Source organism: Nicotiana sylvestris, chromosome 11 (assembly GCF_000393655.2).
Source record: "Nicotiana sylvestris chromosome 11, ASM39365v2, whole genome shotgun sequence".
NCBI lineage: Eukaryota > Viridiplantae > Streptophyta > Magnoliopsida > Solanales > Solanaceae > Nicotiana > Nicotiana sylvestris.
Genome location: NC_091067.1, coordinates 65,502,263 through 65,574,351, shown reverse-complemented (window position 1 = coordinate 65,574,351; position 72,089 = coordinate 65,502,263). Strand labels below are relative to the sequence as shown.

Genomic DNA, 72,089 nt, shown 5'->3' with positions numbered 1-72,089 from the left:
CAAGGCATCAGCAGACATAGCTGTTCCATCACTGGTCTGAGCTACAACACCCAACTAGACTACCCCAACTGGCTAAGCTGTTGGAGTCTGAAACTGGGGAGTCATCTGCTCTGGAGTGTGAGTAGCAGGAGTCTGGGCTCCTCCTCCATCCTGAGAGACAGCTGGTGCTAAGGAATATGCCTGCCTGAGTGACACTCTCCATAAGGCCCACTAGACGGACCAGAGCATCCTGGAGTACCGAGGAGGCAATGAACCGCTTTGGAACCTAAGCTGGCCCTGCTGGAACTGTCTAGGACGGAACCTCCTCCTCGAACTCTACCTAAGGCTTTGTCGCTGGTGCTGCTGCTCGAGCTCTGGGCTGAGTCCTGCCTCTGTCTCGGCCTCTAGCACGTTCTCGGCCTCTGCCCCTCGTAGGAGCTGCCACTGGGGGCTCGGGCTTCTGGTCAGTTGATGAAGCGGTACATGTTCTCACCATCTATGAAAGAATAGAGTGAAAGTTCAACTAACATTGAGAAATCAATTCGCACGACAAGAAAGAATAGATGTGAAGTTTTTCCTAAACTCTGTAGCCTCTGGGGAATAAGCACAGACGTCTCTGTACCGATCCCTCAGACTTTACCTAGCTTGCTCGTGAATTGTGAGACCTAGGAAACTTAGAGCTCTAATACCAACTTGTCACGACCCAAATTTTTTACCCTCGGGAGTCGTGATGGCACCTACTTGTGAAAGCTAGGCAAACCAATAATTATAGTTGTTACCACTATTTTTATTAATCACACAGATTCAGATATTAGCTGAGCAAGATAAATAAGAAACGTGGAAGAGACATAGCAACCCAACAATCTAATACATAGCTACCCCTAATAGATCGGGTATCACAATCCACGAACGTCTAATACTTTTACTACAAATACAAGTCTGAAAAAAGTACAACTATTCTCAAAATAGAAGAGATAGAAGAAAATAAAACGGCGAAAGGTGGCGACTTCAGGCTCTGCGAATGTCAGCAAATCTACCTTGGTCTCCCTGGACTGAAAACAGCTACCTCTAGCTATTCACCAGGTCTGGCACCAAAATCTGCACAAAAGAGTGCAGAGTGCAGTATATATACAACCGATCTCATGTACTGGTAAGTGTCGAGACTAACCTCGGCGATGTAGTGATGAGTCTAGGACATGACAACCATATAAACTTATGCAGTCAAATCATATACGAATAGAACAATACTGACAGGAAATAGCAGATAAAGATGGGAAGGGGACATGTTGCGGGGAATATCAATTTCTAACAATAAACCGATAGAGAAGCATAATGAGCATCATATTCAATCAACAAGAATAATGAAATAGTAACACGTGCACGACATCACCATTCGTGCATTAACTCTCAAAATATCAGCACAGCATCACCTTCGTGCATTAACTCTCAAATCATGGCACGGCATCACCCTTCGTGCATTAACAGTCACTCACGATATCATGCACGGCATCACCCTTCGTGTTTTACACTCTTCCTCACCCAAATAATGGAAACATTATGTCCCGGCAAGGGAATCAACAAATATAAACAATAACATACCGCCAAGGTAATCAGCTATAACCAATCTCGTTTCAATAGTTATTTCACAAAATAAGTCTCAACTTGAGCCAATACTCAAAAATGGTCAATTACCAAGAAACTTTCATAAATCTTGTTCAACATTGATAATCATCAATTTAAGCGTAGACGGTACATAATAGAGTCACAACAATCATGGTATAAGACTCACGAGCATGCTTGACACCAATGTATAGATACTCGTCACCACACATATACGTCGTACTCAACACTAACACGTAGCAAATAAGACCCTGACTCCTATTCCCTCAAACTAAAATTAGCCCAAACACTTACCTCAATTCTACAGACAAAATAAAGCCTCAATTGCAGCTTTACCTCTCGGTTCCACCTCCAATCTGCTTGTATCTAGTCATAATTTACTTAATAACATCAATAAATACTAAATAAACCAATTCTAATGCATAAATATAGATTTCCCAATATTTTTCCCAAAAAGTCAAAAATCGACCTCGGGCTCACTTGGTCAAAACTCGAAGTTCGAACCAAAACTCGATCATCCATTCACCCACGAACTCAAATATGAAATTGATTTTGAAATCCGACCTTAAATTGAGGTCCAAATCCCCTAAATTTGAAAATCCTAATTTCTACCCAAAAACACCCAATTTCTCATGAAAACCCTAGATTTTAAAGTGAAATTATGTAAAAAGATGAATTAGATTGAAGAAGATGAGTTAGAAATTACTTACTTATGATTTGGAGAAGTTTGAGCCTTCGAAAAATCACCTAAGGATGTTTAGGGTTTGAAAAAAGTGAAAAGTGATGAAAAATCCCGTCTGAAATCTCACTTAACATGTTCAATTATCGCAATTGTTGCGAACCCTAGAAATCTCTTCTCCCTTCGCATTTGCGACTACTAAGACCTTCGCATTTGCGAAGCAAAAGCTCGCAAATGCGAACAAGGCTGGCCACGGCATTTATCACAATTGCGATCAGCCCCTCGTAATTACCAAGCCTGACAGGCTCGCAATTGCGAAGCCAAACCTCACAATTGCGAGATCAGAGCCTACAACAAATACTAGATGCAAAGCAGAAATTTTCTAAGTCCAAACTCACTCTGTGGCATATTCAAAACTCACCCGAGCCCTCGGGGCTCTTAACCAAACATGCACGCAAGTCTAAAAACATCATACGGACTTGCTCGTGCAATCAAATTATCAAAATAACATCAACAACTATGAATTTAACCTCAAATTCATGAAATTCATAAGATAGTTTAAATTCTCCATTTCCTCAACCTAGGGTCCGATTTATATCAAATCAACTCCTATTCTTACCAAATTTTACATGTTCAACTTAAATATTATTTTAAACCTATGCCGGGCTCCGAAATCAAAATACGGGCCCGATACCATCAAGAAGACACATCATTCATTTCCAAAAGTCTTTATATTTTCCGACAAACAATTTTCTTTAAAAATTCTTTTATCGGGCTAGCGACCTCGGAATTTGATTTCGGGCATACGTCCAAGTCCCATATTTTATTACAATCCCTACGGGACCATCAGATTATGGGTTCGGGTCCGTTTACCAAAAATGTTGACCAAAGTAAACTTTAATCAATTTTAAAGGTCAAAATCAATCTTTTTCTTACATTTCACATAAAAGCTTTCCGGAAACGCGCCCGAACTGCGCACGCAAATAGCGGTGAGACAAAAGGAAGTTTTTAAGGCCTCGGAATACATATTGGACTTCTAAAACTAGAGATGATCTTTTGGGTCATCATATTTAAACAAAACTGGTTAAGATATAAGAAGGGTGTTTTTCGGTCACATTCTAGTTGGCATAGTGCCAAGGATTGACTAATACTATGACAATTTTTTATTCTTTAAATTTATTACCACAAGTCCTAAAAATGCACATAATTTGCACGGTGGATAATTGCAAAGATCATTTCTTTCTTTTTCGAGTAAAAAATCTTATGATGTTGCAAATATCTCGCAGGTGCACTAACGCTTATGATTTAAAAGGAAAAGATACACTTAATTTGCACGAAGCTGAAAGGCAAAATGCACTTAATGTAAATATATCTTGCAAAAATGCAGTTAATACAAGTCTTGGAAATACCTATAGTAGGAACATCCTCTCTTCCTCAAAACTTATCTATTTTTACACTAATGCCATACATGGTTTCAATGCAAGTCTTTCTCCTTCCGAGCACGAATCCTCCAAGAATTCTCCAGGTTATCTTTTTTCGATAAAGGATATAACAGTTAAAATTTAGACTAGCCACACATCCCAATTCCATGGACTCAACTCAATGTCTAGTGCATCATCAAAGTCACGCTATGGAAAATATGTTATCATCGGTTTAGTTTATACAGGAGTGTGGCCAGAGAGTAAAAACTATGATGATGATGACAACATGAACGAAGTCCCATCTAGGTGGAAAGGATGATGCGAAAGTATCACTCAGTTTAATTCTTCTTTGCGGAACAAGAAACTCATCGGAGATCATTAATCAATAAAGGCCTACTTGCTAATGTCAAAAATCTTACCATCACAATGAATTCTAACCTAATACAAAGGGACACAAAACTCACACTTCCTCTACCGTTGCAAGACTTCTTGTAAAACGTGCTTCTTACTTTTGTTATGCCCTTAGCACTGCTAGGCATGGCGCCAAAGGCTCATGTGGCCGTTTACAAGGCTCTTTGAGATTGAGATGGTACCTACTCTGATATTTTGGCCGCAATGGATCGAGCAATTGCAGATTGGTGTGGATGTTTTGTCCTTGACATTAGGCTCATTTATTTCCACTTCTACTATATGAATATCCTATTGCTATTGCTACATTTGCTGCAATGGAGAAAGGTATATTTGTTTTCATTGCCGCTTTTGGATCTTAATATCAATATGTAGGAAACGAGCTACCTTAGGTTCTCACTATTGTTGCGGGTACATATAGATGTGATTTTATCAAGATATTAAGTTTGGGTAATGGAGCTTCAATAATCGGTTTATCATTCTCCTCTTAGAATCCAAGTTGATGTGACAGGACAATTATTTCTATCAATACATGGCAAGATGGGTTGAAACTGAAAGTTGTTTCAGGCAAAATTGTGGTCTCCCGTGAAAAAAATACATCAATAACGGACCAACTCTACAATGTGATATTTTCAAAAGCTGTTGGTGGTATCTTCATATCGAATTCTGCACCTTCATCCTCAAACTTGACCTAATGTCTCCTAGTGACTTGTTACTAGCTTCATGGTCTCCAATAGTATCAGTGACTTTATTTGGTATACTTTACAATATCTTCAACTTTGATTCTAGTACATCAATGGCATGCCCACATGGTGCTGGTGTAGCTGCATTTCTGAAAGGGGCACACCCTGAATGAAGTCGTGCTGCCATCCGATTGGCCATGATGACCACAACAGAAGTGTTGGATATCACCCAAAACTCAATAAAGACATTGGTCAAGAGAATGTTGCTGCCATTCGACAAGCACAAACCTAGTATATAAAAACTAAAGCTCGTACTTGTCAAAGATAGTATAAAAATTATACAACACACGACGATTAGGATATTCAATGCATTTTATCATTGCTTGATCTCTATTTAAGAAAACTTCAAATTGTGACATAAACGAGGAAGGTTATTTCCATGATTGAAGATAATAAAAGAGAAGATAAAATAAAGTCAAGAATAAACTCTCGAAAAATCTTCACTCTCCCTTGAAACTTGGAGCCATATGCTTCTTTTCTCTCTTTCTAGCTGCCTATGTTAGAGTGCGGCCAAAAGTCCTTTTTTTAAATCCATAAGATAAGTATTTATACCCTTCTTTTAGCCTAAGCACAGATCCCACGTTTAAAATAAATTAGTTTTTTGTGCACATGCATTGCAAGTGTATGTTTCACAATTAAAAATAAGAATTAATATTGGACAATATTGTAGCTAAACCGAAAAATTCGTTATTAATCCTACTTAGCGACAGATTAATAGTAGATTATTTAAAAAAACTATTTATTACGAGCAATTTAGCAACAAAATTCATAGCTAATTCTAATTTTTTTTAGTAGTATTTGGTCATGTAGTACATAGTTTTGTAAAATAATTTCAATGTTATTGAAATAAAGCTCTGAATAAATACTAAGAATAAAGTACAACTTTTTGCGAATGATCAATGTGGATCATGTCGTAATGACTTATTTGTTAAGGTTAAAATGAACAATCAAATTTTAATTAGATATATATAATTTTGTTACTTGGTTTGCATTTAAAGACCACCAACGCCCAAGAAACATAAGCTAATAATTTGTTAACAATATACCAACATAAATTAAATACAAATACTCGATTCTTTCTTACCTGTCTATGGCAGCATATGCTTGCACAAGGTTCTAACTAGTTTATACATGTTTATATTTAATCTACGCGAGAAGCAACAAAAATGACATCATATCCATGGATATGTGCGGCATATTGTAATTATAACTAGGCTGAATACATATGTTGCCCCTTAAACTTGTCCATTTTTTCAGTTGGGCACTTAAACTAAACCTTGTTCCTATTGAACACCTAAACTCAAATAAAAATGTATTAATTGGACACAAATTGTTGACATGTCAAAGTGAGTGCAACTCACCTCCTTTGTGAGCTTGGGATGTGTCGGATTTTTAATTTAATATTTTCTATTTCTCTTTCTCCTTCTACCATCTCCAATCTTCTTCCATCCCTTCGCTACCATAACACTAGCTCCAACATCATCTTGCCCACCTCCACTATTGTACTCACTATTCCCATTATTTTTGAACCACCAAAAAGGTCACGGTCAACTAATAAGAATGGAAACTACAGTCCAACTCCACCATTATCATTTTTATTCATCATATACTACAAGCAAAAATTGATCAAAAGGACAAAAGCAGGAAAATTTATTATGCAAATGTGTAGTTTGAGTTGGGGAAGCCACATGGATTCAATTTGAACATATTTCACACTCAAACCATATTGGAACGTAATAAGAACCAAGTTAAATACACCAAAAATTCATTTTTATATGAAGATCAACAACCCAATTGGAGAATTGAAAGAAAACTATTTTGATACTACGATCTCATCAATGTTCGATTCTTCTTCACATTTTATGTATCTAGTGGCAATGTGATAATTAGTTCTTCTAAAATTGCCCCAAATTCTGTAAATATAAAAGATGAGTATGAAGGTTATAGGATGTGATCAGTGCTAGAGGGAGAATTGCTGAACAAAGATTCTGGAGATCATCAAGCTAACATGGCAGGTATTGTCACTTGTCTAATGTCTAATTTCAAACAATAAAGGGAATGGATTGTAGATTCAGGAGCTACTCACCATATCACCTCTAGCTTAGATCTGTTGAATGAAAGTAATCACACTATCAAAACAAGTACAGACAGAGTTCACTTGCCAACAGGAGGACAAGCAGATATCACACATGTTGGTAGTGCAAAATTGTTCAATGGGGAGACCATTAGCAATGTGCTTTATGTGCCTGACTTTAAATTCAACTTACTGTCAGTGTCAAAAGTAACCAAATATTTGTCCTGTTCCATGTAGTTTTTTCCTGATTTTGTTGTATTTCATGACCTTTACAGTGGTAGGGTACAGGGAATTGGTAGAGAGAATGAAGGATTATATGTTCTAAGAAGTGATTCAGATGATGATGAACTAATTAAAAGAATAAAGGCAGTACATGCAGCAGAGAGTGCAAGAAGGGACAGTCTGTGGTATATGAGGCTGGGACATCCTTCATTAGCAACTATGAAGAATATAGTAGAGCTTTATGACAGTATTAATAACAGAGTACAGAATAAATTCCATATATGTCCTTTGGCAAAACAAACTAGACTGCAGTTTCCACTCAGTTCTTCTAGAGCTGAAGCTCCATTTCATCTTGTACACATGGATCTTTGGGGACCTTATAAAGTTCCTACGTTTGATAAAAAGTATTACTTTCTCATTATTGTGGATGATCATACTAGATATACATAGATCTATTTGTTGCAGCTGAAATCTGAAGTAATTGTGGTGTTAAAACAGTATGTGGCAATGATAAAAACCCAGTTTAACACTATGATCAGGATAGTGAGGTCAGATAATGGAACTCAGTTTTTCAACTCACAGTGCACTGAATTGTTCATTTAACTAGGGATCATTCATCAAAGTAGTTGTCCCTACACTCCACAACAGAATGGTGTTGTAGAGAGGAAACATAGACACATCCTTGATACCGCTAGAGCCTTAAGATTTCAAGCATCTATTCCTCTCAGATACTGGGGCATGTGTGTAAAGGCAGCAGTGTACTTGATAAACAGGTTGCCCTCTACTATTTTATTAGGTAGCACACCATATGAACAATTGTATCACAAAAATGGCCAAGCTAAGTCACCTTAGAATACTAGGTTGTCTCTGCTATGCAACTAACTTGGTCAAGGGAGATAAGTTTGCACAAAGGTCTAAACCAGCAGTATTACTTGCTTTTTTAGAAACACAGAAAGGTTAAATCTTGGTGGACTTAGCTTCTAGGCAATTCTTTGTCAGTAGGAATGTGACTTTTAGAGAAACAAATTTTCCATTCAGAACACAGGTTTCTTCAGGATGCACAACTCCTCCTGATACTATTTTCCTGGATGCCATCTTGCTTCATCCTTTGCAAGACACAACTGCTGCATCAGACATTGATGGTCCATCAGAAGTGAGAGAAGAAGAGGCTACTTGTGTCCAGGACAGCATAGTTCCTGATTCAGAAGTGAGAGAAGAGGAGGCTACTTATGTCCAGGACAGCATAGTTCCTGATTCACAATGTCAGGACAATGAGACCCCTGAAGTTGAAACCTCCATTCCTGAAGATGATACTGAGAACAATGAAGATATCTTTGCTGCTGATAATACTCCATCAGCTCCTACTAATGTGCCTACTGAGACAGAAGTAAGAAAATCAATCAGACAAGGCAAACAACTTATATGGATAAAGGACTACGTCACTAAGGCCAAACCTAAGTCACATTGCAACTTGTATCCTTTGTCAGATTACTAGTCCTATGCAGGCACCTCTGTTAAATATCAAAGTTATCTTGCATGTTTTTCTTCCTTGGTTGAACCACAGAACTTCAGAGAAGCTGTCAAAGACCCCAAGTGGATTGAGGCAATGAAACAAGAGATCACAGCATTCGAAGAAAACAAAACTTGGGAAATAGTTGATTTACCCAAAGGGAAAAACACTGTGGGATCAAAGTGGGTATAAAAGATCAAGTTTAAAGCAGATAGGGCAGTAAAGAGTTTTAAGGCAAGTTAGTTGCCAAAGGTTACAATCAAAAGGAAGGGTTGGATTATCATGATACCTTTTCTTCTGTGGCAAAAATTGTTACAGTAAGATCCATCATAGCACTAGCAGCATCAAAGAACTGGGAACTGTTCCAAATGGTTGTCTATAATACTTTTTTGCAAGGAGACCTATGTGAGGAGGTATACATGGAGATGTCAGAAGGTTTTAGAAGTTAGGGGAGAAAAAGGTATGCATGTTGCGCAAATCCTTGTATGGACTCAAGCAGGCATCTAGGTAGTGGAACATTAAGTTGACTGAAGCCTTGACAGGTGCAGGTTTCACTCAGAGAAATCATGACTACTCTCTGTTTACCATGAAAAAGGGTGAGGATGTGGTGATCATTTTAGTCTATGTGGATGATCTGCTTATCACAGGAAGTAGTAAAGAGCTCGTGAATACTGCTAAGAGTATACTGCATGACAAGTTCAAGGTCAAGGACCTAGGGGAGCTTAAGTACTTCTTAGACATATAATTCTTAAGGTCTCAATAGGGCATTTTGTTGAATCAAATAAAGTATGTGCTTGAATTGATTTCAGAAATGGAACTCAGTGGAACAAAGCCTTATGCAACACCACTAGAAGCAAACCAAAAATTGACTACAATGGAATATGATAAGGCAGTAAGTGCAATAGATGATCTGCCATTGCAGGATGTTTGTGGTTATCAAAGATTGCTAGGGAAATTGCTATATGTGACCATCACCAGACCTGATATCAGCTATACAGTGTAGAGACTCAGTCAATTTATGCAAGAGCCTAAACGATCACATTGGGAAGCTACCATCAGAGTGGTGAAGTATCTCAAGAATGCACTTGGTTTAGGTGTATTTATGAAGGCAGAATCAACACAACATCTTACTTGTTGGTGTGACTCTGACTGGGCTACTTGTCCTAACACTAAGAGATCTATGACTGGTTACGTTGTCAAGTTTGGTGAATCCTTAGTGTCTTGGAAGTCCAAGAAGCAGCAAACTATCTCAAGGAGCTCTGCAGAGGCAGAATATCGAAGCATGGCATCTGCTGTGGCTGAAGTAACATGGTTACTTGGCTTATTTCAAGAATTGGGAGTTGTCATTACACAGCCTGTCGTGGTTCGCAAGGCTACTATACAGATTGCTGCAAATCCAATTTTCCATGAGCGCACTAAGCACATCAAATTGAGTGCCACTTTATTTGAGATAAGATCAAGCAAGGAGTCATACTCACTACCTTCATTGGCACTAAAGATCAACTAGCGGACTTATTGACGAAGGGGCTCAGCAACGTACAACACTTTCATTTAATGGGCAAGCTGGGAGTGCTCAATATTTTACACCCTCCCTCTTGAGAGAGAGTATTGATATGTATGTATATGTGCAATCTCACGTGGCAGTCCAGCTTGGTTAGTTAGTAGTTGTTAGTTACTAATATTATATCCATCTGTAGCTTAGCGATCACTAGTTAGTTGTGGAGCAGATTAGATGAGTCAATTGTATATATAGAGACTTCAATATTCAACTAATACAGAGATTTCATTTTTACCAATTTTGTTCCTCTCTCTATCTCATTCTGCACCAGTTGCTTCCATTGGAGAAGCTTCAAGCTTCATTTATTGAGCTCATATTTTAGCAGAGGTGGTGTCGAATGGAGGACAGTGCATGGGTGGTGGATGCCGGGGGCAGAGTTGCTATTAGTGATAGGGTGGCTAGAGGTCATCGATTGTGATCCTATTATGCCGCCCTGTCAAGCGCCTTTGCCGGCGGCATCAACGCCTCTCAAAACTTATCACCACATAAGTTTGTGTAGTTATTATGTGGGTTGTATCCCCTCAAGAAGAAGAAGAAAAAGAAAAAGAGCCGCACTTTTCCTTATTTCAATTTTTTGCTAATGTGTTTTTTTTTATTGGTTTCATTCCATTACATCTTTGTATATATTTTACGCGTTTAGATTTTTGGGTCAGATATTTGTGAGGGGTTTAATAGGTATAATTTCTAACAAGATAAAGTATCCAACGGAAGGTTTGGTTCAAGTGACTAAATGAAAAAAAGGGACAAGTTTAAGGGGTTGTATAGCCTTTTAACTCTTTTAATATTTTGTAACCATATTATTATAATGTACTTCCTCCATTTTAATTTATGTGAACTTGTTTGATTGGGCACATAATTTAAGAAAAAATGAAGGCTTTTGGAATTTGTGGTCTTAAACAAGTCAAAAGGGGGCCTAGAGTATTGTTGTGGTTATAAAAACTTCTCATTAAGAATAGAATTGTAAGTTTAAGCTAAATTATTTTCAAATTTAGAAATGGGTCATTCTTTTTGAAACGGACCAAAAAGGAAATAGGTTCACATTAATTGGAATAGAGGAAGTAACAACATAGTAGATTTAAATCCAAACCTGCTTACACTTGTCGCGACATATATAGGACTGCAAATATCATTATAATTATAATCTCCTTGCATACTTCGTCAAAAATGAGATAGGAGATAAGTTTTTCCAGATTTTTGCCCGTCAAACTTTGTTTGATTTATTATTTCCATTCTTCCATGTGAACTAATTCTTCCAATAATGAGCAATTCATAATGCAAAAATCATCTTTTGTCCCGCCACAAATATTACAAAGAGAAATTTAAAATCCTCCCTTTTCTTCTCGATGAACACATAAAAAACTAAGTTTTCTTGATTCCGAATTGCCATGGCAAGCACTTAAACTAGAAGTAAAAGAAGGTACAAGAGAATTACCTAGAAACCTAGAGATTAACAAATATGAAGGTCTATAGTACGAATACATAAATATATGCAACAATGATTGTGATATATGCCTATGGTAATGAAAACCATTCATATTGTTACAACCTGGCTTGGTCTGTATGGTTTCCGACCGATTTAATTAGTGCCAGCCCGACCGGGTCAGCTCCCTCCTTAATCCTTACTGATCACTTTCCTCGTCTTTTTTTTTGGGTTTCTCACTCGAGATCTAGATTGGAATATCCTTCTACTCGTTGTTTTGGTTCCGTTTTCAAATTAGTAACAGTAAACTTAGACGTTGCTGCATAGAATATGCCAAATTTCCAAGCATTTTTCCTCTTTCGTAAAGAGGAGCGCCTGCGGTGACTTCACGGCGACTAAACGAAAAGTTATGTTAGAAGAGATTAATCTTCTTCTTCTTCATAGTCTGCCTTTTTAAAGTTTCGATCCATTGATTTGGCTAAAGTCGTTGTCCTTTTTCGTTCTGTCTTTATTTTCAATTTTTCCCTTGCTTTGCTCCGTCACTTACAGGTTTGTTTACTGTTAGATTCTTGAAATTTCTTGTTAAAGTTTCGATTTTATTCATTATTGACGGATTTTCAATCAATTCAACTTTATTCCATCTTATTCAACTTGGTTTTTGGTTGATTTGAACTGGGTTTTGGTTATTTTTACTATTAGATTCAAGAAATTTTCGTTAAGTTTCAGTTTTTATTCATATTTGACTGTTTTAAATCAACTTGAGGTTCTATTTCATCTAGTATAATTTCGATTTGTTTAATTTATAGAAGAATACTCATTATTTCTTAATTTATAGTAGTTATCAAGTGTTCTCGCAATATATTTCATTAGATATTTGTGTAGTTCTCTGCTTTTTCCTTACATTTCCCCTACTACTATCAGGGCTACACCAGTGATAGTGGTGACAGCCCTTTTTTGGTTTTCGGGTCGTGGTATTTTCTGTGTTTTCAGGGAAATTCTCGAAGTTGTGGAGAGAAGTTGGGCGCTCGAGCACTAGCAAAGGAGAGCAACCAGGACGAGCATCCGCAACGGGCGGTGGGAAGCGGTGCGCGAGTGTACAACTATATCAAGTACAACAAATCAACACAGGTTTGGTTCTCAGGAGTTGGTACCTCCCGTTCTACTGTTTCCCTTTTGGTGTTAGATAAATTGAGGTTACTTTGGTTCACAATAGTTCAATCATTCAACTAGTGTACTTGTAGTCACTTGTTTCCTTCTAGTTGGATTCGTTGTTTGTTGTGCACTAGTGAGTCTTCTTGAGATTTGTCGTAGTCTTAGTGGCTGCAATCTGGGATGATAGATTAAGGGCATGTCCTCGGGTGGGACAGAGAGTGGGGCCGGGGTCAGGGTGTGGGATGGGAGGTAGGGGAGGTAGAGGGGGCAAGGGAGCCTATCGGTTGAGAATCGGGTCATGGAACATAGGTTCGCTAACGAGTAAGTCTATAGAGTTGGTCAAGATACTACAGAAGAGGAAGATTAATATAGCGTGTGTCCAGGAGACTAGGTGGGTTGGATCGAGGGCGAAAAATGTGGATGGGTATAAGTTATGGTACTCTGGAGTCCTGAGGGGTAAGAATGGAGTGGGTATCCTAGTAGATAACCATCTTAGAGAGTCGGTGGTAGAGGTCAAGCGGGTGAATGATAGACTAATGACTATTAAATTGGTGGTGAGTGAGTGTACTTTAAATGTCGTTAGCGCGTACGCGCCGCAAGTAGGCTTGGATGAGGAGATTAAAAGGCGTTTTTGGGAGGGGTTGGATGATATCGTTCGTAGTATTCCGCCTTCGGAGAGGTTATTCATAGGAGGAGATTTCAATGGTCATATTAGGTCGTCTGTAGTTGGTTATACTGAGGTGCATGGCGGCTTTGGTGTTGGGGAGAGAAACGGAGGGGGCACTTCGTTGTTGGACTTTGCCAAGGCATTCGATCTAGTGATTGCAAACTCAAGTTTTCCGAAGCGGGATGAACATTTGGTTACTTACAAAAGTTCGATGGCGAAGACTCACATTGACTATCTCCTCCTCAGGAGATGCGACAGAAAGTTGTGCGAGGATTGCAAAGTTATCCCAGGTGAGACCCTAGCAACGCAACATAGGCTTTTGGTGATGGACATTGGTATTAGGATAAGGAGGAAGAAGAGGTCAGTACGAGGCTGTCCGAGGATTAGGTGGGGTGCTTTGACTAAGGATAAAGCTCAAGAGTTGGAAGGTAGTTTATCGGCAATGGGAGCTTGGAGAAGTAGTGGGGACACAAACACTATGTGGTTGACGACGGCTGATTGTATAAGGAAGGCGGCGAGAGAGGTGTTAGGGCTATCTTCAGGACGCACCGATCGCCACAAAGGAGACTGGTGGTAGAATGCAGTTGTCCAAGATAAAGTGGAAGCGAAGAAGGCAGCGTACATGCGGTTCGTAGGGAGCTCTGGAGAGGAGGAGAAGAGAGCGAACAGTGAGAGATATAAGGTAGCTATGAAGGAGGCGAAGATGGCAGTAATGGAGGCTAAGACAGCAGCTTTTGCTTGTCTATATGAGGAACAAGGGAACAAAGGAGGGGAGAAGAAGTTATTCCAACTCGCTAAGGTGAGAGAGAGGACGGCTCGAGATCTGGACCAAGTGAGGTGCATAAAAGATGATGACGACAAAGTTTTGATGGGGGATGACCAGATTAAGAGGAGATGGCGGACCTACTTTCATAAACTTCTAAATGAAGAAGGGGATCAATATATTGTGCTAGGTGAATTGAGGAATGCCAACAGCCCCCATGAATTAAGCTATTGTAGGGATATTGAGGTCGACGACGTCATGCAGGCAATGCGTAAGATGAGGAGGGGCAGAGCTACCGGGCCAGACGAAATTCCGTTTGAACTTTAAAAGTGTGTGGGTAGAGCAGGCTTGGAATGACTTACTAGGTTGTTTAATGTTATATTCAAGAATAATAAGATGCCTGAAGAGTGGAGGTGGAGTACAATGGTTCCGCTGTATAAGAACAAAGGCGATGTGCAGAGTTGTAACAACTATAGGGGTATCAAATTACTGAGTCATACCATGAAAGTCTGGGAGAGAGTGGTAGAAATGAGAGTGCGAAGGACGGTATCTATTTCAGATAACCAGTTCGGGTTCATGCCGGGCGATCTACCACAGAAGCTATCCACCTTATTAGGAGGATGATGGAACAATACAGGGATAAGAAGAAGGACCTCCATATGGTGTTTATCGATCTAGAAAAAGCGTACGACAGGGTTCCTAGGGAGGTCCTATGGAGATGCCTAGAGGTTAAAGGGTCCCGGTTGACTACATTAGGGCGATTAAAGACATGTATGATGGATCTAAGACTCGGGTTAGGATAGTAGGAGGAGACTCCGACCATTTTCTGGTTGTTACAGGGTTGCACCAAGGGTCTGCGTTCAGCCCTTTCCTATTTTCCCTGGTGATGGATGCCATAACGCATTATATTCAAGGGGAGGTGCCATGGTGCATGCTATTTGCGGATGATATAGTCCTAATTGACGAGACACGACGCGGAGTCAACGAGAGGCTAGAGATTTGGATACATGCCCTTGAGTCTAAAGGTTTCAGGCTGAGCAGGATGAAGACTGGATACCTCGAGTGCAAATTTGGGGTCGAGCCGACGGAAGCAGGAGTGGAAGTGAGGCTCGACTCGCAAGTCATCCCTAAGAGGGGTAGTTTCAAGTACCTTGGGTCAGTTATTCAGGGGACCGGGGAGATTGATGAGGATGTCACACATCGTATAGGGGTGGGGTGGATGAAGTGGAGGTTAGCAACGGAAGTCTTGTGTGACAAGAAAGTGCCACCATTACTAAAGGTAAGTTTTATAGAGCAGTGGTTAGGCCTGCTATATTGTATGGGACCGAGTGTTGGCCGGTTAAAAATTCACACATCCAGAAGATGAAAGTAGCAGAGATGAGGATGCTGAGGTGGATGTGCGGGCATACAAGGATGGACAAGATTAGGAATGAAGATATTCGAGAGAAGGTGGGCGTGGCTCCCATGGAGGACAAGATGCGGGAAGCAAGACTCAAATGGTTCAGGCACATTCAGAGGATGAGCACTGATGCACCAGTGAGGAGGTGTGAGCGACTGGAGGTGGTGGGCACGAGGGGAGGTAGAGGGAGGCCTAAGAAGTATTGGGGGGAGGTGATCAAGCAGGACATGGTACGACTTAGGATTTCCGAGGACATGACCCTTGACAGGGAATTGTGGAGGTCGAGCATTAAGGTTGTAGGTTAGAGGGTAGTTTGTGAATATTAATACAGTGCACTAGAGTGAGACTAACCATTTAGGAGTTAGTCTTAGGATGCTACTGATCAGCTACTGATGTAGCGCTATATCTGTTAGATATTAGTATACCTTACATCCTTTTCTCCATCATTTTCGTATTTCCTATATTTCTGATATTGTTGTTATTTTTATTTTATGTTATGTATTATATGTTTTATTATGAGTCTATTGATAGTACTAATATATTGTATCTTGTTGCTCTCTTGAGCCGAGGGTCTCCTGGAAACAGCCTCTCTGCCCCTCGGGGTAGGGGTAAGGTCTGCGTACATATTACCCTCCCCAGACCCCACTTGTGGGATTATACTGGGATGTTGTTATTGTTGTTGTAATGATTGTGATATTATGTCACGACCCAAAATCTGACTAGTCGTGATGGCACCTAACCCGACCCGATAAGTAAGCCAATAAATAATTATCCAATTCCAATAAAATCTAATAAGACAAATAAGTAAAAAAATCTGAATTTTATACATTTTCCAAGGACTGGTAGTACAAATCATGAGCATCCAAGATTTAGAATTTACAAAACTGGTATAAAATAAGGTACATCATTTGTTTGAAATATACATGAACAGATCTTTCATAAGTCTAGAGCTACCATGAACAAGAGGCAGCTATAAGCGGAATACAGGTATATCTTCAAATCTAGCTCCTATCGAATACAGCAACATCAGTATCCAACATATGCACGCAAGGTGCAGAAGTGTAGCATGAGTACAACCGACCCCATGTACTCAATAAGTAACAAACCTAACCTTAGGTTGAAAGTAATGATGAGCTGGAACAAAGATCGGAGTCCAACACCAATAGCCAACAACAGTTCATAACAACATAATAAATTAAAAGCAATAAAAGAAGTACTCGCAGAGAAAATGCTCGGCTCATTCATAGTTCAAGAAAATAGGTCTACTTTTAAAGTAAATCAATGAAAATCCTAATCTTTTATTGAAATTGCCAATATGAGTAGGTTTGAAATTTGTAATTTTTTCCAAAAAGCGTTCAATAGGTAAGTGTTTCATTTTCAATTGGCATGAGAAAAATACATCTCTATGCCTATATGTCAACATGTGTGAGAGGTCAGGAATGACATGATACCGTACAACATGAGAAAAATGCATCTCTATTCCTGTATGTTATTTATGCATGTCAATGTAATGTATCTCAGAGATGAACTCATGTACTTACACTCTGAGAGTACTCAATCTCATTGTCTCACACATTTCATTTATCATGCTCAATCACCCAGTATTGTATATGGCCAATTCAGCCCAGGGAAGATCAATCCCGAATATATACATAGAAACTACATGTCAGTCACTCAGTAGTGTATAAGGCCAATACAGCGCAGGGAAGATCCATCCCCAAATATAAATCAATTGTGTTCATTGGGGGTGTGTACATACTCCGTAGGGACTTCTTCAGCCCAAGCGCTATAATAAATCAGTAAAACCCACTGCGGTGTGCAGCCCGATCCCATAAATGTCACTCATAATCAGGCCATCGGCCTTACTCAGTCATCAATCTCTCCATTCTCTCGAGCTCACAATGCCATGAAACTAGACCAAAATAATAATATGATGTGTCAATAAATAGCAACAGAGACTGAGATATGATATGAAATGAATGAACATGACTGAGTATTAAATTATAATTTAATCAAATAGTTCAACAGCAGAAATGAACTCAGCGGGTCCCAACAGAATAAGCATGAAGCCTAGATATGGTTTCTAACACGGATCACAACTCAATAGCTCCAGCATGTAGAGATTTCATGGTTACAGATAAGATCAGGTAACTAAACAGAACCATAGAAATAATGGAGTCACAATTCACATGGTGCACGCCCACACTCTCATCACCTAGCATGTCTGTCACCTCAACACCCAACACATAACACATAGTTCATGGTTTCATACTCTCAGCACCAAGTTTAAAAGTGTTACTTACCTTGAACAAGCCAAATCTGATACCGAGCAAGCCAAACGTGCTTCGAAAATGCCATCCCACGCGTACCGACCTTCGAACGGCTCGAAACTATCCAAAAGCAACTCAAATACATCAAATAATGCCAAAGGAAATAAACTTAATCGATAAAGGTCGAATCTTTAATCAAAATTCTAAAATTGACCATAAAGTCAAACCCTGGCCCATGCCTTAAAACGTGACAAAACTCACAAAATCCGACAACTCATTCAATTACGAAGCTAACCATGCTAGTTTCGCTCGAATCCAACTCCGAATCGATGCTCAAAACTCAAAAATTCACTTTATGAAACTTTGGACATACCTCCCCCCCCCCAATTTTCTCTTTTAAATTCACAATCAAATTACCAAATGAAGATAGATTCACGAAATATAACCAAAACCGAGTAGAGAATACTTACCCCAAATCATATGGTGAATATCGCCTCAAAAATTTTCCAATTTCGAGCCCCCCAACTCAAAATATGTTAAATGAATAAAACCCTCGTTTTAACATTGTTCTGTCTCGTTTCTTATGCCAAATGAGCTTCAAACGCGCTTTTGATGTCTCGAATCTATTTCTTGTAAAATTCTAGTCAAGTAAGGCTCTTGAATCATTCCATTTGACCTTATATTGAAGGAGATATGTTGGTTTCAATATTTAGAAACAGTGCATATTTTTAAATACTAAGTCAGTGGCGATTTCGTAATTAATCTGAAAAAACTAGCAACCCAATTCTTAGTAAAATGAACATAAACTCCTTATACAATGTCCAAATTCAACGATTCTTTTTTGCTATGTCTCCATAATTACGATACGGATATAATAATTTAATAAAAATAGAAGTTGGAGCTCATTTGCATAATTTGGTACCATTTATTCTTGAAGAAACGACGTCGAAACATCAAAAACGAGCGCAACACAACCCAAACCTATCTGAAACTCAGTCGAGCCCCTCGGGACCCTGTTCGAACATACCAACAAGTGTCATAAAATAACACAGACCTATTCGAGGCCTCAAATCAAGCATAACAACATCGAAACGATGAATCACACCCCAAATCAAACTTAATGAACTTTTCCAAACCTTGAAGTTTTAATTTTCGCCAATTAGTGCTGAATCCTTCTAGAAGTATTCAATTACAAATCCGGGTATACGTTTGAGTCCAAAACTACTATCCGGACATAACGGAACCATCAAAACTCTAATCCGAGGTCAAATGCTAAAAAGTCCAACTTGGTCAACTCTTCCAACTTAAAGTTCCAATCATGAAGTTCATTCTTCCATATCGATTCTGAACAACTTGAAAACCAAAACCGACGATTCAAACAATTCATAAAACATCATACGGAGATACTCATGCCCTCAAACAACCAAGCAAAGTGCAAATGCTCAAACGATCAGGCGGGTCGTTACAAAATAAAATTATTATAGTAATATTGTTGCATTTATTAAGATGAAATATAGATGAATATTCCTACTATTAATAAGAGGTAGTTGAGGAGTTTGATTTGCGGTGCGATTCGTCGTTTTGATGTTGTTATGTATGATTTGAAGTCTCGAGTAGGTCCTTGTTATGTTATTGGACTTGTTGGTATATTCGGACCGGGTTCCGAGGGGCTCGGGTGAGTTTTAGACAAGGTTCAGAACATTTTGAAAATTTTTGCTAAGGCTGGTTTGGTAGAAGTTCTGGTGTGACCGCACCTGCGGAGCCATGGGCGCAGGTGCGGTGCCACAAAAGCGGCAGTGTTATCACAGAAGCGTGAAGAGGGAGTCGGGCATGAGGATCGCAGGTGCGGGTGTTTGGGTGCACCTGCGCGACCGCAGATGCGGATCAATGTGCGTAGGAGCGCGACCTAAAAGTGCAGTGGTGATTGCAGGAGAGGTAGTTATTGGTTCAGGGATTTCTTCGCATAAGCAAAATTTGTTATGCAGAAGCGGAGGTCGCAGATACGACATTGTGACAGCATATGGAGAAACTGCTGGGTGCCCGGCAGAAGCTATAAAATTGAGGTTTGATTCTCTTATCATATTGTGATATGTGGGACTCGGATTGTGGCGACTTTTGGAGTAATTTTCATCACAAGAATTGGGGTAAGTGTTCTACACTTGGTTTTGATTTTATTTTATGAATATATCTTTGTTTTTGGCAATTAGTTGATGAATTTTAAAGAGGAAATTGGGGATTTTAGCCCAAAGTTTCATAGAGTGAGTTTTTGAGTTTTGAACATCGATTTGGAGTCGGATTTGAGTGAAACTAGTATGATTGGACTCGTAATTGAATGGATTGTCAAATTTTATAAGTTTTGTCGAGTTCCAAGGCATGAGCCCGAGTTGAGCTTTTTGGTCGATTTTGGGCTTTTGATTAAGGATTTGACCTGTATCATTTGGAATTATTTCCTTAGGCTTTATTTGAATTGCTTTTGGCTAGTTTTGAGCCGTTCAGAGGTCAGTACGCGTGGGATGGCATTTTGGAGCATTGTTTGGCTTGCTCGGTATTGGATTTGTCTTGTTCGAGGTAAGTAAGACTTATATACTTGGTGCTGAGGTTATGAAAACCCGAATTACGTGTTATGTGTTTAGTGTTGAGGTGATATACATGCTAGGTGACGGGCGTGTGGGTGTGCACTGTGTGAATTGTAACTTTACTATTTTTGTGGTACTGTGTAGTTACCTGGCCTTAGCTGTAACCATAAAATTTCTAATATTTGAGCTATTGAGCTGTGATCTCTCTTACAAACAATGTCTAGGCTACATGCTTATTTTGTTGAGACCACCGAGCTTATTTTTGTTGTTGAGTTTTCTGCTCACATTGCATTTACATACTCAGTGATACGCATTCATATGTATGTCATTCTCATGAAATATGACCAAAATTGAGTAGAAAACACTTATCCAATTTATATGGTGAAAATTACTGAGTGCAAGTGCTGAGTGTCGAGTACGAGTGCCAAGCGATAGGAAGGAGGGAGTGACTGTAAGGACTGAGTGACTATGAGGACTGAGTGACTATGAGGATTGAGTGATTGGGAGGACTGAGTGCATTGATGCACCAAGAGTATGCATATGATTTTATCACTGCATAGTATTACAGTTGGCATGCATACATTGACATGTAGGCATAGAGATGTATTTTTCTTAGGCCTTTAAAAATAAAACATTTACCTGTTGAAAGCCTTTGGGAAAAATTACATTTTTTAAACTTACTCACATTTTTGGCATTTTCGGTAAAAGATTTGGTTTTTACTAATGTAATGACTCGACCGATCATTTTGAGCATTTCTATCTCGTTCAGCTATTTGAAGTCTTGAGTAGTATCGTTTTAGGTATTATGACTTGTGTGAATCGTCGATTTTGGTTTTCAAGTTATTCGGGATTGATTTGGAAGAATGATTATCAACTAGGAAGCTTTAAATTGGAAGAGTTGACCAAGTTTGACTTTTTAGTATTTGACCTCGGATTGGAGTTTTGATTGTTATATTAGCTCTATTGGGTGATTTTGGACTTAGGAGTGTGTCGTCTGTAGTTGAATTTGGCTTAAAATGGCAAAAGTTGTATTTTTGGAAAGTTTAACCGGGGTGGACTTTTTGATATCGGATTCGGATTGTGGTTCCGGGAATTAAAATAGCTTTGTTATGTCATTTGGGACTTGTGTGCAAAATTTGGGTTCATCCCTGGTTGGTTTGCTATGTTTCGGCACGAGTTATGGAAGTTGAAGAGTTCAAAGTTCATTAAGCTCGATTTGATGTACGATTCGTCGTTTTAATGTTGTTATGCATGATTTGAGGCCTTAAGTAGGTACGATTTATGTTATGGGACTTCTTGGGATGTTCGGACGTGGTCTCAAGGAGCTCGAGCGTGTTTTGGATTAATTTCGAGCTATTTTTCTTCATGTTTTCAGTGCTGGTGTGTTCTGGTGTTTGGTGTCACATTTCTTCATCGCGATCGCGGAATGAGGAATGCAATCGCATAAGGGAAAAATTTAGGCTGAGTGCTTCTTCTTCGTGTTCGCGAACAAGGGTCTTCATTCGCATATGTTGTGGCAAATTGAGCATCGCGTCCGCATTGGTGAGCACACGTTTGCATAGTTGTTTGGACTGAGCTGGGGCTAGAGAAATTCTTCAGCGCGTTCGCATAAGGTGAGACGCATTCGAAAGGCATGAGGCAGTGTTGTTCGCGTTCGCGTGGTCTATTTCGCGATCGCATAGTGTATTTTGGGAGGCTGCTACATTTGTTCTTTGCGTTAGCAGAGCCTTGTCCGCATTCGTGTAGGGTCTTTTGGGTGGAAGTGCATTTTGTTCATCACGAACGCGATGGTCGCATAAGAGGATGACCGGGTAGATTATAAAGTACTCTATTTCGAGGGTTTCGGCCATTTTTACATTTTTGGAGCTATGGAGCTCGGATTGAGGCAATTCTTGAAGCAATTTTCACCATATGAATTGTGTAAGTGTTCTCTACTCAATTCTGGTCATATTTCATGAATCTATCTTCGATTTTAGCTTTTGTTGATGAATTTTAAAGAGGAAATTGGGGGTTTTGGCCTAAAGTTTTATAATCTGAATTTTTGAGTTCTGAACATCGATTCAGAGTCGGATTTGAGTGAAACTAGTATGGTTGGACTCTTAATTGAATGGGTTATCAGATTTTGTGAGTTTTGTTGGGTTTCAAGGCGTCGGCCCGGTATGACTTTTGGCCGATTTTGGGTTTTGATTAAAGATTCGACCTTTATCGATTGGATTTGTTCCCTTGGGCATTATTTAATGTATTTAAGTTGCTTTGGCTAGTTTTGAGCCATTCTGATGTCGGTACGCATGGGATGGCATTTTTGGAGCATCGCTTGGCTTGCTCACTATTGAAATTGGTTGTTCGAGGTAAGTAACACTTCTAGACTTGGTGTTGAGGGTATGAAACCCCGAATTATGTGCTATGTGATTGGTGTTAAGGTGACGCACATGCTAGGTGATGGCCGTGTGGGCGTGCACCGTGTGAATTGTGACTCTGTTATTTCTGTGGTACTATGTAGTTACCTGATCTTACGTGTAACTATGAAATTTTTACGTATTTGAGCTATCGAGCTGTTATCTATGTTAGAAACCATGTTTAGGCTAGATGTTTATCCTGTTGGTACCCACTGAGGTCATTTCTACTGTTGAGTTATCTGCTTTCATTGCTTTATATGCTCAGTCATACGCGTTCATATGCATATCATATCTCAGTCTTTATTACCATTTACTAGCGTATCATATCATCATTTTAGGCTAGTTTCATGGCGTTGTGAGCCCGAGAGATTGGCGAGATTGATGACTAAATGAGTCCAAGGGCCTGAGTGTGAGTGATATTATAGGATGGACTGCACACCATATCATGTTATATTGATTGCATATATGGGATCAGGTTGCACGCTGCAGCGGTTATACTGATTTATGATAGCGTTTGGGCTGAAGGATCCCCTCCGGAGTCTGCTCATACCCCAATGAGCGCGGTTGATTATATTGAGAATGGATCTTCCCTGGATATGGATCTTGTCAGAAGCATTTATATACCTAAGATGGATCTTCCTCACAGGCTGGATTTAGCCCTACTCAGTACTGACTGACTATTGGTCAGTTGATGTATATATTTCGTGATGGATCTTCCCTGTGTGGGATTGGACATATACAATATTGATTGATTGAGCATGATGTGTGGAAAGTAGGAGACAGTGAGATTGAGTACTCTGAGAGTGTGAGTACATGAGTTCATCTCTGAGATACATGGCATTGACATGCACACATGACATACAGGCATAGAGATGAATTTTTCTCATGTTGTACGATATCACGTCATTCATGACTTCTTACACATATTGATATATGGGCATCGAGAGGTATTTCACATTTGATATCTGGAAAGAAAATGAAATATCTTATTTATTGTGGACGGAATTTTTGGAAAAATTTATAGTTTTCAAACTTATTCATATTTTCAATGATTTCGATAAAGGATTTGGGTTTTCACTGATATACTTGAAAAGCGCAACTATTTTCGGAAAACTATGAAAGAGCTGAGCATTTTATCTCTGAGCTACTTCTTTTATTACTTGCTCTGCGTTGTTATGAATTGTTGTTGGCTATTGGATGTTGGAACGACCTTTGTTCCAGCTCGTCACTACTTTCAACCTAAGGTTAAGTTTACTACTTATTGAGTACATGGGCTCAGTAGTATTCATACTACACTTCTGCACCTTACATACAGATGTTGGCTGTTGATGTTGCTGTGTTCGACGGGAGCTGAATTTGAAGATGTACATGCGTTCCGGTTGTAGCTGCCTCTTGTTCATGGTAGCCTTCGATTAATAAAACTTTATTATGTACTTTTCAAATAGATGATGTATTTACTTCATTCCAGCTTTGTAAACTCTATATTTAGAAGCTTGTGATTTGTATTACCAATCCTTGGGAAATGTATCTGATTTAGATATTTCTTTACTTAATTTCTTTATTAATTGTTAGTAGAATTGGTTAGTTGTTAATTTGCTTACCTAGAGGGTTAGGTTAGGTGCCATCACGACTAGATAGATTTTGGGTCATGACAACTGATATACCTGAAAAAGCAGGCCTATTTTTCTGGAACTGTGAATCAGCTGAGCATTTTATCTTTGAGTTACTACTTTTATTACTTTCATTATGTTGTTATGAATTGTTGTTGGCTATTAGTGTTGTACTCCGACCTTTTTTCAGCTCTTCACTACTTTCATTCTAAGGTTAGGTTTATTACTTATTGAGTACATGTGGTCGGTTGTACTCATACTACACTTTTACACCTTGCGTGCAGATGTTGACTGCTGATGTTGCTGTGTTCGATGGGAGCTTGATTTGAAGATGTACTTGTGTTCTGGTTGTAGCTACCTCTTGTTCATGGTAGCCTTAGAGTATTATAAATCTATTTATGTACATTTCGAAAAGATGATGTATAATTTCATACCAGCTTTATAAACTCTAAATCTTAGAAGCTCATGATTTGTACTACCGGTCCTTGGGGAATGTATAAAATTCAGATATTTTCTATCTAAAAGACTCAAGAAAGTACTTCTAGCACTAGTTAGTGAATCACAGGCAGTGTTTGTCCAAGGGAGATCATTGGTGCATAATGTATTGATTTGTCATGACCTCATGCGAGATTACAACAGGAAAACAACTCCAAGATGTTTAATGAAGATTGACTTGAGGAAGGCATATGATATAGTACGTTGGGAGTTTAAAGAGATGTTAAAGATGGTTTTCCAGGAAGCTTCATCCAATTGGTAATGGCATGTGTTTCTACTACTTCTTTTTCTATCAAAGTGAATGGGGAGGGATATAGTTATTTTGCTGGGAGAAGGGTACTGAGGCAAGGTGATCAAATATCACCTCTCCTATTTGTAATGGTTATAGAGTACCTATCCAGAATTATGGGAAGAATGAGCCAATTACCAGACTTTCGATTTCATCCTATGTGTAAGAGATAGAATCTTATTCATCTGATATTTGATGATGACCTCATGATTTTTTGCAAAGGAAATATTAGCTCGATTAGCATAGTTATAGATGCACTAAAACATTTTTCAAAAATGACTGGCTTAATAGCAAATGTGGATAAGTCTAATATATTTGTGGCTAGAGTAGATACAGAGATGAATAGGAAGTTAGTAGAGATGACTGGATTTGCAGTAGGGACATTTCCAATAAGGTACTTGGGATTACCACTTTCAGCGAAGAAGTGGAATAGATGGATTGCCACCAATTGACATTAAAAATTATAGAGAATATTAGAACTTACTATGCTAAGAATCTATCTTATGCAGGTAAGCTACAAGTTATAAATTCGGTTCTATTTTCATTACATAATTTTTGGGGAGCAGTATTCATCCTCCCACATAGTGTGTTGAAAGAAGTTAATAGAAAATGCAAAGAATTTATATGGGTTAGTAATGCAGAACAAAAAAAGATCTCTCTAGTTGCATAGGAGAAAATTTGTAAGCCAAAAGCACAAGAGGGTTTGAATGTAAAAGGATGTAGGAATTGGAATATAATAGCTATGGAGAAATTGATATGGATGCTAATGGAGAAAGCGGATAATCTATGGGTGAAGTGGGTGCATGGTATATATACGAACAATGGCATAAACTTTTGGGAACATCAAGCACCAGTAGATAGTAGCTGGTATTGGAGAAGGCTCAACAAGCTAAAGCTGGGGATGACAAGCTATTACCAAAATAAAAAGTACTGTCTAATTGCTAATGGTCACTACTCGATGGCTAAAGGCTACCTGAAACTAATAGGAGACTCTCCTAAGTTATAGATAGCTGGATTAGTATGGAGTGTGGTAATGATACCAAAACAAATATTCATAGTGTGGCTCGCTATGCAGGGAAGGCTCATGACAAAGGATAGGCTAAGAAATATGGGAATACAACGTGACAACATACCGTGTGGGATACATGATGCTGGAAATATCGAGAATGCAGTCCACCTATTTCATGAATATACTTGGGCTGGGCAGTTATGGAAAATAATAGAGTAGTGGATTGGTTTCAGCATATGATGTTCAGAGGTGACTAATACAATGCAAAAGATTAACAGGAAAAATTGGAGCACCTTTAAGAAGAAGATCATGGCAGCGATTTATGGAGCGGGTATAAATCAAATATGGCAAGCACGAAACTGGAGACAATTTAGAGGTCATAGTGTAGATAATAGATTTGTTTTGCAATAAATACAAAGTGTAATAAGAGAAAGAATTGAGATGTTGAGAGATACAAAGGAAGCTATGAAAACAAGATTTCTAATTGAGAGGATATGTAGCTAGTAGGTGATTTTTTTGTTTCTTTTGAGAAAGTGATCGAGGCTCATTTTTTGATTTTATAAAAGTAATGAGTGCTCTCTATGTGTAAATTGATAGTTTGGTTATCTGGTAAAATATTCACATCTTATTACCAAAAGAAAATTGTCTTATTAAATTCATTAAAATTTGATATTTGTTAATTAGCTTACCTAGCGGGTTGGGTTAGGTGCCATCACGACTAGTTGGATTTTGGGTCGTGAAAAGTTGGTATCAGAGCTCTAGGTTCATAGGTTCTACAAATCATGAGCAAGCGTCTAGTAGAGTTTTGTGGATCGGTGTGTTGACGTCTATACCTATCTTCGAGGGGCTACTAGGCATTTAGGATAAAATTCTCATATTTCTTTCCTTATCATGCGGTATTGATTCAGCTTGAAGCGTAACACTTTGAATTCCTTCCATGCATTCGTATGCACATGTGAGTGCTCGGTATCAGCTGTGCACTGCCGTATTGTGATTCCATGGATGAGGTGTGAGATATGATTTTTGTATGCTGATGATGGGCCAATCTATGGGACTTGAGGTCAGGTTTTGACTGTAGCTTGAGCACGGGGATTTTAGTTGTGTAAGCACGTGCATTTGGACTTATACGTCTAGTAGTGTTCCTATGAGTGGGATTTGTGGGCCGATGAGTGGTTTCACGGCTATATGATGAGTATGATTTGACGGCAAGATGTGCTCAGATGGATTGAGTGTGACAAGAAGAGTTTTCTTGAGATGTAAAAAAGGACTATTGGGTGTTTGATTTCTGTGTTAATGTGATGTATAGTCTAGAGTTATGAGTGTATTGAAAGATTTTTTTATATTGTTAACTTGTGGAATGAATTAGCTTCTCATGTCTTGTTGATGAGTTTAGACTCATGGAGGCTAGGTGATTGTGTAGTAGTTATGGTTGTGAAAGGGTATAGAAAAATGTCGGTTTAAGGCTAAGCAGGTGGGTTATCACCTGCGGGGTAATCTGCGGATGTGTAATTTTTTATGGTGTTGTGTGGAGGCTTTCCTTTCTACTAGTGGTTGTACTTGTGCGATTTGAGTTTGGATCGGTTGTAATAGATGACATGACCATCACGAGGATGAATGCGAGATTTGTAGATGATTTGAGGTATTAGATGGTTTGTGTTACATGAGCTTACGAGGGATTGAGCTAAATTTCGGTGCGGGATTATGGTAGTAATAGAGTATGGGCATTTTGAGTTATCGAGTGTTTTGTCCTATGTCTTTGAGCCAAGTGGGGGGCCTACTATCGACGATTTGATTGCACTGTTATGTGTTGTATTGATTTCGTTTTGAGGTATATTTGTGAATCAGTTATGACTTGCAGAGTTTGAGATCGAGGATGACTCGAGTAAGAGAATTTCTAGATACGGGTTGTATTACACTCTATGGGTATATGGAAATCATGGAATGATTGAGTGGTTATTCATGAAAGATGTAGTGTGCATGGAGTAGGAATTTACTCGGTGCTTAGAGGTGTGGATTACTTCTTCGGGTGTTATTATGCTAATGGGGCACAAGTTGTTCGACCATTTAGGCGGTGCAATTGAGATTTGAGCAGAGTGGATGACTCTCGAGAAGGTTCTAATGGATTCAAGATTTATGTGTAGCAATTGAGAATTTTTCGGATTGGTATAAGAATAGAATTTGAGATTTAAGTTGGATGGTGTCGAGACTTGTAGAAATTCTATATCATTGTGGATTATATACTTTAGTATCAAAGAGGTGAAGAAAAATAGTTTTAAGTTCACATAAGGTCTCTTCAGAGTGGGTGTGTCGATTGTGGTGCTTTGGGGTACTTAAGAGAGAATTCAGCGGTTTATGGGTTTTAAGGCGGTGTGGTTTTATTCTAGGATCTCGTGGTGTGAGTTTTGATTAAGGATTGCGGTGTTCTGGCAAGGAGAAGTGTCACCTTGATGGTAATTCGGAAGGAACTAGAAGAAATAGGACATTTTAGTAGTAGGTTGGATCAACATGGTAATGGGTATGATCGGTTCTTTGGGTACTTATGATGTGGTGAGTCTCTATAGGTGTTTCGTGGCAATGCTCTTAGGTTTTGGCAAACTCGCATGTCTTGGTGGAGTTAGAGAGAGTAGATTGAACTTATAGGGATATAGAGTACATTAGATATCTTCTGACTATTCAGCACAAATGTGCTTTCTGTATGTGATACATACACTACATTTCCATTTGGCAAGTGCACTATATTTTTTCTCTTAAGTTTGGAAGTGATTTATGAGATTACAGCAATTCTAATCTTGAAGTCATATGATTTGAGCCTCCAGTGTCAATTATCCAGTCACTATTGACATATTGAGACTTAAAAGTATTCACATAGTTCACGATGCCTACAAAAGTTGTGTTTACTAGATGAACTAGACCCCTCGGCACTTCTCTTGGACATCATTTGAACAATCTGCTAATACTACTCTTGAGTGAAGAAAGGTTGTGACTGTGGCTGAATCATTTGTGGTGTCATAGAACTGGCTGAAGTGGCTGCTCTATGCTGTTGGAATCCAAGATTCAGCTAACTTGCATGGCCATTGTATCCTTCATCTGCTGCAAAATTGGTGTTATCTGCAAAATTAGCATACAGTCCTTCTTTCTTCTATGTCTTAAAGTCTGATGGATAGCCTATTAGCTTGTAATAATTTTCCTTGATATGACTTTTGTAGTGACAGTATTCACACTGAATATTATTCTTTCTTTGCATGTAGCCTCCACCTGTGTTACTAGGTCCTTTGTTGCTATACAATGTAATGTTTTCTAAAACCTCAGTAACTTGAGAAACTTGAGTCATACTTGCAAGATTTCTCTGACTTTCTTAATCAACTAGTAGAGAATATGCTTTATTAATGCTTGGAGCTGGAGACAACATCATAATTTGACTTCTTGACTGAGAATAGGAGTCATTTAGACCAGTGAGAAACCATAGAAGTATTTGAGATTCAAAGTGTTGATAATACTTTTTGACTCAGGCATGGAAATCCTGGACAATGCATGAGAGCATCAAACTCATCCAGAAGATCTCTCAGCTTTGAGAAATAATCTGATATAGTCATAGTCCCTTGAGTTAGAGTGTGCATTATCTGTGAAGGAATAATACTCTAGAATCGTTCACTTTATCAAATCTATCCTTTAGATTTTTGTAACGACCCGACCAGTTATTTTGAGTGTTGTAGCATGTTCCCACATTTAGTGCTTGTTCTATGCTCAATTGTTGTGATGTTGCCTTGTCGGGGTATTGGTTTGGTCCCGAGAATGTTTTGGAATGAATTGGGACCCTTAGTCCCAAGGTTGAAAGCCTAAGTTAAAAGAGTTGACCGGATATTGATTTATGTATAAATGGCTCCGGAATGTAGTTTTAATGGTTTGGATAGCTCCGTATGCTGATTTTAGACTTAGGAGTGTATCCGGATATTGTTTTGGTGGTCCGTAGGTGATTTTGTCTTGAAATGGCGAAAGTTAAAAAATTAGAAGTTTGGAGAGTTGAGAAGTTTGAACGAGATCTGACTTTGTGGTTACCGGGATCGAATTTTGATTCTGGAAGTTGGAATAGGTTCATTGTGCCATATATAACTTGTGTGCAAAATTTGAGATTAATCAGAGTTGATTTGATAGGTTTCGACATCGATTGTAGAAGTTGGAATTCATTAGTTTTCATTAGGCTTGAATTGGGGTGTGATTCATGTTTTTTATGTTGTTTAATATGATTTGAGGTCTCGACTAAGTTTGTATAGTGTCTTAGGACTTGTTGATATATTTGGTTAAGGTCCCATAGGCCTCGGGGGTGATTCAAATGGATATCGGATTGGAAGTTGACTTAAGAGAATTTCTGGGCTGCTGATGTCTGGTGACATCGCACCTGCGGAGGATTGGTCGCAGGTGCGTAACCGTATAATCAAAGTAGTGGTCACAGGTGCGAAGAGGTGGTCCACAGTAGCAGAGTAGCACCTGCGGAAAGGAGGTTGCAGAAGCGGATTGTGGGGGATAAGCTGAGATGGCCTGGTGTTTCCTCATAAGCGGACATTGAGCGCAGAAGCGCTTCCGTAGAAGTGAACTTGGGGGTACAAATGCGGAGCATGGGAAGTTAGTGAGATCCGCAAATGTGGAGTTTTGGTCTGCAGGTGTGAAAGCACCGGGCAAAATATAAATCGTAAGGTTCCGAGGTTTAATCATTTTTGGACTTTGCAAACTCGGTTGGAGGTGATTTTTGAGAGGGTTTTCGCAAGATTTCTTGTAGAAAGCCGCTTTTGGTCCTTTTTATCTAATTATATTGACTACCCATTGAATTTTCCACCTAGTTTATGTGTTTTTATGGTGGAATTTTGGGAGTTCGGGGCTAGGGATTGGAGAGTATGAATTGGGAATTTGAGGGGCGATTTGGTGTCGGATTTGAATAATTTGTTATGGTTGGACTCGCGGTTGAATAGGTATTCGGATTTTGTAACTTTTATTTGACTTCGAGACGTGGGCCCGGGGTTGACTTTTTGAGTAGGCTTTTTGACTTTTGCTTAAGAACTTAGCTTTACCATATGATATGATTCCTATAGCTTGTGTTGATTGTATCAAGTTGTTTGTCACTAGATTCGAGTTGTTCGGAGGCCGATTCGAGAGGCAGGGGCTCTTTGAAGTAGAGATCTGCACGGTTTGAGGTAAGTAACACTTCTAAACTTGATTTTGAGGGTATAAATCCTTGAATTTCGTGTTGTGTGATCGGTGTTTCAAGTGAGCACATGCTAGGTGACGGGCGTGTGGGCGAACACCGTAGAAATTGTGATTTAGTTGATTCTGTGGAGCTGTATAGTTATCTTATCCGAATATTATTACTATACTCCTTGTGTTAAAGAGTTTGAGATATGATTCATGTTAGAAATCATGTTACGGCCATGAGCTGGTACTATTGGGACCCGCAACGATCGTTCTTTTATTGTTGAGTTATTTGCTTAATTTGCAGTTATGTACTCAATTACATTCATCATTGCATGTCATATCTCAATCTCTGTATCATGCATTGTCACATCATTTATCATTATTTTGGGTTGATTGGCACTAGTGTTGTGAGTCCTAGAGACTGAAAAGCTTGATGACTGAGTGAGGCTGAGGGCTTGTTTGTGAATGATATTTCTGGGATCGGGTTGCATACCGCGACAAGTACTATTAACTCATGACGGGATCTGGTTGCAAATCACAACAGGTATTATTGACTCATGATGGGATCGGGATACACGCTGCATCAGGTATTATTAATTCATGATGGGATCCCGTTGCGCACCGCAGCAGATTTTAGCACTTGGGCAGGATCCGCTCCTCCAGAGTCTGACATACCAACAGTGAGCGCAGGTACCATACAGTACTGAGTGACTGAGTGTGATGAGCGAGAATTGTGACAGTCAGATTTAATACTCTGAGATATTGAGTACGTGAGGTTTTCATTGTGTTACATCACATGCGATATGCACATTGGCATGTAGATATAGAGGTGTAATATTCCTCATATCAGTCATACTTAATATAGTTTATTTGTATTGAGCTCAATTGTTAAACCTGGAAGCATGCCTACATTTCCTATATTGTATACCAATAGATTATGAGTTTCTCTGAGATATTAGTATCATATTTCCTGTCATTGATGTATTGTTAAACCCTATATTTGAACTGTATTGGTTGAGCTTTTCACTACTTTCAGCCCAAAGGTTGGTTTTGTTACTTGTTGACTATATTAGTCTGTTGTACTCATACTACACTATGCACTTTGTGTGCATATCCAGGTACTTCCGGGCACAGAGGTTGCTAGTGTTGAAGCTTATTCAGTTCGGAGACTATCGAGGTAGATGTTTGGCGTCCGCAGACCTTGACTCTCCTCCATTATCTTTAGTTTTATTTATGTCCTACCTTCCTATATAGTGTTTCAGACCCTGTTATTGTATAGATGCTCATGTACTCAATGACACCCGAATTTTGAAAAATATTGTATTGAGTTGCGGTATTTCTTATCAGTAGTTATGAGATTTTTCTCTTGAACTTATATTACTATGTTTTTCAAATTTAATGATGCATGGTTTCATTGTGAATGTTAGCTTGCCTAGTATTGCGATAGGCACCATCACAATATGTGAAATTTGGATCGTGACAATTTTCAAAGTTTATGATCACTAGATGCATGCATTACACTACTGAGCAATCCTGGTCTTAGAACATTCATGATCCAAGATAAGACAACTACTTTCACCTTTTCCCACAAATCATGAAGTTTTAGTTCGAATTTAAATTTAGGGAATCTATCATCAACAAAACCTAATTTTCTCTTACCTAAAAAATCAATACTCATAGCACGACTCTACAAGGCATTGCTATCAGATCCAGTCAAATGAATAGAGATTAGAGAACAACCTGATGTGACTGTAGGTTATAGGTACAATGGATGATTATAATCAATCAATGGAAAAACATGTGTAGCTTAAACATAATTGCCATTAGCTGATGTTATAGCAGTTGTGAATGGAATCATATTATTTTCTTCACTCCAATCGCCATTGTTAACTACAACTTCTAAGAATCACAAACCGTAGCTTCGATTGAGATTACTCTAAGATAATTCAGCATTCAATTGCAGAATTGAAGCAATCCAGAAGTAGAGAAGTAAATCGCGAGTCAGCTTAGACTAATACTGATGACTCTGATACCATGTTAATTGCCATGAATGTAGAAGTTGGAGCTAAGAGCGAAGAGAACATTTAGCTTGAAAAAGAGGAAGAAGAAAAATAATTGTTTACTGATTCTGTTGAAAATGAATTGCTCCTCTTTCTCTTTTGTACAGAGATGTTTATATACATTCTAACAGGTGGTAACTGAATGTCTGACAACCTCAATTAACTAACTACACTAGTTAGTTTTACAATAAGGCTTAATCATGGTTGCTTATCAGCTTGTTGTTCTAGCCACACTTCAACAATTTCATGCTCCCAAGTCCCAATTCTCTCCTTTATGCTCCTGCCAAAGTAATGTCTTCAGTGTTTGTTATAATTAAGATTCTCCCATAATGTCTTCAGTGTTTGTTCTAATTAAGAGAAAACCTTTGAATTCCAAGATTTGTGAACTCCCAAGTCCCAACGTACCCATGTTCACGTTAGCAAAATAAATCTGGTAGTTTGCTGTTAACGGCATATCAATCACTTTTATACAACAAAAAAGCGAAAAAATATAAATGCAGGTAATACACTAGCTTAGCAAAAAGTTCGTTATTATACCCGGAAATCAGGGCTACGTTAAAACAAGGTGGCATAGATTTGTTAATCACAGAATTCTTACCAATTCTTTATACAGATTCATCCAAGAATTACAAAAGCTTACAAAGCAAGGCGAATCAAAATGAAATCTGAGTTGCATTGTACGGAAATCTCAACCTCAATTGGACCATATTATGTTCATGTCTCTGCCCAATAGCGAAATTTAAAAATAGAGACATGTACATGATTTCCAAAATGCATACTTTGGCTAGAGGATACACCGAAGTGGGTTTTTGGGTTCAACTATACCTGTTGCTTCCCCTTAGAGCTATATATGTATAAATACGCACAAAAAAAAAGATGTATATGGTATACATATAGTAAGATCACTTTCATGTCGAACCAATGGTGTACCTAGGATTTTTCATCATGCGTGCTCAACATGATCTTCTTAATCTGGAGATGCTACTGAGATGAATTGCTCAGGCAATCTGTCTATGCAGTACTAGTTTCATATATAAATAAATAGTGTTGGGCTCCAAAAATAATGGCGTTGAGCATCCAACAGGGCGATGTAGGTCCACCATTGTTCTAAATGCACAGACTTTAGATCTTCAACTCGCCTCTAATCTTGACATACTGAATTTGCAACCCACCAGATCACATCTTCAAGAATTAGATTATCCGGACAGTTCACTTCCAAAATGCAGCAACATACATCAGGAAGGAAAACAAATCTAACCGTTTAGTACCATATAATAATCTGCAAGATAATCTGAATCCAAAAAGACCTTAAGATAGAAAGTTTAGGGTACCTGATATGGAGGCTCACTAATGCATAGCAGAGATTTCAAGAATATCAAGACGCATGGCATGTAAAGCAGCCACTCAAAGAACCTAGTTGAGGAGTCCGATGGAAAGACAGGGCTGTTTGAGAAGAATTTGTAACTTCATTTGCCTGGTTAGCAGATATTGAGCTTCTCATTTCTTGGGCCTTTCTCTGTGCTGATTTAAATTTGTTCATAATTTTATCCATGGATGATGTTCTCATTTTCTCCAGTTTCATCTGCATTACATTTGAGAATTATTATTTTTTCTTATAAGATCAGTTGAGAGTTAGTACTAAGTTTAATTGCAAATAGAAATCCTTTTTTCTATTATTGGTGACTGCAAGCCCTTTTCATCCTTCTCTCATTGGTATTCCACTAAAATTTAAACCACATCATGTGTAGTAGCATCTACAGAGAGACACATTTCCTGATGGTTATAGCACGTTATTATCCAAATACATAATAACGAAACTTTTTCATTGTACTGTTTCTTTTGACAACTTAATCTTATTGCGGAGAAAGGGGAGAGAAGAAATTGTTGTAGTTAGGCATTCATTTTTGGAAAATTTGGGATCTAACTTAAAGCAATCCATCTCCAAATGCTGGCTACATATACCATAGAAAATTCGGTCTTGCTTTCCAAATCTTCAAGCAAAAAAAACATGTAACGTTATATAATGCAAGAAAATATCTTTTCCCTGGTCCCTTCAGCAGAAAGATCTCCATATCAATAAGGTCAATCGTTCATTGTTCACCACCCATTTTATCAGTTCCTAACATATTTAAAACATTTGAAGAATCTATTGCTCATCTATCAACTTATACGTTCATCTACAATGACAAAAGACTAAAGATGAAAGAATTAACATTTAAGATAAAAGAACACATCATCACAGTTAAGAGCGCAGCATTGCTGCCACCAGTATCAATGACCAAAAACCTTCATTACTACACTAGCCTAGTTCTCTAGGCCAGCCAATCGTAAAAGACTGCTTCACTTTTTTGAAACAATACTCATCTCACAATAGGAAGCGCAGGTTTAAAAACTTATGTCACAATAGGAAGCGTAGGTTTCACAATGGATGGTTTAACAGTTCAACTTAGGTTATTAATATACTAAATGGACACCATAGAGTTGATGAATTGTGAATGTAGTGAGACCAACCTCTAGTTTCCTTATTGCTGCCTCTGCTTTTGCCTTTTGCAGGTTCTCCCATGCAGTAATACTGGCTTCTTCCCTCCTAATCCTGGATTATATTTACAGGATAGAATAAGCAGCAAGAATACATACAGATATAGGGAAAGAGATTAAAAACATGAATGTTTTCTGGTCTTTGGAGAACAGCCAGTTTTATGATATTCTTGATAAACACCACTGATTGACGGATCAGATAGACTGAATTCCAGTGTATGCAAATATTTAAACAAGTAATTTGATAAACTAACATAAACCGGGCATCTAATTGGCAGCTAGGAGATAGACCTTCTATAAAACTATAGAGTCTCATAATATTTAGTTGAGAGAAGGGGAATTTTAGAGCAGCACTAAAGTTATCTCCGTAAGAGACCTATAGGTCACGGGTTTGAGCCGTGGAATCAGATACTGGCACTTGCGTCACGGTAAGCTGCCAACATCACACCGCTTGGGGTGCGACCCTTTCACGGACCCTGCGTGAACGCGAAATGCTTCATGCACCGGGCTGCCTTTTCTTTATAATATTTACTTGAGAAGGAACTACATATTCATCTCTTCCTATTTTTGAATAGCATTTTCTACATAAGAGTTATCAGTTCATAACTTTCTTTTTCAAGTTTACAAGAGAAATAGCGTCACTTACTTTGAAGCACTCTTTGTTGTGTTGGAAACATCCCAATGTGAAGAACGGATTTCCCTTCCTGGAGTCGGAGCTACCCATTCGTCAACTGGCACGTCTCTCACTTCTGCTTTGGGGGAAGTGATTCTCTGCATTTTTACAATTGGTAGAACGGAGGGAGTTGAGGGTGAGAAGGACGACAGTCTCAATGGAGATGAAGGACTTTCCTCGGGGCTCATCTGCGTGGCCATATCCCTCCTTGAGATAATTCTAGACACTCCATTGGTTGCATCCTCAATATCATCACTGCTCTCGTCTAAACAAAAAATATTGTGACAGTGAAACACAATAAAAAAGGATTATCATTCTTTACGTGTTATTAAACTCACAGTTCTCAAGATAAAATTGATAAAGATGTGTGTAAACACCAGATGGAGGGAGAAAAACTGCAAACTAAAGAAAAGGAAATGCTAGTGGCATAACAAGTTTCGACACTTCTGGACCATAACAAGGGACATCTGGCACACTTGATCATTGAAGGGAAGATCCAAAACAACTTCATAATATATCCTCACTTCTTTCGATGAACTATAAAAACTTCAATTTTCGTCAAACTTATATATTTATAACAGGGAACTACAACTTCCCAATTGAGGAATCTATTAGCTATAATTAGTGCTTTTTCAGAGATTCTCTATCTCAAAGCTCGATTTAAGATAGATAATTACGAATTTCAGAACTATTAACTAAACCACACATTTTCCTCCTCTATGTTTTCTATATAATTTCTGGTCACTGTGTTTCTTTCATTATCATTGGCTTACAATCAGAAGGACACCCTCCGTCAGCCAAAAACTCTTAGTTTCAATAATAACTCTTGAAAACAAAGAAGTACTCAAGTTTTCTGTTTAACCATTTCATTTTGAGCCTTGAGATGTAATTGGCCTTCCATCATTGGAAATATAGATTCATTATCCTCCACACACACACACAAAAACTCTAGTATTAATTAATCCATCGGTTCTATTTTTATTTTAGGTATTAACACACATAAATTATGCTACATTGTCACAGGCTTAGCTTGACAAATAATGATGCAGCAAGTAAATCAACTTTTAACTTTCTAATGAGATTTAACAAGCACCAAACCAACAAAAATTGGTCAATTATACCTTGGGGAATCGACAGTGTTGACAGACTGAGACGTTCAGAACACCCATGTACACTAACTGACCTTGCCATGTACGGCTCCACGAATGAAGGAAAATTTCCACCACCTAAGTTTCCTCCAGAACGAAATGCCGAACTATCAGAAGCTATCACTCCGCTTGAACTTGGAGAACTGGCTAGCAGATTCCCACCATTTCCTACCTTAAAAACAGGCACTATTGGAGAATACGATGAATAGTAAGCAGGACCAAGAGGTCCACTTTTGGATTTAGGCCGCCTCTGTTGCTGCTGTAATGAACCTCTATCTCCTGATGCTGGGCTAAAAATCCACCTCTCTGCATCTTCCCATTTGGAAGGTAATGTTCTTCCATTGTTATAAGGCAGCAATGCAGTATTCAGTTGCCTCCGACTAGCAGCTGAACGCAATGGCACATGCTCTGAGCTCCAGCCTTTCTGAATGTAATGCTTATAGTTTGGCGTCCCAGGGCTAGGAAACATACAAGCTCCAGATGCAGTAACAGTTGTTTTCTTCATGACACCAAATCGCGGAGAAGAGTGTGTTGCCTTAATTATAGCATTATTCAGATCTGGTTTTTGCCTATCTAATTTCTTCCCGGCCTTTGACCTCCTGTCTTGACATTCTATTCAAATGAATTCACAAATGTACTTCTCGATCAAATTCATCTGATATCAAAGAACTAAACAAAACAAATACACACTGAACTGTAATTTTTCTTTCAAAAACCTTTATACTTGTGCATTACCTTTGAGAGCTTGTGAAAATGACTTTCTTGCTGAATCTAAGGTCAGATTTTTCTCCTCTCGATCTGGAAAACAGTGATGGTAAATGTAAATGTCTAATCTCTAATTCTTTCAAAGCTTTTGAAGGAAGCCAGCTGATACACAGGCAAGAGGTACCTTTTGTCTTTTCTTTCCTACGAAGGTGACTATTCTTGTGTACCATGGCTTTGCTTAGATCTGGAGATGGACCACCCAAAGCTTCATGAAATTCATACCCTGTCAAATGCTGGTACAACAGATCAAAGATTTCAATCTCATGGAATTCGGCAAACTACATACTTTGAGAAGTAGTACAGATAAATACCAATTACTATAAAAGAATCCAAAAGCAGTATCCTCACTCCTCATTTTTCGGTGAAAAGTCAATTGATCAACTAAAGCTCAATCCAAACTAGTTGCCCGGTTATATGAATCTTATAAATACGTCCTTATAAAAAAAGAATTCACCTTCTAATCTGTTCCTCTCCATCTATATGATGAGTAACAGTGTTAATACATAAAAGTAGAGATCGAGAGAGATCAATAAAAATGAAAAACTTGTTACATGAAAATGCGGATGGTGAGATAGAGAAGTAAAGGAGCAGCGATCAAGGCTGGGAGACGCAGAGAAGTCGGCGGTGAAAATGACAGAATCCGGGCTAACATCACGACCTCCAAATATCAAACTCAATCTCTGATCCTGAAACCTTAGCTCCGACATTTTCACTTCTTAATTCCGCATTAATTACATTACATCATATATAAGTAATTGTTTCTGACATGAACTCTACTCTACTTGTGTAGACTTTAGATGTAATGGCGTGTTTGTAAAGGTCGATGTCATATGACTGTATTTAACAAAAATGGAATCTTCAAGGAAAGGACAAAGCTTTCTGAAGTGGGAATGTGACTTCATCATCATGTTTTATGTTTTGTTCACACTATTAAAAAACAAAACGTCGGATTCTCTTCTCTCCATGCAAGAGACCTTTTCCCCATATTTTTAAAGTTTCTCTTTGTGTGGGATGTCCTCAGTGCAGCGGCGGATTCAGGGGCGCAAGAGTGTTTATCCGAACCTTCTTATACACAACTCCTTGCACTGTGTATATAAAGTAAAATTTGATTTTTTTATCTCTATATATATTATATTTTGAATCATCTGGCCAAAAAGCATGGCTTTATAGTCAAGGGGTTCAAAACCATTATGAAGTCATTGGCTCAATTCCCACCAGCTACAATCTCATTAAATTTTTTAACTTAATCCTTTTTTGAACCCCTTAGCAAAAGCCCTCCCTCCGCCACAGCCTCAGTGGATGTAGCTAATTAGCTATATTCCATCCAACTCCGTATTTTTTATACCATCATGAATATATATGTGAAATGCAATAATTTTAATAAATAGTAGTACTAGATTATAGAGTTATAATCTTAAAAGTACAACAACTTCAATTTAAAAACATTAAAAGTTGAACTTATTAACTTTAGATCCTAAACATATATGCTCTAAATGTTATGGTATAATTTGAACTCATTCGCCCTTAATTAAGTTCTCGTGATTAAGAATTGAGAATTTCTCATTCTCTTAGTACGGAGCGTTTCATTTTTTTATGCTAATATAAGCTCACATTCTTATGATTTATTCCAGACAATTTAGTAATTAATTTACTGGTGTAAAGTTTAACATTTCATATCTTGTAATTCTAACTATGGACTATATATATTTTGTACTAATTAACAATCTAGTGCAGCTAAGAAAAGTTTCATTTGAATGTATTGCAATTTTTGAAAAGAGATGGAAGTCCCAAGCGCCATGTAAGTTAAAACATATGTCTAATCACGTTTGAAGTTGTTCCCTGAAATTCCATTGATTAAGGAGCTATTCGTGCCAAAAAGAGTAATTATTAGCTATCTTTGAAATCCGGTGGAAATGGGCAAATCAATAGTACAGTATGTTGTCGTTAGTTGAAAGTAACGGTGGCAAAATGATTTTAAAAAATAGTTATACATCCATATTATCCATTAAAATATGGGTTAGAAAATAAATTTTATTTAGGTCAAATATAGAAAAAAAAACATATTATTCACTTAGAAAATGGATAAATAATGGGTTTACTTTTAAATTTGTAAAGTCTCAAATTGGAAGTTCCTCAAGTTTAGAAGACTAGGAATTCTCTCAAAAGTGATCATATTCAAGAAGTCGTGGATAATATGAATATCCATATTATCTGCGATTAACTCATTTTTTATCCGTATTAAATACGGGTTGGGTCGGTTAATTTATCCGTTTTGCATTACCCTTTCATCCCGACCCACCTATTTGCCACCCTAGTTGCACGAATGAATTTTGGGTGATTCCACACAAGCAAAATGCTAAATTCAACACCGAAATTTATTTATTTTTGGTCCAGCGGTTACCACTCGCTCCAAAATTTTGCACTTGCCCCATTTACATTTGCTCACATAACTATACTATAAATCACATCTGACAGCATTTTGCGTTCGCGGGGTTTAGTCCAAGTTTTAAGGGCCAGGGGTCTTATGACTCTAATCTGGGCATACGGGGTATGGTCTCTTCAGGATCAGGTATGAATAAATGTCTAAATTATAAATTGCTTCACTTCTATGTTAGGAGATAGGAGTTAGGTACTCAGGTAAGATTGGCAAAGCCCCACATTGATTGCTACAGTATCACAGTTGGTACTGTCACTACATTTTCTCTGTCTCTTTCTTTTGGATTCCCCTACGCACATGCTGCTCGAATTTCTTTTTATCGAGGTCAATAATAACTACTTTCTCCATCTAACTGATTTTTTTTATTTTTTTTATTTTTATATTTTCAATTTACACTCACAAGTCTTCATTTAATAAACTTCTTTTTTGGGTATATAAAGGTACAACAATCCAAACACAACTTGACAAATTCTATAGAGGAAATTTCAAATTCAACTTCAAATAATTTTTCTTAATCATTGTCCGTATGACATTGATAGATCTAAAAAACCCACATTTCAGATTTGATTCAATTTGCAAGATGTAGGGAAATTACACATTTATCACTCTTAGACGTCTAAAAGGCATGGATCCACAACTTGAGGATCTTAATGCTTATCCAATTTTCTTTGAGCCAAGAAATAATGAAAATGAAGGGGAGAGGACTCAACCTCTCCACTCTTTTGCACGCTATATTAGTCTCAATTGTTTACCATTTCATAATTGATGTTCAAAAGGGAAAGAAAGTGTTAAGCAATTATGTCTGAACTCTCGGGTGCTGCTTTTTGTAGCCTTAATCTTTGGGATAAATGACATGATGGCAAAGAGAAGGCAGAGGTAGAGGGGGTGAAAAGTAAATGTGGAAGTAGAAAAAGAAGACGTGGCATGCATAAAATTTGGTTCTCAAAAGGTGGTTTGGTTTGAAGACAAGTTATATTGAAATTAGTTATCCTATTATTATTTCTTATCTACTGTTTGATATGTTGTATTAACCCTAGAATTTTTAACTATATTGCTTTATATTTGAATAATTTATCCTGTGATTACTATTCCACCCTCTAGCATGTATAAGCTATCTCGATATTATTTTTAATCCTTGGTTTACTCTTCACAGGATTAGTAACAAAACAAGGAATAAAGTAGTACTAATTTTTTATCCTAGAATTATTTTTGCCTATCCATCGTACCAAACGATCCCCAAAATTAGTTGTATCATTAAAAGTCTCTCCCACTATAACTATCCGGCCGGTCATGATGTGAATTTTAGCCTCGTTTCCCAATTTGATATTTCTCCGCATGTGCATTTGTTGTTAGGTAACTTGCGGGGATGGTTGGTTTGGTTTTAGGAACGTTTTGGAGTGAATTTGGACACTTAATTTCATAGTTTGAAGATTAAGTTATAAGAGTTGGCCAAGGTTAGACTTGTGCGTAAAAGACCTCGAATCGATATTTTGATGGTTCTAATAGGTTCGTATGGTGATTTGGACTGAGGCGTATGTACGGATTTGGAGGTTCCTAGGACGTATTGGCTCTAATTATCGAAAGTTGGAAAGCTGAAGGTTTGAATTTTTTTTAGATTGGACCGAGATTGACTTTGATGATATTAGGTTTGGATTGTTATTCCGGGACTTGGAATAGATTCGTTATATCATTTGGGACTTGTGTGCAAAGTTCGGTTGCATTCCGAGTTGGTTTGATAGGAATCAAACATTTGGTTGGAAGTTTAGAAGCTTATGAACCTAACAGAAGTTCAATTGATGGTTTGATCACCGATTCGTAGATGTGGTGATCTTGCATGTGTTTGGAGGATTTGGATAGGTCCAGATAGTGTTTACAGACTTGTTGGTATAATTGAATGGGGTCCCAAGTGGCTCGGGTGAGTTTCGGATCACCCGAAGCTTGGTTGAATTGTAGAATCTCTATTGTTGCTTGGTATGCTTCGCGATCGTGGAGGCATATTTGGGTAGATATGATTTTTATACTTCGTGTTGGCATACATGGTCGCGTTCGTAAAGGGTTGGAGATATTATGCGCATTTGCAGGCGATGGGCTCACGTTTGCATAGAGAAGAGGTTGGTTGGGAGCCGTTTGGGGATTAGCCATTGCGTTCGCATGATCAGGCTCGCATTTATGTAGGCTTAGGTTGGTAGTGCATTTTTACTATACCAGCCTTCTAGTTTTACTATACCAGCCATCTATTTCATATTTTGTATTTCGTATTCTGTATTTCATATCTCTTATATATTGTTGTTATTTTTATTATGCATTTTTATGGTACTAATATATCATCTCCTATTGCTTTTTTGAGCCGAGGGTCTCCTGGAAACAGCCTCTCTACCCTTCGGGGTAAGGGTAAGGTCTGCGTACATATTACCCTCCTCAGACCCCACTTGTGGGATTATACTGGGTCGTTGTTGTTGTTGTTGTTGTAGGTTGGTAGTGCATCGGGTTGGGGTGGTGTGGTTAGAACCAAAAGAGAGTTGGTGTTCGAGATAACATCAACACATTTGTACGAAGTTATTCAAGGATCTTTGAAGAGATAACACCCTTGCAACCCAAGAGAACTAGAGTAGATTCATAATGAATCTGAACCAGTATAAAAAATTTGCGTGTCATTTAGTTTCTGCACTTTACATTCTATCTTTAATTTTATCTTGCTTCTACTTTCAGTCGATTACTTGGTAAACTAGTCAACTACTTATGTATAAAAACAAAACTTGACAATTTACCTCCCTCTTATACTTTCAAAAATGACAGACATCGCAGCTACTCATGGGATGACTAGGTCAGGAAGGTGTTATGCTCCAGAAGAGGTAAACCGAGGGACCCCGAATAGATAGTAGAATCAGAGAATAAACATAACAGATAATAAGGCAGCAGAGTTTTGGAGGAGGATATCGGTTAAAGAATACTCCGTAGAAGAACAGTTGAGAAAGACCCTTGCGCACATATCAATTATGGATTTGTTGATGAGCTCCGACAGTCATAGTCTGGTAAAAGTTCTATGCAGGGTAAGTGTGTCGAGCAATACCACTAGTGAGGTGCTAGCAGCAACCATTGGGAAGATGGTGGAGGCAAACAAGATTTCCTTTCGGAGAGATGAACTTCCTGTGGAGAGTATGGATCACAACAAAGTTCTTCATATCACAATCAAGTATGGAGATAAAGTCGTATCTCGAGCACTTGTCAATGGAGGATCCGGAGTATTAGCCCATTCTCTACTATGTGAGAATTGGGCATTTATTTGAGAAAAGTTAAAGAAAACCATGTGAGAGTATAAGGGCTTTCGATGGATCACAGAAGGATGTCATTGGAGAGATTTACTTAGCCTTGCAAATTGGACCAGTTGAGTTCCCGATATTGTTTCAAGTAATGGACATTTTGTCTTTATATAATCTACTACTAGGAAGGCTCTGGATACACATTACAGGGGCAGTTCCTTCCACTCTTCATTGTGTATGAAATTTGAATAGGATTGACAGGAGATCGTGATATATGGGGAGTGAAGCCGATCATCTTACTTGGAGCACGTGGTTCCTTTCACAGAAGGATTAGATTGGGTCACCTTCCATGCATTCAAGATCATGCAATGAGCAGAATCACAACATGCCGTCACCATATAGGTCAAAGATGGCAATGTGAGAAATGATGAAGTATGGGTATTGTTACACCCCATGTTTTTGTACGTAAAAGTATGCTATAAGCAAATTGGTGAAAGCTCGGAAATGAGATATTACATCCCGCTTTTTTCGTACGTTAAAGTTTCATCTAAGTTAATTGATATAAGTTCGGGAATGTGATTATTTTAAGATTATAAGAATTTTATACTATTTCAAACAAGTAAGGAGTAAATTGGTGAAGGTGAGAAGGTAAGCAAATCGAATAAAAAGAATTTCGTCGAAGTATGACATTTTGTGATAAAATATGGCCCGAGCTAAAATACCCGATATTTATGGACTAGTAACATACAAGGTAATCCATGGCCATGATAGTAAGGTGTATAAAGTGTGTTAAAAGAGAGTAGTATTTTAGGTAAGTTGAGATAATATTTAATTATGCAGGTAATTAATTAATTACCTGGTAACGGGACATTACCTAGTTAATTATTAAATTATAAGATAAGACTAATACACACCCTTCTCCCCCCCCCAACCAAAATGTGGCAGCAAATAAGCTAACCAAACATATGACTAAGTATCCACATAAGCTTAGGTGGCAAATATAATGTGTAGTACCAAGACACTTCATTTCTAATCATTTTCCTACAAAAAAAAAGATCCAAAAACGTTAGCCTTGCATTTGCAGATGTGAGCTTCTTGCTTTACCTTAGCAATAAAATTCCTTAGAAAAGTCCTACAATAATTTCTACAAGTTGGAGTACAATCTGTAGCTTCTAACTTCTCAATTGAGAACAATTTCTACAAGCATATTCAAGGTGAGGTTGATGCAACAATCAATCATGATTGTCTCTACGACAATTTCACGACTATAACGTTGGTTTTTCTCCATATTTGAGCAAGTTGGAGATTACTTCGTATTAAAGTAAGGTATGTTAAGACTATCCCTTCTTTCTTTTTGGCATGATCCAAATAATACAAATGAAACGAGCAAAATACGCAACTTTCACAAATGACTCTATTCATAGAAATACTAGGGGTGTCTATATTCTTGATTCCCCATGTGAATTACTATTATATCTTCTGTTCATGGGTCTCAGAAAAATACGTATTTGATAAAGTTTATCCAAAAGGCATATAGATTTTTATGGCATTCTGAGAAAATCTTATTAACGTATTTCTTATGCATTTCATGCATTTATTCATGTACATTGACCTATGACCAGATGGCATTATACACGCGTATATATGTATATTATATTTATATGGGATAACGGAAAAGGTTACGGCGTTATATACGCACCACCACCTGATCAGCTGGTATACGTTAATAATTTTGCTCATAGTGGCCGAGATGATATGATGGGATGCCCTCAGAGGCCTGATGATGTTATGAAACATGTACCTATGCATGACATGACATTCATACGCATATGCATGACACTATAATTATTTCATGATTTACAAAGTTATCCAGACTTACAGGTGGAGTCATTTACTCTATATTTCCTCCATGTCTGTTATGTACTTATTTATGTGCCTTACATACTCAGTACATTATTCGTACTGACGTCCCTTTTTGCTTAGGGATGCTGCGTTTCATGCCTGTAGGTCTCGATAGACAGGTCGAGAGCCCTCCAAGTAGGCTATCAGCTCAGCAGAAGATGTTGATGTGCTCCATTTGCTTTGGAGTTGCTTGTTTGGTTAGTATGAGTTAGATATGTATTGTTTGGTATGGCGGGACTCTATTCCGACCTTTATGAAAATTATGTATTCTTAGAGGCTTGTAGATAGATGTCATGTACGCAAAAGATCATATGGCCTTCTCGGCCTATGTTCAGTATTCAAGTGGTTATTTTGGTCTTAGAGGCCCATATGTCTTATGTATAAGTTGGCATTACCTGTTGTATTCTGCCTATTCCACGGCAGCCTCTTCGACTCAGTTATTTATGATAGTATGGCATGAAAAGATACGTTATGTTGGTACTCGGTTGAGTAAGATACTGGATGCCCGTTGCGGCTCAACGGTTTGGGTCGTGACAGGTACACACTAGGGATTGGGCTGGGAGACCAATTAGATAGGATAATAGAGCCAATTCAACATAAAAAGCAGAAAAGTACCGTTGACTTAGGGTATCAGCCTACAACTGGAAGAACTTATAACAGTAACCCTAGGAAGAATATTTTTGTACTAGATCGTGTTCCGTGCCCAAGTCAAATCTCACCACCAGAAGATGATATCATTGATCGGAAGGGAAGATCGTTCATGGCCATGATTGAGGAACATTGTGGCGAAGCTGATATCAAGATGCTGACTATTCGGGTTGCGAACCAGGAGAGACCTTGCACAACTGGACCGCCAGTCCATCACTGGTTTGCCGGAAGTCTAGGTAGTGTGGAATTGTAGTAATTTTGAAAACGCATGGTCAATTAAGGCCTAAACCACGCATGTACTTTGTTATTAAATTTCCTCTTCGAATGCTGAAATGTTCCTTTGATGAAACAAAAGAATTATTTTCCTGAAATTACCATGAATTCATATTTATCTTTATTTATACATAATTTTTCTTTTAAGTAATCAAATCAATATAAACCCATGTTCCGTGATTATGACATGTAACAAATTCTTTGAGAAAAATGATCCGAACTATGAAAGGTACAATGAGGGTATGATGCCTGAGAACCTCCCATAAGAGATCGAACAGCTAGAAAGCCAGAAGAAGCTCAACCTTGAAGAGACAGAAGTGGTCAATATAGGAAGTGAAGAAGACGTGAAAAAGACTCAAAGAAACGTCAATATGAAGACAAAATGAAAGAAAGAATTGGTAGAGCTCCTCCAATAATACACTGATGTATTCTCTTGGTCATATGACGACATGCCCTGATTGAGTACCAACATCGTCTCGCACCGATTACGTACCGATCTCTCCCGATCACCATTCAAGCAGAAACCCAGGAAATTTAAATGAGATTTAAGTCTAAAATTCAAAGAACAAGTCACCAAGCAGATAAAAGCAAATGTGGTGAGGATCACCAATTACCCGACTTGGTTGGCACACATCGTACCGGTACCAAAGAAGGATGGGAAGATCAGGATATGTATGGACTACCAAGATCTTAAAAAAGACAGTCCTAAAGACGACTTTCCTCTACCGAATATCCATATCTTTATCAACAACTGTACAACACATGAGTTGCAATCATTCGTGGATTGTTTTGTTGGATACCACTAGATTCTGATGCATGAAGAAGACATAGAAATGATAGCATTCACCACACCATGAGGGATTTATTGCTATTGGGTCATGTAGTTCGGCCTTAAGAACGACGTTGCTACCTACATGAGGGCCATGATGACCCTCTTTCACGACATGATCCAAAAAGAGATTAAGGTATATGTGGATAACATCATCATAAAATCTCGGTAGAGTGCGGATCATTTGAGTGACTTAAAAAAGTTATTTGAACGGTTGTGAAAGTACATTTTGAAGTTGAATCATGCGAAGTGTACATCAGAGTTCGCGCAGGAAAACTACTAGGTTTAATTGTCAGCAGAAAGGGGATAGAGTTGGACTCCTCAAAGATAGGTCATTCAAGACTTGCCTCCACCCCAAAGCAAGAAGGACATGATGAGCTTCTTTAGAAGGTTGAACCACATAAATTAGATTCATAGCTTATTCAATAGTAATAAGTGAGCCGATTTTAAAGTTGTTGAAAAAGGATGACACTACAAAGTGGACAGAAGAATATCAGAAAGCTTTCGATAGGATCAAGGAATATTTGTCGAGTCTGCCAGTGTTAGTTCTCCTGAACCTAGGAAGCCACTACTACTATACTTGTCTGTTATGGATAATGCATTTGGATGCATGTTGGGACAGAACGATGAGACTGGAAAGAAGGAGCAAGCTATCTATTACCCGAGCAAGAAGTTCACACCATACGAAGCCAGATACACCCTGTTAGGGTGGACCTGCTGCGCTTTGACCTAGATCGCTCAGAAGTTAAGATATTACCTATCAGCATATACCACATATTTGATATCCCGACTCGACCCATTCAAGTATATCTTCCAGAAGCTGATGCTTACGGGAAAATTGGCCAAATGGAATATTCTTATCAGTGAGTTCGATATTGTGTACATGACGCAGAAAGCCATCAAAGGACAAGTATTAGCTGATCATCTTGCAGAAAACCCGGTAGATAAGAATACAAGCCACACACCACATATTTCCCATATAAAGAAGTTTTTTTCGTTGGGGAGGACATTTCAGAGTCGTACCCAGGGTGGAAAATGTTTTTCGATGGGGCGGAAAACTTCAAAGGTGTAGGAATTGGGGCACTCCTAATTTTTGAGTCAGGACACCATTATCCGGATTCCGCTAAGATAAGGTTTCCTTACACAAATAATATTGTAGAATATGAGACATGCATCATCGGGGTTAGAATTGCAATCGACGTGAACATTAAAGAGCTTTTAGTCATATAAGATTATGATTTACTGATATACCAAGTTTAGGGTGAATGGACCACCAAGAATGTCAATATCCTTCCATACATGCACTGTGTAAAGGAGCCGTGTAAGAAGCTCACCAAGATTGAGTTCAAACATGTTCCCAGAATCCATAATTAGTTCGTCGACTCTCTCGCAACCCTTTCATCCATGATCCAACAGCTACACAAGAACTACAATGACCCTATCGAGGTAGAGGTTCGAGATTAGCACGCATATTATTTCCACATGGATGAAGATCTAGAAGGTAAGCCTTGGTACTATGACATCAGAAGGTTCCTTGAAGTAAGTGAATACCTAGAAAGTGCCATAAATAGTTAGAAGCAAGCATTAAAAAGACTAGCAAATCACGTTTTCCTTAATGGGGAAGTCCTACATAGGAGGACCCCAGATTTGGGTCTGTTAAGATGTGTAGATATTGCTAAAGCAACAAGGTTATTAGAAGAAATACATGCAAAAATGTGCGTGCCTCACATGAACGACTACACCTTAGCCATGAAGATCCTGAAAGCTGAATACTTTTGGATGACCATGGAAAGTGATAGCATCTGCTATGTGCAGAAGTGTCACTGGTGTCAGATTTGTGGGGATTTCATTTGGGTCCTGCTAAATCAGTTAAATGTAATAGGTTCTCCTTGGCCATTTGCCGCTTGGGGCATGGATATGATTATTGGACCTATAGAACCCGCCACATTAAACGGGCATTGTTTCATCTTGGAAGATATCAACTACTTCACTAAATGGGTCGAAGCCTCTACATGCAAGGCAATCACAAAGAAGGTGGTGGCAGATTTCGTCTGTAACAATATAGTCTATAGATTCAGAATTCCGGAGTCAATCATAACTGGCAATATAGCCAATCTCAACAACAATTTCATGAGGGATATTTGCGAGAAGTTCAATATCGTCCACCGTAACTCCACAACCTACAAGCCACAAATGAATGGAGCGGTTGAAGAAGCCAACAAAAACATCAAGAGGATGTTGCGGAAGATAGTGGACAATCACATGCAATGGCACAAGAAGATATCATTTTCCCTACTTGGTTACCATACTACCAATAGGACATCTACTGGGGCAACTCCATATATGTTGGTATATGGCACAGAAGATGTGATACCCATAGAAGTCCAGATACCATCTTTGAGAGTTATCCAGGAAGCCAAGCTAGATAATGCTGATGCAGAATGGATACATGTCAGGCAAGAACAACTCATGCTCATTTATGAAAAGAGACAAGACGTAGGGTGTCATGGTTAGTTGTATCAAAATAGGATGGCCAATGCTTTCAACAGAAAAATGAACCTCGATAGTTCATACTGGGGCAACTGGTTTTGAAAAACATATTCCCTCTTCAAAAAGAGGCCAAGGGGAAGTTCGCACAAAATTGGAAAAGTCCTTATGTGGTCCATCGAGTATTGTCGAGATGAGCATTAATCCTAGCAGAAATGGATGAAAGAGTTAGCACAAAGCCCATCAATTCAGACGCATCCAAGAGATACTATATTTGAAGACAATAAAGTTAGGGTTTTGTTGTAACAGAACAACGACTGACCTGACTTCCCATGGTAGGATACATAGGAAACATACGTAGGGTCCGGTGTTTCCCCCTCTTGTAATAGAAAATCCAAATGTCATTTTTATGTATTCAGATCTACTCCATGACTTGATTTCCTTTGGCAGGAATATATAGGCAATCCACATTGGATTCAGTTATCTACTGTAATCGAACTATGTTTTGCCCTGATTTCATTTGGATACGTAGGCAGTCTGAGTCGGACTCGACCGTATCATTTCAAATTTCTTACCACTTTACATCTATTGTAATCGAACTACATTTTAACTTGATTCAATTTGGATACATAGGCTTCCTAATTCAGGCTCAGTTATCATAATTCATTTCATTATTAAGTTCGAACAACATTCAGACCTGATTCTACTCAGATACATAGGCAACCTGAAAAGGTTCGATCATAACCCTAGGAAAGCCTTTGTAATGCACTTATTTAGATTAGGACGTGATCGCGACGTCAAGAAACATCATCATCAGGGGCATATACAGGAAATCATCATCAATAGGATAGAGCCATGCAAAAATGATACTCGCATCAAAAGGAACTTTTAAACATCTCATAATCCGGAAGAACAACATTTTCCATAAACATAAATGGATTTTCAAATTTTTGAAATTCTACTCTTCCACCTACCGAACTTCATGGAATAGCCCAGAGATTCGGGGAAAGGCCAGGTCTACAATAAACACAAATCACTTCCCTCCCCCCACCCCCAACTAAGAATTTTCTTTGAACGCGGGATTGACAAGAATCAAAGGATACTAGAGCGCACCGGGATCAAGCATGGACCCGCTACAATTTCATGACCCCTTATCTCACTGTTATTATTCAATTCATTTTCTCATATAGTTAAGCACTAACTTCAAATTATTTGCAGGTATTTTATAGTCAATTCTTCCACACAATCGAAGCGCCCTGTATATATCAAATTGCTTGCTCTGCCAATCAGAACAACTTGTACATATCAAGCCATCGGCCCCGCCAATTGGAGCCTTGTATATAGCAAATCGTCTGCTTCACCAACTGGAGCTCTTTGTACATATCTCATCACTCGTTTCACCAATCGGAGCACTTCACACATATCATACCATCACTTCGCCACATCAGAGATTTCAAGTAAATAGTTGCAAACCCGATCGCCGACTTCGCCAATCGAAGGATGGACCATCCAATTCTGCCACACGCTTTGCCGATCGATGATCACAAATTAATTATGCAGTCAAGAGTATCTCTTGGACTTGCTCATTTACTTCTATGCTTTTATCTTGAATGTTCTAACATTTTTATTTATGCAGCTTACATGCATTTTTACATTTAAAGTCAAATACTCCCATCGCACAAAGACACTCAGGTCATGCGAAGATTTTATATTCAAAGTCAACTACTCCCATCGCGAGGAGATACTCCCATAGTGTAGAGATTTTAAATTCAATGTAAACCACTCCCATTGCGCGAAGATACTCCTATTCCATGGAGATTCAAATGCTCTGATAGCTGCAAAACAGTGCACAACCCAACTAACAATCAAGTCAGATTTAAAGGCCCATCCCTGGCATCCCAAATAATGCTCCAAAGCTCGGACACTTCACATTAAAACACCCCATCGCCCGAATATCCCAAATAACGGCTAGGCGACATCCAGACATTATTATTCCTGCATATTTACATAATATCTTAACATATTTGCACTACAATATATAAGTATGTGTGTATCTCCTTTTGTAGGATCAAACACTATAACATGGAACTTCTTCTAAGCAGCAAACCAAGTTACACCGCTATGAGGGACAACAAATTCATAAGCGATCCCAATGATCCAAACTCTAACTCAATCTGATTAGTAGAACTCCAAAGTCACCAAGTCTTTCAAGTCTCATAATCAAGCTACAATCCGTGAAGTCATTCGGGTTCCAAAATCCTTTCGTCTTGCAGTATAATCATAACACGATACTGGGGCAATTCCTGCAAGTGCCACTCTTTTTGAATCATCATTCCAAAACTACATGAGTCCTGATCCTCTTAAGCCCGAGGTATGTAGACGATTCAAAGCCAGAATTTGGCCCCTAATCTCACAACTCATGATCTTTACAATCCTATGTACCATCTCTACAATATATGTCTAGATTAGGGAAAAAATTGGTCCTTAAGTCAATTCCTTCGCCTGTAACCTCTTTCATCTTCTCTAATTAAAGAGGGGCAGCTGTTGACGACCAATTTTGACACTCTCTATTCAAATTTAATAGTTTACGCCTATTAATTAATTATAGATGTGGTAAAATATTTTTAAATCAATAACACCTATTTTTCCTAAAATATAAATAATATAATACTTATATATAATTTGATATTAAATATTTATAAATATTATTGATTTAATAGCAATTTGATATTAAATATTTATAAATTATAGTACTATTACAATTTTGAACCATTAAAAAGAACTTTATATCTCAAAAATATATTTTACAATCAATTTAAGGAACTAGCCTTTAATTTATAATTATATTATCTATATTACTTTAATTAGACGAAATTAGTATCACAATTCAACAAATGAAGTGCTATAATAATTTAATTAGTTTATTATAGTAATTAATAATATATTTGATAATTATATTTTATTGCATTTAAATAAGATTAATTAAGTTAATTTTTAAAAAGAATTAAAAGCTCAAAAGGCTACAATTGCAATTAATCAATCAAACTCAATGTGGCCAGGTGTTAAATTCTACGAAGAAGGGTAAAAAATATCCCTTTACTATGCAAAAAAAATCATATATACCCTCCGTTATACTATTTGTCCATAAAAATCCCTAACGTTATAAAACTGGTACAAAAATACCCTTTCTCTTTTAGGACCTTCACCATATCCAACATCATCCTACGTGGCCTGATATTTTGCTGAGATAGATGTCACGTGGCACTCCACCACGCCCAATCCCATTTACCCCCTCCCCCTCTTCTTCCTTCACCACCACCTTCCCCCCTCTTCTTCCTTCACCACCACCTTTCCCTTTCACCCAACCAATGTCATTAGCATCACCCAACCACCATAATCATTACCACCACTACAAACCTCCATCAGCTGCCCCTTCTCTCTGTAACAGAAATTTCATATTATTTACATTGTTCGTATAGCCTAAAACACATAGTATAGTTTTATTGCAAAATTATTTACTCAACTCTTTCGGGACTCAGTAAGGGGCGGATCTAGCGTGTAGTATACAGGTTCCAGGGAACCTAGTAATTTTTGCGTAGACCCAGTATTTTTGTTAAAAAATTTATTAAATATCTATTTGTGAACCCAGTTATTATTGTATATTAATTTAAAATTGCGACAAGAACCCATAAACTTAAAATCCTGGATCCGCCTCTAGACTCAGTATCAAATTAAAGTAGACGAAGCCATCGATCTGCAACAATATATTAAGCAGCTCTATGATAAAAAATTTACTTTAAACATATTCAAACTAAAAGATAATAATAATAATAATAATAATAATAATAATAATAATAATAATAATAATAATAATAATAATAATAATAATAATAATAATAAAGTTCAAATTCAATAGCACAATTTTGCGGGCTTAATTTCAAGTTCTTTCTTATCCGTTCTTTTTTTTTTCTTGCTAAATCATCTTATCCTTTCTTAAAGCTTTAGGCAAATCAACAAAACCCTTTATCCAAATCACAACTATATTCATCACGATTTAGGCGCAGAGTTCTAACCTCACTATTTACGAGCCGAATGAATAATATAATAATAAAATTGACTACTAAGCGAGGATTACTGGAAGAATAAAAGTAGAGATTAAATTTTTACTTAATTACAAACAAGTATAAATTCAGAAGAACAGATAAATTAATCGGATGTACAACTGAACAACAAAAAGAAATGAAAGAGGAATTTGAATATGATTCACATATTGTTGTTGAAGGATATGTAGCACACATATATTATTTTCTTGGATGGTAATGAAACTGAGTTAGAAGAAAGGCCAAAGGAAAAAAATCAAAAAGGAATTTTTCTTGCAATTACAGAGAGAAGGGTTACGGGGAGGGGGTTAAATGGGGTTGGGCCAGTGAGTGGCATTGCCACATGGCGTCTACCTTAGCAAAATATTAGGCCACGTGTTGAACATGGAAGAGATCTTGACGGAGGAAGGGTATTTTGGTACCAATACTATAACGCCATCTAGACAGATAGTATAACGGAGGATATATATGATCCTTTTCGCATAGTAGAGGGATATTTTTGACCCTTTTCCGTAAATTCTATTTCAGTTGTTTTGGCCCAAATACACGAGAGCCCGAACACCATTGACCCGGTCTAGACTCACCCTCTCTATCCCATGCTGGCAATCCTTGCCATTTCCTTCAAACCAATGGCATCGTGTCACGCCACCGTCCTTTACACTCATAAAATAAACACAAAGGATCTTGACCGTTGATCTAACTCATCAGCGGCGCATAATCCATCTCTATTTTCCCTTTATTTTTAATGCATTTGCCACAAATTTTTCATCAAAAACCAATTTAATAAAGTTGATCAAAATATCCAATGGCCTAGATTCTATCTCTCACTTTAAACCTACCAAACACCCCTAAACCCACTCATTTGCATCACCGCCTGCCGCCCTCATTTCCCTTTCCTCTCTCCTTTCTCTCATCACATCCGACTTCGTCAATCAAAAACCTTTCACAAATTTGTGCAAGATCACATATTAAATCGTCCAATATGTCCCTCATCCACGAATCCAGTTGTTCCTTTTTCTTTTTTCATCACTAGAATTCAAAAGCCCCAAAACGAATCCTAGACCTAAAGTATGAAACTGAAAATATTTTGTTCTTCCTTCACCTCTGAAATCGGAGCATGCATGCCGAATTTCTTCATCATTATTCGTGTCTAGAGGTCAGACGTAGTGACCTCTGGATATTAGAGCTTTGTCTGATGGGTTTTCTGATTCAACGGTCGATTCTCGTGCCTGTGTAAATTTCTTCGTTGTTTTCCCTATATTCCTTGCTGATTTTAACCATGTTGCCATCATCATTCACTACTCGTCCTCTTCCACTATCTAATTTTGAATTGATCGGAACCCTAAGTGGCTTGAATGACAATATAACAGGGGCATTCAATGTTCATACCTACCACACATCTAATACTAGCAGAGACACAAAAAAAAGAGAAAAGAGTTGAATTTAAGGTTTTCTCACTAAGTCCAGGGATACTTTATAATTTTCCTGGCTTTCTTTCTCTTTCATTCTCTGGTTTGAGTTCAACTACTGTAGTGGTCTTGAGTTTGGATTCCTAAACGACTATTGATCTACTTCTATTTGGTTTACTGCGATGCAGAAGAACAATATATACTGACCCCCTCATTACTTTGAATTGATGATGTAGTTCTCTGTCCTTGATGATTACTTAGCTTATTCTTTGTTGTTTATATTAGATATTAGTAATGAAAGGTAGTATTTGTTATGTGCCATCTTAATATGTTATTTTCTCTCTTAAACTAGGATTGTTCTGATTAAGTTATATTGTATTAAAACTGTCATTAAATATGTGCTATTGAATCTTATCCTTCATGATTCAATGACTCTTTAAGTGATCCTTATGATTAACCTTGCTAAGCTTATGTGATTAAACAAAGTTAACTTTTGTGGTGATTTTATGCATAACTCACTCCTGCTAGTTAAACAACAATTCTATGAGAACTATCATGTCAACTAAGTTAACCGAACCATATCCTTGAACTCTACATAGTGTTTGTTTAGATTTTAGACCTCTATGATAACTTGATCCTCCTGCTTGTGCCACTGTGCTGATCTTGTGAATGGATTTCACATCAGTTCATGCTATGTTCGACCTGTCTACTTTAATAACTCTTGTTAATAGATTTGTTGCTGATGTCTTACCTGTGCTGCGCACTAAATAATCCATATAGCTATATTGTTGTTACCCTTAGACCTTACTGAGCCTCATGATTAATTGATCTAGATCTTATGCTGATAATGTTGCATATAATCTTTTCTGTTAACCAAGCGATTGGAATAAAATTAGGCTTATAAACTTCTTTTGAAATACTGCCAATACCTGCCACATTGTGTTGTGATGTTCTGCTGTTTTGATCTAGTTCCTGCCTTTATGATAGCTTGTTTGGCTCTAATTAGTGTCCTGCTCATGTCATTGTAATAGAACAATCTCTATGTGTTCTTTGTAATGACAAGAAACCATTTAATGAATCTTGTTAATGTGTTAGAGAACATGCACGCGGGTCTGAATATAATTTGAATAAGATAGATCTCTATGGTGAGTGTTGATATCTTCCATCTCCTGCTTGTTTAAGTCCTATGATAAAAACCACATGAAACTCCCTATTGTCATGATAATCAAATGATTCTTCTTAATTTCTATACCTGAGTTCATACCTGTTATGACAGTACTGCTGTGTCCATTGAGTATATTATAACATTAGCTTGAAGAAGTCTACCCATGCAGTTATGTGCAAACCTGTCATAGCCCTGATCTTTTTGTGATGCTGAATTGGTTTGAGTTTAGTGAGTGATCGTCCATAGGAGACTGTCCCTAATGATATATCCTTGTTAAATGATTCCAACTGTTAAGCTGAGCCATGATATTGTAATGACCTTTATACAGATTCATGCACTAAATTTTGCTAGTGAACCTATTTGCATATCTGGATGTTAGTGTGTTGTGACTTGTTAGCCTAACTGTTAAAGTGATGACACTTTAATGAGATGTATGCCTGCTGAATCTTTTAGAAGTATCTATGAATTATCCTTTATAATCAGAACTTACTTGGAGGAATTCTGAAACACTAAACTCTTAGTGGAGCCCATAAAATATATACATGTGCTCCTCTCTGTATGTCTGTTAACACTTCTGAGCCAAAAGTGTTTAAGGGAAGAGGCATATGTATGTGCACTTGGCTACCTGTGCCATATAATCTTGCTTGATAATACCCCCATAGTGACTTCATGCCTACTGTAGTGCCCTGTCCTTACACCCCATGCTTGATATAAATTTTCTTAAGAATGTTATGGTGCCCTGGGTTGTTCTTTGGGCTCTGATGATGAACTATAGCATCCTACTTGTTCACAATTGTTATTTTTTTTTTGTGTTCGAACCTTTGAGGGGTTTACTATGACTTTTACATATACTGTTGTGTCTTGGCCAATATGAAATTACTCTGTTGATTCTTTTATTTGTGTTTAAGCTTTTGAGAAAGATTAGAAATAGGTGATTAGTGGTATTTGGGTGTGAAACATGGTGTGTGGATAAGGCACCCCTCTCTGACACAAGCATTGCTTGAGGTCCATGAGAACCCCGTAAACTCTGAAGTGCCAGGGGTCTACAAGAGAATTTTATCAATAAACAAGGATTTACTCTAAGCATTTAATCACAAACTCCTACTAATCCTCGTAAGATTAACAAAAATGAAATTTGTCTCACCACATTCTTTTTTTGTATGCATGTTTCAAAATTGGGCCTACTGATTTCCATTGGAACTCGGGCCCAAATTCAAATCCAGCCTGCTCCCTTGTCCGCACGATGGAGTCCGCCGCTTGATCTAAATCTCGTTGGGCCTGGTTAAGCTGACCATCCCAATTGTCAAGAGTCCAGCCTCTCTCTCTTATTTATTTTAAACCTATTCATTGTTCTTTGTTATTTCATATATATGTATCTCTGAATGACTAACTTTGTTATTGAATATTTTGATACATTGATCTTTTTAGGAAAGTAGACAAACCAAGGCTCATAGGTAAAAGAACAAAATAAAAAATTCTACACTTTAATATCAATTTCAAACCTATTTCCTTAACAAAATGAAAGAACCTATCTTGTTATCACTAGGGTGTCAATGGATATTCGAAAATCGACTAAACCGATCGAATCGTATCGCACTGAATTGATTTTTAGGTTTCTTTTTAAGAAATTGTAGGTTTTTATATAAATCTATAACTGCATCGATAATTAGAGTAGGTTCTTTATTTTATAAAAATAAATTGAAAAATATCGAACCATATCAAATAAATTTTACATGTAAAAAATATATTTATTTAGTAAGTTTAAAAATAATAATGCATTAAATTTTCTTTGAGTCTTGAAATTATGAAAATTATTATAAGCCAGCCAACAAGTAATTAAACTCAAAATATTAATTCTAAAACCTATTATGTTACTTCTACTTAAATTAAGTTATTTCAAGTATCTTTATTAGCAAGACACAAAATATTCTAACGATTATGAGTAACAAATTATAATGTATTGAATATGTTTTCTTTCATATAATTTAGATTTATCTTTTTGAATATTTAATCTTCTATAGACTTTATTCTTGACTCCCAGCTTTGTATATATTTCAACTCGTGTGATTAATATTTCTTTGCCTTTGTTTGATTTCTTTTATGCTGTTGTAGAATAATTGATGGATCTATACTCTATCTATCTTTTTTTTAATTCATCACCCTTTAAACAGTAAAAATGTCTAGAGAGTTTTGCTAAATCCTATAAAAGAACGTATGTTATTGTAATTTTACTTCTATTGGTGAATTTTACATGATATTAAAAAAAAATACGAAAATTAACCGAACCGTACCGATACCGAAGAGAAACCGACATGATTAGGATGGTTTCAAAAAGTCTAATTTTGGTTATACATAATAGAATAACCGAAAAATTGGTATGGTACAAATTTTATAAAATAACCGGCCGAACCGAACCATTTACACCCCTATTTATCATTAATGATTTTTAATAAGTATAGACTTTGGCAGATTCAGAGCGAAAATGCAGCTCTAAAATAGAAGTACATGTCTGGAAATACAAAATAAATATACTATCCGAATAATAACAACTAAGATGGAAAGAGACGCCAAAGTCTACATCGAAATTGCAGCTCTACCTCATCTCTCAGTAAGTCACATCACAATCACAACGGCTCTCGACTCGGTCCAACACCTTAATCTGCATAATTAAGTGCATAGTATAGTATGAGTACAATCAAGCTCATATACTCAGCAAATATCATAACTAAACTCGGCGAGGTAATAGAGGCAAGAATTATCAATGACACTCGCTTATAACTTGTTCAGTTTATAAATATTCACAAACACACATCAATAATATTATCAAATCATTAAAACATGGATAAAGTCACCTTGGTGCACAAGAGATAATGTGCCAAGCTCTATATCAATTAACAATCCAGCATATAGGAAAGATATGCACATAAAACTTCATGCATACAAGGAAATTTCTAGTAGAGAAGAAATGAAATAACCAAATACTGATCTGTTTCCCTCATACCGCGTGTACACCATCAAGAGAGAAATATGATAGGGTGACCCTAAAGGGATGGATCCTTATTCACACGCTATACGGACAACTTACGTTCCATAAATAACAAGGGTGCATACAACTCACGTGCTATATATATCAACCACACGAACAACTTACGTGCTATCATATCTTGGATCCGAACGGACAACTCATGTGCTATCATATCTGGGATCCGAACGGACAACTCACGTGCTATCATACCACAACTGCACGGACAACTCACATGTTACCAGTCCAGTCCATATCACATAAAAAGCACATATAAAAGATTTACATGTACATGAAGAATGAATATCAAATCACATACTCATGGACTAGTATAAGTGATATGCTAAGGTGTATGCATGTGCGAAGCGTGCTATAATAGCTCAACAAGAAATTACATCATGAAATTAGCATTTTTCATGTTCAATCAGGAGATTAATGAGTATGTAACCTCAAACATAATTCAAATAGCTTACAAGGAGGTACAAGTATAATAGCATGAAGCTTAGCAATTAATTAAAGGCATATCATAGCCTAAGCACTATACTGAGCATGAATAATATTTTTTGGTGCATGCACATGGGCTCAACCCTTCATATGTGCACCGCCCATAACACGTAGCATCACTAATTACTCAGGAAACTAGTGCCTCAACAAAGTTTAGGCAGTCACTTACCTCAAGCATGCAAATCAGTACTCTAGAAATCCATTCCAGCACGAATCGACCTTTGAACGGCTCGTATCTAACCAAAAATAACTCAATAATAATAAATAAAGTTATAGAAACAAACACAAACAATAAAGCTTCGATCTTTATACAATTACACAAAATAAACCCAAAAGCTCAACCCAGGATCTCAACCCGGAATCCGACAAAAGTCAAAAGTGCCGAAAACCCATTTGAATATGAGTCCATCCATACAAGATACATTCAATTCTGACTGTGATCGGGGTTCAAATCCTCATTTTTCATTTTAGGAAAGTTTTGCCAAAGCCCCCAACTTTTCTCACTTAGAAAAGGCATATCACTTTCCGGACCTAACCATAGCCTTCATACACTTACGGTAACGCCACAACAACGAATTAAAATCCAAACCGCAAATAGAACTTCTCTTTAAGTTCAAGAAAATTCAAACTTTGAACCAAGCGTCTGATTCAAGACTAAACAATCCGGAATGAATCCAAATTTTGTACACAAGTTTCAAATGACAAAACGAACTTACTCCAACTTTCAGAACCAAAATTCGAATCCGATAACATCAAATTGACTGCCCGGTCAAATCTATGAACCTTCCAAACCTTCAAATTGTCAAATTTTGCTAAATAGAACCAAATCTACTTAGGAACCTCCAAATCCAAATACAGACATACACCAAGTCTAAATTCACCATACGAACCTATTGTAACCATCAAAATACCATTTTGGGTCATTTACACAAAAGTCAAACCTCGGTCAACTCTTGTAACTTAAGCTTCTAACCATGCAACTAAGTATTTCAATTCACTCCAAAACCTGCCTAAACCCAATCAAACCATCCTCGTAAGTCACATAACAACAAACACGCATACGGGGAGCATCAAATAGGGTAACGAGGCTAAAATACACAAAATAATCGGCCGGGTTGTTACATTCCCCCTCTCTTAAACAAAGGTTCGTCCTCGAACGAGTCTAGAATCATACCTGGGGTACAAAAAAGGTGGAGATATTTGCTCCGCATCTCCTGCTCTGTCTCCCAAGTAGCCTCCTCGACCGGCTGACATCTCCAATAAACCTTTACCGACGCTATATTCTTCGACCTCAACTTTCAAACCTGCTGGTCCAAAATGGACACAGGCTCCTTATCATAAGTCAAGTCCTTGTCCAACTATACTATGCTAAAATCTAATACATTGACGGATCCCCATAGTACTTTTTGAGCATGGAAACATATAATACTGGATGAACTCCCGATAGACTTGGTGACAAGGCAAGTCTATAGTCCACCTCTCCAACTCTCTCTAACATTTCAAAAGGGCCAATATACCGAGGGCTCAACTTGCCCTTCTTTCCGAACATCATCACACCCTTCAAGGGCGAAACTCTTAGTAGAACCTTCTCACCCACCATGAATGCCATATCAAGAGCCTTCCTATCAGCATAACTCTTCTGCCTTGACAATGTTGTACGTAGTCGCTCTTGAATTAATTTCACCTTCTCCAAAGCATCACGAACCAAATCAGTGCCCAACAACTTTGCCTCCCCAAGCTCATACCAACCTACCAAAGAACAATATCGCCTCTTATATAAGGCCTCATATGGAGCCATATGAATACTCGACTGGTAGCTGTTGTTATAGGCAAGCTATGCTAACGGTAGGATTGATTCCACTAGCCCCCAAAATCAATGACATAGGCTCACAATATGTCCTCTAAGATCTGAATAATGCGATTGGACTGTCCGTCTATATGGGGATGAAATGTCTTACTTAGCTCAACATGTGTTCCCAACTCACGATGTACAACTCTCCAAAAATATGATGTAAACTGGGTGCTTCGATCCGAGATAATATACATCGGCACCACCATGTAGGCGAGCAACCTCTCTAAGATAAATTCGAGCCAGTTGCTCTGAAGTGTAGGCAATTATAACTGGAATGAAGTGTGCAGACTTGGTTAGTCTGGCTACAATTACCCACACACCAACAAATCTCTTCAAGGTCCGTGGCAGCCCAACCATAAAATCCATAATGATACACTCCCACTTCCACTATCAGGTCTTTGATGCTCATACTTAACTTGCTGACAGTTCAAACACCGTGCAACATAGTCAAAAATATGCTTCTTCAACTTCTGCCACCAATAACGCTACCTCAAATCACGGTAAATCTTCATGGCACTTGGATGAATGGAATACAGCAAACTATGGTCCTCCTCAAGAATCAGCTATCGCAATCCATCCATACTATGCACACAAATCTAGCCATGAAGCCTCAATAAACCATCATCACCAATTATCGCCTCCTTGTCATCACCATGTTGCACCATGTCCCTAAGGACAAGTAAGAGGGGATCATCATTTACTGACGCGCCTAAATGCGTTCAAAAAAGGGCGACTGTGATACAACACAAGCAAAAACCCTGCTAGGCCCATAAATATCCAACCTCACAAAGTTGTTGGCCAAAGTCTAAACATCAAAATCTAACGCTCTCTCCCCAACTGGAATAAAAGCAAAATTCCCTATTCTCTCCATCGTCATACTCAAGGCGTCGGCCACCACATTAATCTTTCTTGGAGGATAAAGAATGGTAATATCATAGTCTTTCAACAGCTCCAACCACCTCCATTGCCTCAAGTTCAAATCTTTTCGCTCGAGTAGATGTTGAAGACTCTAGTGATCCGTATTGACCTCATAAGATATGCAATAAAGATAATGCCTCCAAATGTTCTTTGTATCCACCTTAATTCCCTCATTGAAAATCGCGGGATCTAAGAATGTCATTGAATCTAACCAAAAGTTGCACTTGAGAACTTGGCATATAGCTTCTTCTCCCTCAAAGACTGGAGCACAATCCTCAAGTGTTGCTCATGCTCTTCCCGACTGCGCGAATACACCAAACATCATAAATAAACACAATAATGAAGGAATCTACATAAGGTTGAAACACGATGTCCATCAAGTTCATGAAAGCTCCTAGATTATTGGTCAAACCAAAAGATATCACCAAAAACTCATAATGCCCTTAATAGGTCCTGAAAGCCATCTTAGGAATGTCTGAAGCTCTAATCTTCATCTGATGGTACCCTGATCTCAAGTCACTTCAAGAATACCCTAGAATCCTGATGTTGGTCAAACAAATCATCAGTACGCGGTAATGGGTACTTGTTCTTAATGGTAACCTTGTTCAATTGCCTGTAGTCAATGCACATTCTTATAAAACCATCTTTCTTCTTCACAAATAGTATAGGTGCACCACAAGGTGGCATACTAGGCCTGATTAAATCCTTATCAAGCAATTCCTGTAAATGTTCCATCAATTCTTTCAACTCCACTAGTGCCATGCGATATGGTGGAATATAGATAGGTTGAGTGGCTGACACTAGATAAATACCAAAATCAATATCCATGTCGGGTGGCATGCCAAGCAAGTTTGTAGGAAACACATCTGAGAACTCCATCACTGCTGGAACTGACTCAAAAGAATAAGTATGATCACTAACATCTCTTATGAAGGCCAAATACACCAAACACCCTTTCTCAAACATCCGTTGAGCTTTCAAAAATTAAATCACTATACTAGGAGTGTGACCAAGAGAACCTATCCACTCTAGCCTCAGTAACTCCATCATAGCCAACATCACGGTGTTAGCGTGGCAATCAAGAATATCATAGTACAGAGATAACCAATCCATACCTAAAATTAGCTCAAAATCAACTATACTAAGCAATAAAAGGTCAACTCTAGTCTAATAACCCCCAATGGTAACCACACAAGACCGATATACATGATCTACCATAAAAGAATCACCCACCTATGTAGATACATGAATAGAAATATCAAGAGAATCATGAGGCATATCCAAATAACGAGCAAAATATGATGAAACATAAGAATACGTGGAACTAAGGTCAAATAACACGGAGGCATCCATGTGGCACATTGAAACAATACATGTGATCATAGTATCGGAAGAAACTACCTCTGGCCTGGGTGGAAATGCATAGCTACGGTCATGTCCACCACCTAACTGATCTCCCCATCTAGGCAACCTCAAACTAACTAAGTCCCACCCCTAGCTGGTTGTACGGGTTGTGTAGATACTGGTGTTGAAATATAGGTTGCATGCTCTGCTATGGGACACCACTTAGAAGTCTGGGGAAATCCCTCTTGAGATGACTCAAGTCTCCATACTCGAAATGACCCTTTCTCTGACAAGGCTACTGGCCCTTCGAGTGACCCTGATACCCTAAAAAACTACCTGTGGAACCCTGAGCAGATGGAGCATGGTAAGAACTTTGTGCCAACTGCACTAAATAATGATAACTAGGAGAGCACTATATGAACTGTGGATAACTGATGAACCACGAAGAATCTGATGAGCTGCCTAAGCAGGCCTAAAAGGACTGCCTCCCAAAACCACCTAAACGATGAGGCCTCTTGGTCTCCTGCTCCTCTCACTCAAGCTTGTGACCATGATCCAAGTGCCTAACAATCTCAACCACCTGGTCAAATCTAGCACCAATATCAGCCTCTCGGGCCAAACCATATAGAAGACCATTGTTGAGGCCATCAATGAACCTCCTTCTCCTCTCCATATCAGTAGAGACCAAAACTACTACATGACGTGCCAAATCCCTACAACTCTGTGGGACAAACATCTCTAAGAAGAGAATTGAGAACTGATTCCATGTAAGTGGTTTCGCGCCAACTAGTCTGCTTGACTCGTAGGTCTACCACCACCTATAGGTTGGCCCCATCAGTTGAAAAGTAGTAAAGTTGACTCCATTAGAGTCCACAAGACCCATTGTGCAAAGAATTTGATGACACTAACAACAAATCTTTGAGCATCCTCCGACTCTCCTCTACTAAACTGGGGAGGGCGAAGTATCTGGAATTGATCTAACCTCTTCTGCTCCTCATCAATCAAAGATGATCCAACCCCAGCATCCATTGCAACAACTGGTTGCACTGGCAAAATCCCTAGTGTTTGATAACCTTGAGCTAGTTGCTACAGTGTATGGGCGGCGGGAGTCTATGATCCTCCCCCAACCTATAAGGTAGCTGGTGCAACTGGTATTATACCTGCTTGAGCCAAGCTCTTATACACACGCAAGATCTGGGCCAAGGTCTCCTTAAGAAATTGGTAGCATCGATGGCTAAGTTGGTCCCATCGGCTCAACAATATCCAAAACCTGCTCCTCTACTAGAGCAATTGGTGGCTCCACAAATGCTGCTCTAGCTGTAGTGCAAGCCCCACCTTGATTCCGACCTCTCGCAGCTCTGACTGGAGGCGCTAGTGCCTACTGATCTAATCTGGCTGAACTTTTCCTCACCATCTATGAGAGAGTAAAAGAGTAAAGGTTCAAACTTCGAAATTAACAAATCTGCATGACAATAATGCAAGAAAGTGAAGTTTTCCTATCAGTTCAATAGCCTCTCGAAGATAAGTACAGACGTCTCCGTACCAATCTGGAAGACTCTACTAAACTTGCTCATGACCTATAGGTGAACTTAGGGCACTAATACCAACTTGTCATGATCCAAACCCACCAACCAATCATTATGGGGCCTAACTTTCTAGGCAAGCCGAACATAATAATAGAACTAAGAGAAATAAAATAAATCCAAAGCCAACTGACATAAATAATTGTGTCAATATATAAAATTTGCCAGAACTAGTAATACAAAGTCATGATCTCTATAATAGAAGTACAAGTCTGGAAATATAAAAGAAAAATATTTTTAAATAATTACAGCAACAACTGAGATGGAAAGAGATTCCAAGACTGCGGTCTAAATGCAACTCTACCTCAACTCTCGGCAACTCACACCACAATCACAGGTGCCTCTCGGCTCGGTCCAAGACCTGGATCTACACTATTAAGTATAGAGTACAGTATGAGTACAACCGACCCCATGTACTTGCAAGTATAATAATTTACATCGCCGAGTTCAGTTTATAGATTTTTATAAGTATACACCAATAATATCATCAAATCATTAAAACACAAATAAAGTCACCTTGGTGCACAGGAGATAATATGCCAAGCTCCGTATCAGTTAACAATCCAGCATATAGAGAAGATATGCACATAAAACTGTATACATACAAGGAATTTCTAGTAGACAAGAGTGCAATAACCAAACACTGATCAAGTTCCCTCATATCGCATGTACACTATCAAGAGAGAAACATAAGAGAGGGTGACCCTATGGGGATCGATCCATATCCACATGAGACAAATCACATGCCATATATATCAACCGCACAGACAACTCACGTGTTATCATATCTCAACCGCACGGATAACTCACATGCTATCATATCTTGTTCCCCACTACCACCCCATATGGCGCGTCGCCCTATGCGGCATGCCTGTGCAACTTTTATAGAGCCAGAATCCTATTTTGCATAGGAGAAGGTGGTTTCGGTTGGGCCCGACCCTACTTGGTATAAAAACATGTAAAACATTATTTTGAGGGAATTTTGGGACATACTTTAGACCTAGGAGAGAACATACCACGCTTGGAGGAGGCTCCTAACTAGTTTTTCTTCTGTTGTCTTCCTTTAATTTCATAGTTTATTGGTTCTAGAGTTTTGGGTGCTACATGAACGTTGTAGTTTGAAGTTTGAATTATTCTTATTAGTTTATCATATTAGTTTATTTATTCAATCTTAGGCTTAATTATTTGATTGCTTGATCACCAATTGAATACTATCTATGAATCTAGGATTGAACTCGGGAGAGGAAATTTTAGATTGCATATAAGATTGAGAAGAGCAAGATCTTGAACTCGAACATCGGGAATGGATTTGCGGTTAGGATAGGAATATACCTAATCGCCTTGCTTGGTTACTATTCAGAAATTATTAATGCGTTCTTGTTAATCCTAATTCCATAGGAATATAAGCGTTAGGTTAGCTTGAATAGACGAGTAGTACTTCGGGAGAAGGCTACGAGTAATATTAACCCTATCAACCAATAAACTAGACAGATTAATTAGATAATTTAAGTGGAAGACTCAACGGGATTGTTAGCTAACTCATAGCTCTAGAATATCATCTCTCATTGAATTTGTCTCTAATATTGCCAATTTGTTTCCTTTGTTTCTTAGTTTACTACTCTAGATTAGCTTCAGTTAAATATTCATACTTTAAAAAATCGATTGGATAGATTAGTTGTCTTAGTTTAATTTAGTAAATAGTTAATTACAAGTCCCTCTAGGTACAATATCTAGACTTACAATCTTATATTACTTGTACAACCATGCATACTTGTGTGTGCGTTTGAGAGCAACAAGTTTTTGGCAACGTTGCCAGGGACTTAGAAATTAACTATTCTACTAGATTAGATTTTTACTTTTTGTCTACTCAAGTATTTTATTTTTTATCTTAGTTTAATATTTTATTATCTTTTTTGACATGGCATCTTGGAACGAGAATTGGTCGAATATTGGTTATTTTTATTATGGAGATCCTTGTCCATATTGTGGAGGACCACACTTGTGGCAAAACTATGCATCTCAATCTTATGTGTGGAATTTTTGTAATGTGTGTGGTTGTCAAGGTGTCCATTGGTATGGTTGTCCTAATTCTTATTATCCTTCTCAAAACTCTTCTAATGACGTTTCTAATAATGTTTATGAGTTTGATAGGAGCACTAAAGTGGAATGTAGAGCGGGTGGCCCGTATTATGGACATGATGAGGCAAGTTGCCAAACAACAAGATGAAAATTAAAAGACTATATAAAGAATTAGTGCAACAATCATGAGAATGAAGGTCGAGGTGGAAGAAGTGGCTACAGAGAGCGAGTTCCCACAAGAAGATATTTGAAGAAGCAGATATAGTGAGTCAATCTTGGTTAGAGGAACAAGATCAACTCATAAAATATCATGAGTTTCTTCATGATGGTCTTTAAAATATGGCAGAACAACTTATAGGAGGAAGAACTGAGCCCAGGCAAGAGATAGACCAATTTGGCTCAGATATCTATGACATGCAGGCTCAATTGAATAAGAAGTTTGAGGCGTCTGATGCCCAACAATCAATTGTTATGATATTGGCCAGCTTGTGAAGAGGAAAGAGGGATTCCAACTATTCGACCAAAATATTTTAATAATGCCCAGGTTGACGAAGTGTGCAAAAGTGAGGATGTCAAAAGTGAAGTGATTCTAGAGTTGGACCGTATTGGAACTCATTCTAACCATTTTTCAACATTGTGCTTGGTTGGGGACAAGAGAATTGATCCATTCGAGCCTATGGAGGAGTAAATGAATGGGGAACAAAGTGCTTATATTCCGAAATTTGTGATGCCAAGGAGACAAAACGACAACCCTCACTTAAAGGCCAAGAAGTGCAAGATGCGATACCTATTGCTTGGTTCCTTTATTTTTACACCACCGCACTAGGAATGTGACAGAAAAATTGATACAAAATTGGGAGCGCAATTCATATCCTCAAAGTTGAAGGAAAAGTGATAAAGTGGTGTAAATTGTGCCGCGATGTTAAATCAGGTGCTTGTTGGGAGACTGTTGATACCCAATTTTTTCCGGTATATTTTTACATGCAAATTACCTTTCAAATAACATATGTATGCATATATAAGTATGTCCAATGGTTTTCTTATTTTTTATTAATTTTTAAAGATTTTTAGATCAGTTTATTGCCTATTTTATTAAGAGAAACCCAATAATTATTTCCAAAATTATCATTTTGGCAATTCACTTATTAGATTCTCATATTTATACTAAAATATAGCTAACATAATTTTTGCATAATTTTACAAATTTATTTAGTATTTTTAAAAGCTAAATTGCATATAATTGCAATATTAGCCTATTTTAAGATTTAATTGTGTTTATAATTATAAAATTGACTCCAGTATTTTTATTTTTATAATTATATATTATTAATCATTTTAGTACCTTTAAATTATTTTCAGAAATTATTTTACTATTTTTTATAAAATAAATAAGGGAAAATGACTATTTAGATGATAGCCCATTTGTATTTCAATTTTGGCCAGATTGGGCACCCCTTATTGAACCCAATTTCAGATCCCATTACCTGGCCCAAATCTTAAATTTACCCAACCCACGACTCTCTTAATAACCCGCCTGGATCCCCCTTTCAATCCCAGCCGTTGATCATTTAGATCAACGGCTCATACTCACCCTTTCCTTTTTAATTTCCCAATACCCCCTAAACCCTAATCATTTCTCACCGGTAGCCGCCCTCGGATTCACCCTCTCCCAAATTCTCTCTCAGAAACCCTAGCTTCCTCCCTCAACTTCCACCCTAAAACCACCGGAATCCATGGCTTCCAAGGCCATAGAAGTCCTATATCGGCCTCCTATAACTCCTACACGTTTGGTTACTGAAGTTTCAAGGCCTGAGCACGAAGGAGCTTGGCCCAGAGCTTGTTTGATTCGAGTTGTATGGCCACCTCCGGCCTTGCTCCGGCAAGCCATGGCTATTCGAGCCTGATCTCGACTTCTCTTACTCAGATCAACGACTCTCCAAGCCTTTCTCACCATCTGGTTTCTTCTAAAACCCTAACTTTTGAGGTTCTTCTGATTTCTTTAGATCTGTTCTAGATCCGTGTTTTTCCTAAACTTTTAAACAGTTTCTCGAGATTTCTTTCAACAAACTATGCCTTCAAAGCCTTTATCTTTCCGATTTAGGGTTTTTGTTAAGTTATTTAGATGCTTCTCTGATTTTCTTTTTCTCTTGTGTTTCTTCTACTATGTTTCTTATTAGTTTCTTCTACTGTGATTTTTATGTATCTCTCCTAGTGTGTTCTTACGAGTTCTTCCACTGTGTCTTCTTATGTGTTTCTTCTACTATGTTCTTATGAGTTCTTCTACTGTGTTTTACATATTGTTCTTTTACTATGTTTCTCATAAGTTTCTTCTACTGAAAGATGCATGTTAAAGGTCTCAGTTCCTTTCTGAAATCTCTGAACTTGTTTGATTTCAAAAGAAAAAAAAGCTTTAACTTCTTTGAACCTATTTCGAGTTTCTGAAGTTATCTCATCTACTACTCGATTAGGCTTCCAAAGCTTTGTTTCGACCTTTGTTTCTTTATATGGTTCTGATTCCCTGTTAAACACTTCTAAGGTTTTTCTACTGGACTCTTTGTATGCTATTTGATACTTTCTCTCTTCTACATTGCTGAGTTACTGAGACTGACCTATGTGACTACCATTTTCCTATCGTTTACTACTTACTGATTTTGCAATTTCATGACGTTTTTCTTTGTCCTAAATTCAGCCTCGCATACTTGTGTGCTCTTTATATGTGCTGAACTTCCCTCTAAAATGGCTTTAAATTTTTGATTAATTTCAGACTTTCTTTATGTAAACCTAATTGATTTCTTTCCTTGTTTGCTGATTTCCCTGTTACTTGGTCGAAAACTTTCCTTAGCCTTTCTGACTTGGTTTATTCATCGACCAGTAATTACAAATCTCTGACTCCTTGATTTACTATGTACTAATTGATTTTTACCTTATTTATTTAATCATGTATTTCAAAATTCTTCCCTTAAGTAAACTCCTATGTATCTACCCCTAATTGCCTACTTTGCACAAGATGCTTACTTGATCCCTTTCCTTAAATAATTTTATTCATTACCATTTAAGTTTAAACTCCTTAATTAAAGGAAGTCTTGTACTAATTGATTTTAATTAATACCCAGTTCCTTAATTATTTTCTTACCTTCTTTCCGCCTGTTTTCACACTATAAATACATGTTCTTCATTGACACAAACACACCAACTCTCATAGTCTTTCTGAACTTATACCCATACTCAAAAGTATTTTCTCATGTTACTTGTGTAGTGGCCTATTTCCAAGTCCCGCTGCCTGCTTTTCTCTATTTGCTTCTTTAAAAACTGGTATGTCTTGATTTAAGGTTTTCAGCACCATAATAATGTGTTTATTTACTACCTTTGTATGCATGTCTGCCTACAACTTCTGTATAGTTCAACACTTACTCTAGCATGCTGAAATTTCTTTCTACCTGTTCTATTATGAATCCCAAACCCCTAACCCTATGTGTTCATGCAATGGTTGGAGGCACAACAATACTGCAAATTATTGTCCATGAATCAAACTTGATCCCCTGAGATCCTAGCCTCTAATAATGTGTGTTCTAGCAGGCTTATAGGTATGCTAGCATCCTCCATTGCTGGGCATGCCTAAAGCCTGCCCTTGCCTAAGCAATAAGCTCTT

General features: G+C 37.9%; 4 protein-coding genes across 5 annotated transcripts; 2 read left to right on the top strand and 2 right to left on the bottom strand.

Moving 5' to 3' along the window:
- The first annotated feature begins 6,858 nt into the window (after positions 1–6,858).
- Positions 6,859–9,659, top strand: LOC138881117 (uncharacterized). The gene is made up of 9 exons (XM_070161319.1): positions 6,859–6,865; positions 6,920–7,118; positions 7,200–7,500; positions 7,612–7,694; positions 8,185–8,533; positions 8,711–8,842; positions 9,053–9,116; positions 9,205–9,336; positions 9,466–9,659. Exons 1-9 carry the CDS (start codon positions 6,859–6,861, stop codon positions 9,657–9,659), a joined length of 1,461 nt encoding a protein of 486 aa, XP_070017420.1.
- A 15-nt stretch (positions 9,660–9,674) lies between these two features.
- Positions 9,675–10,163, top strand: LOC138881116 (uncharacterized mitochondrial protein AtMg00810-like). The gene has a single exon (XM_070161318.1). The coding sequence runs from the start codon at positions 9,675–9,677 to the stop codon at positions 10,161–10,163; it is 489 nt and encodes a 162-aa protein (XP_070017419.1).
- Positions 10,164–34,157: 23,994 nt separating this feature from the next.
- Positions 34,158–39,567, bottom strand: LOC104241949 (uncharacterized). Of its 2 annotated transcripts, none has more exons than XM_009796920.2 (8): positions 39,180–39,567; positions 38,753–38,861; positions 38,599–38,661; positions 37,837–38,475; positions 36,689–36,980; positions 36,016–36,097; positions 34,836–35,086; positions 34,158–34,716 (listed from the first exon to the last, which is right to left on the bottom strand). In XM_009796920.2, exons 1-7 carry the CDS (start codon positions 39,333–39,335, stop codon positions 34,880–34,882), a joined length of 1,548 nt encoding a protein of 515 aa, XP_009795222.1. In that variant the 5' UTR covers positions 39,336–39,567; the 3' UTR covers positions 34,158–34,716; positions 34,836–34,879. The 2 variants fall into 2 exon arrangements, with proteins under 2 accessions (XP_009795222.1, XP_009795225.1); XM_009796923.2 differs by lacking the exon at positions 39,180–39,567 and adding an exon at positions 38,940–39,159.
- A 22,472-nt stretch (positions 39,568–62,039) lies between these two features.
- On the bottom strand, positions 62,040–65,807 carry LOC138881115 (uncharacterized). The gene is made up of 7 exons (XM_070161317.1): positions 65,658–65,807; positions 65,359–65,499; positions 65,115–65,160; positions 64,433–64,549; positions 63,955–64,324; positions 63,647–63,735; positions 62,040–62,413 (listed from the first exon to the last, which is right to left on the bottom strand). Exons 1-7 carry the CDS (start codon positions 65,805–65,807, stop codon positions 62,040–62,042), a joined length of 1,287 nt encoding a protein of 428 aa, XP_070017418.1.
- Between the last annotated feature and the right edge of the window lie 6,282 nt (positions 65,808–72,089).

Coding starts and splice junctions, on each gene's coding strand:
- LOC104241949 (XM_009796920.2), bottom strand. CDS start 39,335: ATGTCGGAGCTAAGGTTTCAGGATCAGAGATTGAGTTTGATATTTGGA. Junction 38,476..38,598: donor ATTTTCACAAGCTCTCAAAG/GTAATGCACAAG, acceptor TCATTTGAATAG/AATGTCAAGACAGGAGGTCA. Junction 35,087..36,015: donor CAGCAATAAGGAAACTAGAG/GTTGGTCTCACT, acceptor AATGTAATGCAG/ATGAAACTGGAGAAAATGAG.
- LOC138881117 (XM_070161319.1), top strand. Junction 8,843..9,052: donor ACACTGTGGGATCAAAGTGG/GTATAAAAGATC, acceptor CTTTTTTGCAAG/GAGACCTATGTGAGGAGGTA. Junction 9,337..9,465: donor GCTCGTGAATACTGCTAAGA/GTATACTGCATG, acceptor AATTGATTTCAG/AAATGGAACTCAGTGGAACA.
- LOC138881116 (XM_070161318.1), top strand. CDS start 9,675: ATGCAAGAGCCTAAACGATCACATTGGGAAGCTACCATCAGAGTGGTG.
- LOC138881115 (XM_070161317.1), bottom strand. CDS start 65,807: ATGGATGCTGGGGTTGGATCATCTTTGATTGATGAGGAGCAGAAGAGG. Junction 64,550..65,114: donor ATCTGCTCAGGGTTCCACAG/GTAGTTTTTTAG, acceptor AGCTAATTTTAG/GTATGGATTGGTTATCTCTG. Junction 63,736..63,954: donor GATTCTAGGGTATTCTTGAA/GTGACTTGAGAT, acceptor GTATTCGCGCAG/TCGGGAAGAGCATGAGCAAC.